This window comes from Primulina tabacum, chromosome 11 (assembly GCF_025594145.1).
Source record: "Primulina tabacum isolate GXHZ01 chromosome 11, ASM2559414v2, whole genome shotgun sequence".
In the NCBI taxonomy this organism is placed as follows: Eukaryota; Viridiplantae; Streptophyta; class Magnoliopsida; order Lamiales; family Gesneriaceae; genus Primulina; species Primulina tabacum.
The window spans coordinates 35,597,405-35,663,615 of record NC_134560.1 but is presented as its reverse complement, the minus strand read 5'-3'; the positions used below and the strand labels follow the sequence as shown (position 1 = coordinate 35,663,615).

Here is a 66,211-nt window from a genome sequence, read left to right as displayed (position 1 = left end):
ATAGGAGGCAATTATTGCCAGAGAAAGATGGTGGTGGATCACTAAGAATCAATAATTATAACCCAAATGAAAAAGATCATGGATCAGTTGTTGGATCTGACTTTGCCGAGTCTATAATTACTATGATAGTTTCTGAACCTATTCGTACAATGGCCCAGAAATTCAATGATATGACTGGACAGCACGTGATGCTGTTGAAGGAGTTTGTCTCTGACATCTTCTTGAATCAAGCTAAGCAGTGGCAGCTGAGTGCTTTGCAGAAGTCATTGAGGAAAAGGGTAGACTTTACCCTGGATTCATTAACTAATGCACATCGTGTTCAGTTGGAGATCTTGGTGGCGTTGAAGACAGGGCTTCGAGAATATCTTCTACAGGGATGCGAAATCCCATCTGCCGATCTGGCCGAGATATTTCTATACAGTAGATGTAGAAATATCACTTGCCGGAGCCTTCTACCTGCCGATGAGTGTGACTGCAAAATATGTGTGCATCAGAATGGTTTCTGCCGGGAGTGCATGTGTCTTGTATGTTTGAAGTTTGACATGGCATCCAACACGTGCGGTTGGGTTGGTTGCGATGTATGCCTACATTGGTGCCATACAGATTGTGGATTAAGAGAATCGCGTATCAGGAACGGACGGAGTGCAACAGGTGCTCATGGCATCTTGGAAATGCAATTTCATTGTCTTGCCTGTGAGCATCCTTCCGAGATGTTTGGTTTTGTGAAGGAAGTTTTCAGTAACTTTGTGAAAGAATGGACGACTGAGAACCTCTTGAGGGAACTTGAATATGTGAGACGAATATTCTGTGCAAGTGAGGATGCAAGAGGTAAACAGCTGCATGAAATTGCCAACCAGATGTCATCTAAATTAGCTGATGGAGCTGCGCTTCAGGATGTGCAAAATCAAATTTTGAGTTTTTTCTCTGGTGAGATTTGCTTTTGAGTTAATTTGTCTTGCTAACACTTTACTTCTGTTACACATACTACGTAGGAGTTTAAGCAGCAAATTTTAACATGTTTTTTTTAGAAAATGGTGTCACTATCAATCCGGACTAAATCTATATTTTCTTTTTCTTTTGTGTTTAACATCTTTCTTAATTAAAGTTCTGAAACCCAAGTTTTTCATGACCATGAGCAATACAATCAATGGTAAATTTGTTGTGGTTTCACGCGGACCAGGATACTTGACAGGCCACAAATAACATGCTCTTTCTCTGTAAAATCTTGGTGATCTTCATTATACTTTATTTTCAACCCTCTACATTTTCCTGACTTGTGCAAACTGCTACGCACAGGGAAAGAAAGACATCAAGATTTTATTTGAACAATTGAAGCCAATTCTTCGATTTGTACCTTACTTTCTTTTCTTGTTTATTTTTTTTCTTGTAATTATTTCATCGACACTGCTACGAATTACTTACTTGAAACTCAAAAGAAATTTCTTATCAAGACTTCAAATATGAGGAAATGAAGTCATTGAAACCAAGTTTCTGGATCATGTTCATCTAGTTTGAAATTCTTTTCTTTGATATGTTATGGAGTTAGTTTTGAGATTTTACTGGTTTGTCGAGCTTGTAATGTTTGAATTAGTGATAATATAAAACCTCAGTATCAGCCTGGGAGATATCTTTGATCCTGAGAGCTTCTCATCTTCTATCGATACTTCTCCCCACTTTGTATGGCCTTGAAATATTTGGCTTTGTTTGCTTATGTTTCTGGCATTTCTGGAGCTTCGTGTTTCTGAAAAATTAGTTTTCAGAAAATGTATAGAGAATGAAACATGTGTTTGTTTATATTTTTAACCACACGGTATGATTTTTCAATAATATATTTGCTAGTTATAAATTTTAACAATTATTATTATTATTATTATTTTGGGATGGATGTAAAGGTAAAATTAAAAGTAATATTATATTGAAAGAAAGTGAATTATATGAAATGGATAGTAGTGTTGTTTTTATTTTGTTCATTTATTTGCTAAAATCACTTCCTTTGATTGCAGAAAGCCAAACACTCGGGACTAAAAGTATTTCTATCGAAGCTCAAAAGGACTCGTTGACAAGAAACCAAAATATCAGCAATGGCAGTGCCGGGGGGAGTCAAGGGACTGGGTGGATAAAATCCATTCGTCCAACTAAGGTTGCGCCCCTTGAAAACTCTATCCATTTGCTTCCTGATTTTGACAGCAAAAGGAATGACAAATACTCGATGACCATGGACTTTTTAAAGAATACTAAAAAAGAACCGATGTTCGATGAATTAGAGAGCATTGTAAAAGTCAAACAAGCGGAGGCAAATATGTTTCAAACACGTGCTGACGATGCTCGAAGGGAAGCTGAAGCACTGAAGCGTATTTCAATAAAAAAAGATGAAATGATTGAAGAAGAGTACAAGAGCCGGATCGCAAAGCTGCGTTTGTCAGAAGCTGAGGAAATGCGAAAACAAAAGGTGGAAGAGCTCCAAGCTCTGGACCGAGCTTATCAAGAATATTTCAATATGAGAATCAGAATGGAATCAGACATCAAAGACCTTCTGTTGAAAATGGAAGCAACGAGAAGGAACCTTCCAACGTGATCAACATGCTGCTTTTCATCTTACTGCGAATCCCTCAATATTTCTGAAGTTTCGCCTGCAATTATCCTTGCATTTTGTATCTATTAGGTGCTCTACTAAGTATATCTTTTCCCAAATTCACTACTGTGCAGTGCAGTGCTATGCTAAGTAGCTGACTAGAATCCAGGCAGATGGTAGCTACCCCGATTTTCTTCGACAAAATTCGGTAAGAAATGAGAAGTCTAAGTTCATCGCTACTGTTGTTTGTAATCAGTATCTGAAACTAAATTTAAGCTACTTTCTTTCAACAAAAAGAACAGATAATCTATCTTGTTAGTCCTCTTGGATTTCTGTCTTTCATTTCTTCTGTGATTTTATATTGGTGAAACAAGAAAAATGAAAACAAAGCTAAATGGCTGTAGCGTTTCTTGTGAATCTGAGTTTGCTCTAGTTTAACCAATATTCAGTATGTCTTTTATACGGCAGAATTGGGTTACTGATTTTACACAAATTTATTTATTTATTTTTTAAAAATAAATATATCATTAACTTAAATCAATAAAGCTAATATATCATTTATAGAAGTAGGGATAAGTCCACCCGACTTGACCAGACATAAAATCAGTGGTTCTTAGATGTCTGATTCGCTGAACAAAAACAGAGGTATGATTAAGAAAAAAACAGAAGTATAATCAAGAAAATTTGACGTCAAACCAAAGGTTAGAGCCTTAGAGGAATCTGAATGGGGGCTATGAAGAGCATTGGCAATCATTTGTGCATGAGATTCGACGATCATATTCCTTTATATGTTTTGCTTTGAGCCAGCATAGTGCTTCGCAGATTCCTAAAATTTCTGCCATAGTTGGGGAGTGATAACTTGTCATATTGCCGTGACAAGTCTGACAACGCTAGCAATTTAAGTTCGTCAGTGTTCTTTTGCATTTCATGAATTCATCACCACCGAATGCCTCTTGAATGTTGAAATGGGACATTATCGATATTGTTGAAGCCTGAAATTTGAGGGATCATTATAAACTACACTCTGGATCTAATGGTTTCCAAGATCAATTCATATTGCAATTATATAAACAACCGACTGACTGCATATCGGAGTAACTCTGCCTAGAATCCATGAAAAACAGTAGCACTTGGCCAATGAAAATCTTGATCCCTCGACGTTAATGCTCAATAATTTCATGCACAGTTAATAGGAATTGCCCATATTGCTTGCTATATGGCTGAACTATTTCCTCCTTGTTTGGTTTTGTTTGTTTGTTGATTTACATCCGTGCAATTTGCTCGACGATGCATCTGCTTTTAATATTTAGTCATTCTGGGGTTCTCTGAATGTTAATGAATCCATATTTTATCTGTTCATTCAAACATAATCTTAGAGTTTCATTGATTTGAACAATTCGCGGAATTTCATTTTAGCTTTTTATCTTTGAGCACCAATTTGTTTTATTTTCTACTAGAAATTCCATCATCATTCAACTTTTCTCCACTTAATTTTGGATAACACAATATAAAAATAACATTCGGCCTGTAGTTCATCTGGATGACAAAATATTCAATTGCTACATATTTTTGTTTCATACATATTTTTAATTATAGTTCTAAAATTTATTCGTATGGTTGTACATGTGTTTAGTCCAAATCTTTGAAGTCTACTGACAATAGAAGCTCATAGAATTTGAGAAGTCCGGTAGACAAGCTCAAGAAAGGGTCATTTGAAGACCAAGACGGGAGGAGTTGGTACATGATCTACGATGAATGATCGTGGAAGATGACCAAACTGTTCGGTGGAGTTAAACAAAAGCTGAGAGGAAGAATCAGAAAAACACACATTCAACAAAAGCAGCAGCAAAGCTTCTTCAATTTCTCTCAATAGTTTACATGTATATTTTTTAATTTTCAGCATTCTAGTTTATTTAGATTTTGACATATTCATCCGGCTTTCTTGTAAAAATGTCGTTCAAGTTCATAACAACTTAATTAAATGTGATTTTATTCATAGATTTTCTCTATAATTTCATCATATTTCTCAGTTTATATTTTTTCGCTTTGAAGTCATACCGAGAGAATTAGAACTAACGGTCGAATCGGGACTCACAATGTTTGATAAAGAAGCCAGATCATTCTATAATATTTGGCACGATCACGTACCCAAAACGTCCTTAAATTTTCGTGATAAACAACATATATATAGATATATCATATCTATATTTGATATATATTTTGTAATAATACCCACAAACTAAAAAGTACTATCATTTTAAATTCCATTTCCACCCATGTCATAGTCCTGACATCGACCTAAAAGACGAGAAAGATAATCCTAATCATTCTAGAAAATAACCTTAGACAAAGCTCATATGGTTATATTATCACACAAATTTCGGTGAGACAATTTCGTGAGTTAATTTTATGATATGAATATTTTATTTGAGTCGTCAATAAAAAAATTTTATTTTTATGTTAAAAATATTATTTATTACACAAAAACTCTTGTAAGACGATCTCATGGATCAATTTCGTAGGGTCAGATATCTTATTTGGGTTATCCATGAAAAAATATTACTTTTTATGCTAAGAGTATTATTTTTTATTGTGAGATATCTCATAGATAAAGATTAATGAGACTGTATCACGAGATACATGTTGTACTTACCTATTGTAAACATAACTAAACATGAATAGTCTTGCAAGATATTAATGAGGGTCTAGTTATTAAAAATCTATGGAATACTTTGAAAACGAAGTGGAATATATTTATAACGTTTCAATCCAGCGATGAGCATTCAAGAATCACGTTTTGTCCAAATCTCTGCAGCCATGTAAATCGGATAGAACCGCAGCCCCAAATATCCCATTTTTAGATCATAGATACGCGTATAAAAACTCGGCACACGAAGTCTTCCTTCGTTAATTTACCCCCATACGAGCCAGAAAACCTTGAGTTGGCCGATAAATTATGACCATTTGTCCAGCTTTCTCTTCACTTATCAACATTTCTGATTCCAGAATCACGAATTCGAATGTGGGTTTCTCCAAGATCTACTTTTTATTGGGCAAGAAATCTTTTCCCCGTTTTCGCCCCAAGAAATCTGTCCCAATTGCGGATAACTACCCCTCGTCATCGTGTTCCTGCAATTCAGCCACCATCGCAAATTCAGTAACTCTCGATTTCGGTAGTGTTAATGACGAGGAAGTTGAGAAAGCTGAATCGAAATTGGGGTCGAAAGTCCGGGTCACGGTTCCACTCATGGTGTACCATGTGCCGAAATTGCCTGAACTTGAGTTGACGGACAAGGTTGGTGTGTTGAAGCAGTATGTTGGTTTTCATAAGGGGAAACGGATCTCGGCAAACTTGCCGTATAAAGTGGAGTTCGAGACAGACCAGGTTTTGGGGCGTGACGGTAAACCGGCGAAATTCACTGCACACTTGAGGGAAGATGAGTTTGAGATTCTTGAATAATTGTTTTAGAGTTTGATAACAGCGTCGTTTGCCTTTTCTTTTTGAATATTAATTGCGGCGCTTTGTAATAATTTTGTGTACAAGTACTATTTTTTGTACCACATTGTAGATATTTTCTTGCTTGAGTTCATATTTTGCTCATACCCGAATTGGTTTTTGAATAAATTGTTATTGCTTACTCTGTTTTTCTGCAAGTTTTCCTATCGGTCTCCCGGAAATTTTTTCTTCACTCTTGAGGACAGGATATAACTGTTTGAAGTTAATTGAATGGAGTTCTATGAAGATTATGCTAAGAAGAAGGTTGATTACTGATTCTTAATGCGTGAAGATTCTATAGCAATGGTTAAGCATTTTTAGTATGACAAGTTGTCTCTAGTGACTACTCCTAGTTAAAATGCCGATCTTATTGATTTTAGCATTTTGGGTGTAGTTAAAATAGAATTTTGTTTAGGTTTACTAAACATATGAAGAGGTGATGTTTTGACACCATATTTTTGCCCAATGGCTCAATCCCATGTGAGGAATTGTCAGCCATGAGCTCTGTGCTGAACAAAAATAAACCCGTATAACTTCTTGATTGAAGATTAACTTCAGTTGATAAATTGTCATCTGTGACAAGCTTAGGAAAAGCATGGCATTACCCCCAACTATATTTTTGTATTTTTTGTTATGCTCAACATGGATATATTGATTTTGTACAAGTGAAAAACTTTTGGAAATGAGACAACTACGCAGCTGAAAGCATGCTAACATGCAAACATCTAAATAGGTGATATTAATGCACCTTTTTATGTTCATTATTGTGCATGTAGCTAAAAAAGCAGTAGATAGATTTTGCATCTGACAAATTATTTGAATTCAATTATATTATGTTTATTCTTAATCAAGCATTTGGTTATTCAGAAAATGCCATGTCCTAGAAAGACTAATATTTTGTTTTATGTCAGACTTCTGGTTGTTTCCACCAAATCTCTTGCTCCTATTAAGCTTAACCTTAGTAGAAGTGGATAGCTGCGCTGGTGGACGTCTATATCCACCCTTAAGGTGGTATTACCAGCCATCCTGGAGGAACAGTTGATTTAACAATATCTAGTCTTCATCTATGTAGTGTTTCATCCACTTTAGGTTCTATCAATTTTATAACAACTATCTCCAATTTTGCAAAAAGCCACACCATGATGGTAAAGTCCCATCTTGTGTGTTGGACGAAGTGACAATAGTCACATTGAACCCTCAAATACGTTTGAAGATCTCGAAATGATATTCGTGTGAGAATTCGCAAAAATCCATTTCCATCTATAATTAAATACAATTTTCACGTATTTTGACCATATATTCTAATAGAGACTTCACTGTGGAAATTCTGACAAAAAAATTACACAAACCACGCCTTCAGAGAGTGATTTGTCGTGTTAGGTCACTGATATAGGTTTTTTATCTTCTAGGCTGATAAAGGAGACAAATGGAAGAGGGGGGGAAGGGGTATGAATTTGGGATAAAAGAAATGAAATGCGTCTTTTCTTTTATGATTCGAGCAGTTTCAGTTACTCCTTATGAGGAATAATATGTATGTAACAAGTAGGTTGTCACTCTGAGCTTATGTTGTACGAGTGCACAAGGAATATTGTATTGATCAAGGTATGATGAAAGAGACATTCGTGTGATGCCTAGACTTAGGATTCATGGAGGCTCCACCATTATTGCGCTCCTCGAGTCCCTTTACTCAGGGTAGGCATGTGTTTATAAGAAAGCCATTCCTTAACAAGAAAGCTGGAGCCTTGGTCCGATAGTTAAGCATGCTTTCAATTTGCGGACAATAAATCCAACATAAAATGCAAGATGATAATCATTAATTTTTGCAAATAAACTATTGAGTATTTGCTTTATTTTAGTTTAGTCATTTGTAAAGTATACATGACGTTATATGTCATAACGTTTTCTTCAGACATTTTGATTTTAGCATATGATCATTTAGGATGCTTGGCTCCAATAAAGCGTGCTTGTCAAACTGCGCCTTACGCCTAGGCTCTACAGAACTTCAAGCCTTAGTATGTCTCGTGGTTCTAATAATTATGATACATCTTGTTTTTCTTTGTATGCCTGAAGTATAGAAGTCAGTAATGAAAATACATACAGGGCTTAGGCTACCAACAAATGTTGTAATATTTTTTAGACTAATTTCAAATAATCGTTGCATCTTCCTTAGTTCATATGGCATTGTTCCATTGTTTTGATCTGCATCACGGGCATATCTCCGGTTTGCTTCCCAAAAATATAGTATTTTCCACATCCTTCCATTCTAACAGTATAAAAAGTTTACAGCAAGATGGCATTTTCACTCTTCATCCATCTGGTGCGCGGCTGCTAGCATAAATCTCCAGTAAAATGCCAAGTTTTTCAAAGAATTTATTATTTTGGCTTTTAAAAACTCATGTTTGAGTATTTGTGCAATTGTTTTCCTGCTTTACTGGAGCAATTGTTGCCAAAATGGTATTAGTTTCAGTAACAGGAGATTTCTACTAACAATCCAGTTTCTGAATTCCCCTCAGCATCATGTTATCCAGGTTGGTTTCGTTCCGGCATTGTCGGTATTATGTTTTTGGAGATTGTGTTGGAGAATTGGTTTTCAAGAAGTTTCTTTTAATTTGGACACCATGTAAGTGTAAGAATGTATTGGATTAATGAGGCATCACTAAACGTATTTACTTCGTTCTTTAAAAGAACTTGTGGTGAGTTGAAATTTTATGATAATTTATGAGGTTTAAGTATTACATGCTAATTGAGTATATTTTGAATTAGTAAAAGTAATAGCTGCGACAGATATTAGACGTAGATATTGATCGATAAAAATAACCAACAAACACAAAAACTCGATGACAGATGGATTTTTATTCGAGAGTTGAAAGCGCGAGATTGTGTTTTGAAAGAAATTTTTTCCCTTTTCTTGATCTAACAAACACAAAAACTCGGAGACGATGAATTTATATTCGAGGGTTGAAAACATGAAATTGTGATTTGAAAGAAATTTCTTCCTTTTTTTGATCTAACAAACACAAAAACCCGATGACAGTAAATTTTTATTCGAATCGAAAGCATGAAAATGACAAATATATTTTTTGGTCATCTTAAGGAAAAAAATCTTCACCTGGAAAGAGCTAAAGTCTCCGCATACCTTTTGATGTAATTCGATCACGATAATATTATTATTTTTTGCATACACAAATTATTTTTAAAAAATGAATATATATGATTCAGTACTATTATTCCTATATATAAATTTTCAAAACACATGACTGCTATTTGATGATAGAAAATATACCAATATAAAATTAAATTAAAAATAATATTTCCACATTAATCATCAACCACACGCTTTATAAAATGAGTAAACGGATCTTTATCTGTGAGACGAATCAATCATACCGATATTCACAATAAAAAATAATATTTTTAGCATAAAAATAATATTTTTTCATGAATGACTCAAATAAGAGATCTGTCTCACAAAATATCACTCGTAAGATCGTATCACACAAGTTTTTACCTTATAAATATATATATATATATATATATTCGGAATTTTAAAAAAATCATATATATTTAAAAAATTTATAACTTATTTTGAACATAAAGACTCCAATATTGCTCTTAAGTCTTAATTCTTTTATTTATCGGATATCAGAAAGATCAACTGGCACAGAGTAAAAACAATGACAGGCACATGGTTTTGGGAGGGATGTCAATTTGTTAATAAAGACAACTTTCATTTGTATAAACATTTTAATAGCTGAAATTTGTTTTTGATGGAAGATGTGTAGATCGATAATAAACAAATAAGAAAAAAAAAAAAGAGAATATGTAAAGAGTTTTCAAGTTGTATTGATAAAAACCCCTCGGATATACCGACAATTATAGAGAAAAAAAAGCATACGTTGATAGTATTTCATAAAAACTAACATGAGGTCGTCTCACGTATCAATTTTATGAGACAAATCTTAAACTTCATTTGTCTAAGAAAAAATTATTACTTTTTATGTTAAAAGTATTACTTTTCATTGTAAATATAGATCGAGTCAACCCGTCTCACAAATATAAATATAGAATCTCCACGAAAATAAAACTCTAAAGTTTTAAAGCAACGAAGATCAATATATATCCCCAAAATTTTGAGATATATATGTAATTTAAAGAGAATTCAAAATCATATCTCAATGGTTAAAACATTTCGTACAATAAAAAGTTTGATGCACCGTTTGATTCGCTAATATATATCCTCAAAAGGTTTGATGCACCATTTGGTTCACTATCCTAATATCATTTGGTTGACTATATTATTTATCCACATTTTTATTCAATCTAATATCATGTTTGATGCACCATATTATTTATCTACCTACCAATTATTTATCTCACATCAATCAAATCATTGAATTGAAATTACAATATTATCCTTAATAAATAATATTATAAATATTTTCAAAAAAACAACAATATAATATCATATTATCTCAAATTTAATCAAATTAATCAATTAAATAAAATATTATATTAATTATTATTTTATATTTATTATTAAAAAATATTATTTATCTCACGTCACAAACCAAACGTTCGCGAATTAATACAATAAAAAGTTATTATTTTACATAAAATGCTATATTCCATATCTTCTGATGTGTTTTATTTTTTAAACAGATTTTTTAGGGAAATTGAAGAACGATTGTGTGTTTAATTTAATGGGTGCTTCCCCATTCTATCTGATTTTGTAATTTTCCTGTTTATACGTATGTATGTGGAGATGGTTTTCTTTTATTGGTTTTATGCAGTTGCGTCGAATTTTGTGATTTGAGTCTCTGTTTTTTTTTTCCTGGGGTTTTAGGTTTCGTGATGATTTTGCCTCTGGGCCATTAAATTTTTTTGATTGACCGTGTCTTTATGATTTTTTTCATGGCATTTTGTGTAAGGATTTACAATTCTTAACAGATAGCCCGGAGCGGGTTGTTCCTTGTTTATTCTTCTAATCCATCTACTGTTGTTATGAATTGCTGTATGTGAATTTTGTAAAGAATCATACGTGCGGTTGATTCCCGTGTTTAGGCAAATCTAAATGTTATGCAGCTGAAGAGTTGACTTAAACGCGACTAACTGCCTGATAGCTGAAACGTAAAATGGAAACTATGAATTTGGCTCTCTATTTTTTGAGTAATCTAATAGTCGTAGAGAGTACATTAACATATTCTTCATTCTTGAAACTAGGATCTAGTTTTGAACAATGGTTTCCTCCCCTTTGTAAGTGGTTGTCCCACTTATCCAGTCTTTCATGCTCAATGATGAGAGTAGAGTAAAAGAAAGAAATATAGAACTCATGTTCGTACATTTCTTGTGTTTGTTCTTTCTGTGCTTTTTGTGTTTGGAGTTCTTATTTGTTTATGAATCTCTTACTTACATCGTTTCATTGTAGAGAAGGAGCTGGGGCATCAAGCGTAAGTTTAAACTATGCGGTGTCTTAAAGATATTCATCATTCATAAGTGGGTGTCCCGTGTTCAGTTGAATTGATGACCACGCTATATCCACGAGAACCAAAGATGGTTGAATAGCTATATATGGTCTAAACATGTTCTCTTGACTGGAGATGAGAATACTGCAGTAAAGAAAACATCTATGCTCGAGAACTAAAGATGGTTGAATGGCTATATATGGTCTGAACATGTTCTCTTGACTGGAGATGAGAATACTGCAGTAAAGAAAACATTCAATTCTACCTTTTTCTTTTAACTGTACAACGTTTGGTGGCGTAAATAGGCTGAAAATGAGTTTAGGAGTTAAGCCAATTCTCTCTCTTTTTCTCTTTGTAGCTATATTAAGTTATAGTGTAATAGCAGAAAATGAGAAAGGAACTTCAGAAACATTAGTAACTGCTCCACGAAGGAATGCAGGGGTTGGTGTGATAGATGGCTCGGGCGCCGAGCACATCTTTAATGTTGATAGCACTGGTAGAGAAAGAGGTGAACGGTGGCAGGGTGGGAATAAAGTTTCAGTGTCAACAGTTACATTTTTAACGCTGGCAATGGCTGCTGCTACTGGTTTAGGTGCTGTCCCATTTTTCTTTGTGGAGCTTGATTCTCAATGGGCTGGAATATGCAATGGAATGGCTGCAGGAGTGATGTTGGCTGCTAGCTTTGACCTAATACAGGAAGGGCAGGACCATGGAAGTGGCAGTTGGGTTGTTATTGGCATTTTAGCTGGTGGCATTTTCATATGGCTTTGCAAGAAGGTTAAGCTCTTAGACCTATCATGATATTTTTTCCTTTGAGACGTGGTTTTGAATATGTTTTTGCCGATTTTATTTTATAATGGTGATAGTATGAATGGTTTTTAGTTCCGATTTAATTCCTTTGCCTATTGCCCTGAGGCCCCAGACTCTTTACTTATGCAGAGTGCAACTTTTTACCTTTTCTGCATTTTTGGTTTTCTTGACACTTGTGGTGCAGGTTTGTTGATGACTGGTTCGTTACTTATAAGCCTGCAACTAGCAATATGCTTTCAACTTAGTCTTTTTGTTTTTGTGTTTTCACGAATCGTTCTTCATTTTGGAAACAAGTTGTCATCGAGCGTAGTTTATGTGCCTTAACTGTAATGAAACAAAAATTTCTGTGTTATGGGAAGTCTACTTAATCAAAAGCACTCCACGGCGAATGAAATTATTTATTTCATGTTCTGTCTTAGTGGAAACTTTAGAAATCTGATGCTAACAGTCTGGTTTCATGGAGTCTGCTGATATTGTTTACCAATGTGTGAAATGCTTGCCCATCTTAAATTTTTTTTTTATACTTGTTAGACTCGTTAGAGAAGCTGTTTACCAATAGTTCAATCCAAGGCAACTGGTGCAATTTCGTAGCAGCTGAAGTCATTCTTTGGGGTGATCCCCTAAAGATAGACTGTATTTTATTTATTTATATGATTTTGCATGTGAATAAGGTATGCATAAAGATGTCCATTTTGTGCCTCTGTGTTACGCTGTTACTGACAATATGTCCATCTGGTGATATTCAACTGTCTTCAAGTAGTTACAATATCCAATTTTTTATTCATATAGTTCATCTATTGGTAGAAGTGTATAATACGGTTGGAAACAGTGTATGGTCATCCTCTCATACTCTTTTCTCAACTGTTGGTTAATGGTTGGTAAAATTGAAGCATTGAAATATTTTCTTCTTCACATCTGTTCTAGGAGCACATTTTGTCTTGTGCAGTTGTAAACTAATGGCTTTCTTCATGTAGTTTTTTTGTAGTAAGCCTAAATATCAGTGACCATTAGCATTGAGCTACCCCTTTTTTAAATTGTCACCTGGGATATGGTCCTGAATATTCTTCGGTGCACTTTAGAGTTTAATTTACTTTTCTCCTATCCCCAGTTCCTTGAGCAATATGGTGAAGTAAGCATGCTGGACATAAAAGGAGCAGAAGCTACTAAAATCATTCTAGTTGTTGGTATCATGACTCTTCATTCTTTTGGGGAGGGCTCTGGTGTTGGAGTATCCTTCGCTGGCTCCAAAGGTTTATATCAGGGGATATTGGTGACGATGGCCATTGCTGTGCACAATATACCCGAGGGATTGGCTGTTAGTATGGTGCTTGCATCGAGAGGAGTATCTCCACAGAATGCCATGTTATGGAGTGTGATTACGTCGCTGCCACAGGTAATTTATTTTGTTCATTTCTATGACTAGACGAGACTTATAAAATTGCAGATAGTTTTCTGTTTTCTAATATCCACCATGGTGGTGAGACTAACTCTGCAATGGTCTCCTCTAAGATGATTCTTTGCATGGAAAGAATCCAGAGCAGTGTAAATGGATCTTTGTGGCATATACTATCACCTTAAAATATTCAAATGTTGTTGCAAAGTGTAAGATCCTAAAGAAATATTATGGATGTATACTGTATAATCAGTATTCAGTTGAGTAGATGTTTTAAATTGAGGTGCTTGTGTGTGTATGTGTGTATGTATACATCGTGTTTCCATGACTACTCTATTGTTAAAATTTTCCACCTAGTTGTTATATATTTAGAATCATTATGATCCAATCGAGACATGTAGTACAGTTTGTCAGTCTGTAAGTGGATGCTATAACTTTGGGAATATGCACAATGCGTCACATCATGGGTGAATTTCTTTGTCTACCAGTATACCTTTTATTAGATTCATGATACTGGGTCTTTGAACTTCTTTGGTGTTCCAATGTCCAATATTCAAAGCGAGACACGCAACCTGTTAGGTAAGGTTATCGGGAATCATTATTCATTCAAAATTTTCATGTGATAATGGACCTTTATTGATGAACAATCTATACATTTTGATTAAGTCGTCATCTTTGTGACTGGAATAGTGATGAATGCTTTGCTGCTTAGGCCAGAGGAAGTAAATTCCAGTGTGTTATCCATTTTCATTGCCCATGTAAAACAGTTATTCAGTGCCTGGTCTGAACCAGTGATATTCATGGCTAGAAAAGCAAATGATATAGACGTTTCAGTGTGGCTGAATGGTTTTTGAGGGACAGATGTGATGTCTTAATTCTTGTATTTGTTTATTTCTTTGGTTGGATATTATTATGATGAATTGCATCATATGATCTCTTGATGCAGCCTCTTGTAGCGGTTCCATCATTTATTTGTGCCGATGCATTCAATAAGTTCCTTCCATTTGCTACTGGATTTGCTGCTGGGTGTATGATTTGGATGGTTATCACTGAGATTCTTCCAGAGGGATTCAAGGTAAACTTATTCGTTTTCATTTGCACAGAACTACGACAGTCTCTTTGTGCCTAAATAATGAAGCAAAATTTGCATACTTAATATGGGGTCAACATTTAGAAACAAAAAAAATTTCTGCCCAATAATTTTTTCGACATTGCCTCCTATGTAAGCATGTGGCTTGAGAATCTAAACTTCTCTATTGTACATTTCTACTCCAATTAGGATTTGGTGCTGTTGAATTGAATAAATGTAGATGCACCTACCTATCAGGGATGAATTAGGTGGGGTGGAATTTTGTGTACTTGTAAAATAATCTTTAGCATCACTTTGATTACCTGATTTCTATTGAGAATTGAGTTCTTTTGTATTTTTATCCTCCGTGCGGGCTAAAGACTGACACTGGATTTTTTCCTTGTTTAGCTTTGTTGAAGTTCAAATTACTGGACAGAGTTTTATCAACTCATTTGTACAGTTTGTTGTGGTGGTTTATTATTAAATTGTTGTTCAGTTTGTATTTGACATATATTTTTACGTCCAATATCTAACAAAAATATGTTTTACATCATCTGCAACTTTTTGAATCTAAATGTGTCACACATGTTTTAAATCATCTACAACTTAGTGAATCTAAACAAGTAATGTCTGACATGTGGTGGACGTATGGTACCTGTTTTGGTTTCATATTTTTTTTATAAATGCTTATTAGATATAGTTTATAACAGCAATTCCATGAAACAATGTTGGACTCAACATTAAGAACAAGAAAAAAAATGAAGACTTACATTAAGTAATTCTTATAGAATATTTCTGCATAAAAGAAGTAAATGTACTCTTGATTCATATTTATTATACAAGGTCATTACCCTCCTAACTCAGTCTTTACAGTTTGTCAAACAGATTGATTCAAAGTACATGTGCTTTGAGAGTTTAATCTTGTAAAGTTCAAATTTTGCTAGCGTATCAATCCTTTTCTTTCTGATTAAAATGAACTTCCTGTGTATGAACAGTATAACTTCGTAATTCTCTGTTTTTTTATGCGGTACACAATAGCAAAAATATATTCCTTTTCCTTATTAGGTAAGACTCAACATATAACTCATTTTCTTTTACTCTATTTCTCAATTGTTGTGGATTTGGGATACCTATTTAGTCCTAGCCTCTAATGAAAAACTGGTCAACTTAATACGTTCTGCCTAATGTCTTTATTTAAAGAATGACCAACTCTGATAAACTAGATTTAGTGCATTAGTCCAGGCCAAAGAAAGAGGAAGAAAAAATGTCGAACATCTTGGATAGCCTACACTTTTTGCACGCGGTATTGATTTCTAAGGCATGCTAGGTGTATAATGCTCTAGATATTCTGCGCAAGTGAATTGTACTTTCTGGTTTAACAGTTTATATAGTTTTGAAGTTGATATAATGGATATGAGATGACGATTGTGAATATACAAATAGTTTAATAGTTTGTCAATGTATGCACGAGGGGAAGATATTTCAACTCTTGTATTTAGAGTCATAGTATTTGTAGAACAATATAATGTTGGTAATAGGTAAGAGCTTGGGTTTTACCCATGGACATGCGTTATATGGCCGACCAATAAGACTAGTGATGGTAAAGAGTATAGGATTTCCAAAGAGTTATTTTGGCAAGACATGCTTTGTGTCTGGATATTCTCGGGTACTCTTATTGTTTATCAAATAAATTATCTGCTGCCTCAGATTGAATAATGCCTGAAAAAGCCCACGTGTCAAATAAAGAAAATTTGTCTTATCTGGGGAAAAAAGAAAAAGAAAAAAGAGGGAGAGAGAAAGAAAAAGCTGTATGTTGATGCCAACATACTTCTTGTCAAATGATCAAATTCAACCGCTAGGGAAATAAATTTTGATTTTGTTTGTATTTGGACTGTGATTGATGATTTTCTTATCTTTTCGGATTGCAGGAAACTTCCCCATCTCAAGTTGCATCAGCTGCTACACTTTCCGTAGCTTTTATGGAAGCTCTAAGTGTTGTGTTTGATAATTTCAGCCACAATTACAAGTAATCTTTCTCTCTCTCCATGTGTGTGTGTGAGTTTTTTTATTATTATTGGGAGGGGGCTAAGAAATACACTATTTTTTTTACCGTAGAAGCCTATTAGAGTGACTTTACCTTTCATTGGCAATCATTAAATTTAAATCTGTTTTCTACATTTTCCTGTGTAAACACTTGTAATATGACAGTTACAGTTCACAGCGCAAAAACTGGTTTATGAAATCCGCCTTTGTAACCAAATCTTTACTTTGCAGCCCAGAGGATGCTTCTGGTCTCTTAGTTTCGTTACTTTTTGGTCTGGGTCCATTGCTTGGTGGCATTGCTCTTGTTGCATTTGCTCTTGCTTTCCACCTTCAGCATGCTGTCCTCACTGGTGTGGCCTCTGGCATCGCCTTTGTCCTTGGTGCTTGGCGACCACTTCAACTACTCCTATCTTCAAAAATGGGCCTTCTTCCACTCTTGTTTCTTCTCACAGCAGGATCGATATTTGCCCACATGGTCATATCTAGTGCTATGAAGCTTGGAAGTCGCAAAAAGACATCAGCAAATACGATCACTGATATAACTGGATTTTCGATTAGTGCGCCCACACTTCAATCATTTGTGTCTTGTTTGGCAATAGCCCTCCATGCTCTTTCTGAGGGGTTGGCATTGGGAGTGGCTGCACCCAAAGCATATGGGCTCGGAAGGCACATGGTTCTTCCTGTGTCCCTCCATGGATTTCCTCGTGGTGCAGCAGTCGCTAGTTGCATATTTGGTGCAACTGACAGTTGGCATGGATCCCTTTTATCAGCTGCACTTATCGGATTCGTAGGGCCATTATCGGCTATAGTAGCAATACTTGCTGGAATCGACTATAGGGGTCTAGATCATGGTATGATATTCGCGTGTGGCGCACTTTTCCCCTGTTTTTGGATCGTTGTTAAGAGAGCGGTTAAGTTGGATAGACGGAAGAGCTTTTTTGGTGGTGTTATCGGTATATTCTTTGGAAGTTTGTGTCTAACATGCACAAAATTAGTATGTTTGCATACACCTTACTGCAATTCTGCGCCGGAAGCAGTCAGGTGATAATGGCAGAATCTTGGATATATGCGTATTCAAATTGTAACATATCCACAGTGGATGCAAAAGTCGCAGTTATTTTTCGTTATAATTCTATATGAGAATGGGGATGATTCTTCTGAACCGTTTTGTGCTGTTAAACCTTGATTTTGGATTCCCTCTTAGGTCATTGGGCTTGGCTATCGTATAAAAAAGATGCCCCATGTTTAAGTCATGATATGTTTTACATCTTTCCACCTCATTGTACACTTCTTCTTGCTTAGTGTATCTGCCATGGCAACATTAAAATGGGACGAAGAGTATTCCATGCCTCGCATGAAATACTAAAATTTAATTGGGCATTTTAATGCTTCACCAAGTACCTTCATTAGTTAAATCTCGTTGAGCCCAGACAAACATTTATATACGACCAAAAATGTAAGAGAAGTAGATGAACAATGTAGTAAAAACAAATTAACCTTTGGTCACTATTGTTAGAAGCACAAGTCATTGAATGTTCCACCGTGACGATATACATCGAAATAACACGTCTCCATGACAACACATGCTACATTCTTGAATGCTTGCATCTATCTTCCAGACGATGACAAATGGAAATAACTGATCTCTTGCAATCTCCATTGCTTCTTCTGGAACTATAGAAAGAATATTGTATCTCTACTTGCTCTCGTCTAAAATGCCCACGAGACATTTCTCCAATAAAACTTCGGCATTAACCCAAGCATGGTGTTTATCTGTATAAAGAATCAGGATCGCAACTTTTACAAGCCCCAGATGATGTATATAATTTATTCGAACTGAAACTGAGAAAGAATTAGGTAGTGGTAAAAGGATACTAAATAACAATGTGCTGTTTCTCCCAACAGCCTTCTTCAGCATGTCCTCACCTAACAAAAGAACATAAAATCATTGTAAAAAGCCTTGCGAGCCGAATGCATCTCGTATCAATATACGGGAACCAGTTCAAACAAATTAATATGCTCAACACCTTCACTTTAGACATTGCAACAATTGTGGCATCACTATACAAAAATCAGAGTATAAGTAAGCAAAGGATGCTACATCGATGCTTTCAGAAGAAAAAACAATTAAAACTCATTTAAATTTCAAACACTTAAAAATTAAGCAGCCACAATTTAGAAGACACAATCAACAGGAAATAAATAGCATGAAACAAAATGAAAGGCTCCTCGAATTTTTTAAGAAATTTGTGTACGAGAAGGGACTCCACTTAATACTTGAAACAGTCATCTCATCACCTACTCTAATGTTTTAAATAGGAAACTAAAAAGATAAAGATAAAATGACATTAAAAAATGATATGTTACCCATGGGAAAAAAAGACATCACCCTTAAACCAGCAGTGTTCATGGGTAAATCATATGAGTCGAGTTTTAAAAAATATGCTACTTAATGGCTCATAGCTCCTTGCCCTTGCAAAACATCAGTGTCATGCACTTATGCCATTTCGAACGAGTCTGTCAATCAATTTTGAAATCATAATATGGAGAATGCTGTCAAAAAAAAAAAATCATAATATGGAGAAGAAAAAAGCATAGAAACATGCCTTGACCATCTCACCTAGCCAAGCTAGAAAAAAGGAAAAAAACAGATTAGATAGAAATGAGGATGACAATTAATTCAAGCACATGAGCCTCATGGAGACTAGCAATAAAAACGACAGATGATTTGAAGGCACCTAAACATGGTATTTCTTCCATCAGTCAATGGTGAAAAAGAAACAATTCCCCCTTTCAACAATATCTAATCAATCTCTCCATTCTTAGGCACCTGACTCCGCTTTCACATTTGTTGTCTATTTACTTTTGTTTAATCATTGTTTTAGGATTTCAAGAAACTGAGTAAAATTTCCCCGGCAATTTACCTTTCGTACTCAAATTTCAGGGCATGAGCCAATTACACGTCAATTCACAATTCATACGAGGATACAGAAATACAAGAGTGTTATAGACTCGAAAGTGACTGGGAACTTTTTTAAGGATGATAAACGGTAAAGGCTTGAGACGAAAGCCTCCGGTAGTGCTTCTACCTAAAAACCTAATTACGCATTCCAAAATCTTACACTCAAAATACAGAAACTCATATATAAAATATTTATGTCAATCGAAAAATGTAAACCATATTTCAAAGTTCAATCACGGATTCACGGTTTAGAAAGTAAAATTTGAGTCATTTGACAAAGAAATTAAAGAGTGGAAACAGTACAAATTAGATAATTAGTTGACGTAAAAACATTGCTGACCTAAGGCGAATTAGAAGTCCTGATCTGGACCGGCTGAAACATATAATCAAATTATTAATGTACCATTTTAAATGAAAAAGCGATATCGTGATTTGAGCATCAAAGAGCAAAATTTTCAACATGTGAGAAACAAGATCCAAGTCTTAAAAAAATGTCAAGACAAAAACTCAACCATACGCAATGTTAAACTACACGACAGTCCAAGTTAATGGGGTGGCATCCATAGTGAAAAATGCTTAGGCACCCCAATTGAGTAGTCATACGGTTACAGATTAAAAAGGAATAATATTTCATAGGTTTTTGAGCATCCCATGCAACAAATACTTTTATAAGGGAAACATTGATATAAGGCAAACACAGACAGAAAAGTTACAAATTCACGATTTTATCTGCAAACTCCACTTTAGAAGGAAAAAAATCGATCGAACACAATTAATAGCTACCTCCAGGATGAAACTTCATGTATGGTCCAATATTATAGACACGGCCTTTAAGAGCAGTCCACATGGAGCCTTCAGATCTGTGTTGTTTAACTTCATCCATAGTTATAAGTCTTCTATTTGATTGTCCATTCAATCCTGACAAAAATGTAATTTAAAACCAAAAGAATTCAGCTACAGATACTTGCTCTAGAAATTTTTTCAGCTTCAACTTTCATGAAAACAGCATGAAAGGGGTCATCCTACTAAAAATATAGACTTCATAAAAAGTCCCAAAAAAGACACAACTGCATGTTGTAATCAGAAGTACAGGTGATGGAAATATAAAACTTTGGTAATATAATGTGAAGACCAGAAATATTGTGATTCGATATGACATTATAAATCTATTACTACATAGGCCAAATATTTCTCCAAACATAAGGTAGATACCCAAGAAAACAGTACAAAAAGTAAGCAGAGGAACTGGCATAAAGCATGCCAAAATTGGTAGTGCCACAAAGAAAATGCCAATCATCTCAACCCAGAATAATCAGTTCCGATACATCTCAGTCCTCAATCTGATTTCATCATTTTCAAGTTGATCTGTGGACTTTAGGGAAACTTCACGGTAATTAGGAGTGATTTAAAGAAAACTACATGAGAAAAAAATGGCCAACAGTGCTCCTCAGAGGAAAGACTAGAAACATCAAAAAGAAAGATTCAACGGAAATGAATTCTTAAGTATTCAAACGAGTAACTGATCACCAATTATTTTAGCTTACAGCATTTTAACATCTAGCACCATCTCATAAAATTACTACTAAAATAATTTTGTTTACAAATGTAATGGCAAAACAACTGAGTTCCAATATTTTAAAAAAATTGCGCATAGTTAAATTTCATCTGTAAATTGGGATCATAGGATTCGTGCAACACCAAACACCCAAACAAAACTCCACAAAATGGTCATAACCTGCCAGATCAGGATGTGTTCTTGTGAGCTTAAGCCAGTCCATTGGGCTATACCCTATCTCATAAGGAACCTTTTTTCGGGGCATAGGCTTCTTCACAAGAGTTTTCTGTTCCAGCGGCGCCTTACTTGAACTTCCAGCAACCTCTTTTGCATCCAATTTGGGATGTTCATTCGTTATTTTCTGAGTGGATGCATCAATGACATTAAACGTCAACGTGCCAACAGTTTTCTGAGAAGAAACACCAACTTTCCATATACTACCACTATCCAAATTACCATTAGCATTTTTATCATCCATACAAATTCCACCAATACCCGCGGCCACATGCTGTTCTTCAACACCATCTACAGGCTTCTCAACCTAATTACGTGAACCAAATTAAAAATTATAATAGGAAAAACAACTGAAAGGGAAAAAAAAAAAACAGGATGAACTTGTGTAAGGGCTGAAATTTGGCAAAGGCCAAGAGGGAGTGAGCAAGGCAGTTGTCCACTTGTTCCCCTCAAACGAAAAGAGATATTCATGTTAAAAAAATAACACAATTCCGTCTATTGGGAACATACTAGAAATCACCCTCATTAGTTAGCCAAAGAAAACACACCTTGACAAAAGTTAGCGCATCACTACTGCCCATATCAAGAAGTATCAGATTATTTTTAAGACCGATAATTTATCAACAAGAAGAAATATCTATCATGAAAACACGAAGGACTTACTCGACAAAAGGTGAAATCATCCGAATCAGCCATCGTAGCCTGAATGACGACTCCAACAACTGTTAGGTAGAGGATTCAATCACTCTACAAAAACAGAAGGATTATGTAAATAATGGACCAATGCATCGAATTATTCGACTACAAAACATCGAATTCAACAACCCATCACAGGATCAAATTAATATGCATCGGCGCGACCTCTAACAACAGCATTCAGACAGAGCAAAACTAAACTTCCGAAAGTTACCTGTCTACCACGATTAACAATACAATAATTCTCTCCCGGGTTGCTAACTAAACAAAACGGTATTTGTCAAAATTCAATAAAAATAAATTATTCTCACCCATTTACAAAAACAAAGAAGCTTCTACAAGAATAAAGATCACACATACACACCGATAATATATGTAGGCAGAGGGAGAAGGCGTGGCGGCGTACTTCGTTGAATTGGATGTGGCGGCGCCTGGATTTTCCTGGTTACTCTCCGCCTCTCCAAAATATCACAAAATATAGACCAAATTGGAACAAGTTGAATATTATTATTATTATATAATACAAAAACTACTTCTTCAAATATACACAGGGCACTTTTGGTGTGAATTGTGAATTGTTAATGATGAATGAGGAGGATTTTTTTTTTTTTTTTTTCCCAATATCATTGCATCATCTAACATTTGGCTCGAATGATATGACAATTAAAATATTTCCAATCCATGAATTACACTATTTTTTATATCAATTCCACCGGAAAATGACGTTAAATGGATGTCCGTCTCATTTGAGACGATTTCACATATTTATATACGATAATATGGATTGACGCGATTCATATTTACAAAAAAATTAATATTTTTGACATAGAAAATAATATTTTTTTCCTGAATTTGGTTGACTTGATGGTTCGTCTTATAAATTGATTAATAAAAAAGTTTTATAAGAATTTTGGTGATATATTAGATAGTTGAATATTGGTTGTGTCCTTAACTAGGATGGAGCTAGAAAATTGATTTTTTTTTCAATTAATTAATGGCAAAAAATTTTAAAATCTAACTATTGAAACTGTCCATTACTCGTATTTTTCAAAATATATTAGAAATTTTTTTTCTTTCTAATTATTCGACCGAAACACTAAACATTTAAAATATAAATATTTTGCATAATTTAAAATAAATCAACCAACTATTATTCGAAAATCCAAAAGAAAGTAATTCAAAGCATAAAATCGTAAACGTCAACCACCATAAACTAAAATTATTTCAAAAATAAACTCAACTCTAACTTCCTCTCAAAAGCATTATAAGTCATAAAAATCTTTAAATAGTCATAAACATAGTTTTGTTTGCGGAAAACTAACGACGGTACTCGGGTTGTGTGCACCTTTGTCCAGCTAGTTCAACCATCAATACCTCTATTAACATGAATCTCATGCTCACTTGCATCGTTCACATCTAGTGAGTGTATTGACTCAGCAAACTTTAATCATGATAACAAGTAATACATATACATTCGCAAGCAACATGGAAAATACTTTTAATAAAATAATTTTTCATGAACATAAACTTTAACATTTTCCTTTCAACGTATCATATCATATTTCCTTTCATCATATACGTATACGTTTTCCTTTTAATTAAATTCAGATCCTCAATTGTGACTTTTTTATTAGCTGTAGGTCGATGTATCCATCTACATATTACCACGGTATCGGACGACGGAGACATCAGCGACACTCTCACACATCAACTGAGCTTTGACCTTATATATCATCGTCTCATTGTATAAGTCACAATCAATTCACATCCTTCAAATTTTGATATAATAACTTATAAAAATTCATGCACATATAAATCATTTTTTTAAACCAAGTATGCAACATGTGTTTTAGCATTAACACTTCATCATAAAATTTCATAAACATTTGAAATAAAAATTTTAACATTTATTACATCATACCGGGCATTGTCAGGACGCATTTTTCAGGTGTAAAATGATTGTTTTGCCCCTGAGACTCTAACTTTTCCAATTTATTCTTAGACCTTAAAACGACGACCCAAATCATTCCAAACTTAACATATCATCTTAAAATACACCCATAAATATTTAGTGGATGTAAACTTAGGCTTCTCGACTAATTTTTCAATTCGTTTTTAATTTTAGACGTACATTCCAGTTTTGACTCGTATTGACTCGAAATTTAACCAAATTTTACCAAACTTGAACCAAAGATTATTAACACCTAACCATACCTTATTCAACCTAAACCAAGCATTTAGAACATAGAACAAGCCTAGAAAACTTTTGAAATTTTCTGCACAAAACCCTAGCCCTAATTGGTTCGATCCCTAATTTGCCACCATGTCCAGCCCCTAGTTACCCATCCTAGGACCATGAAAAAACCCTAAGGACCCTATTGGACAGCACCTACCCAGCCTAGAAGCCGCATCCACTCAACCCGTCGCCCACAAGCCATATGCGTCGAGCCCTTCGCTCCCAGCCCCTAGCCCTTGAACCACCCCTCGTGCAGCCTACCTAAGATCATGGCTCAGCCCTCTTGAGACCCCTGGATGATCCCTAAAATCAGTTATCAGCCGCCTGCACCTAGGAAGCAAAAACTGAAACCCTAGTCCATGAACCTCCTAATTTTCGTTCATCTTTATTGCCTCCTTGTCCAGCCCTTACCTATGCATCTATGGATCCTTAAACATGTGGAAAAACATTCCTTCAAGTATCCCTACAATGGAAGCCCCTTTGTGCATCATTAGAAAGAGTTTTAAAAAAATGAAAACTCTACTATTATGCATATTTAGCCATAAAAACGAAAATATAAGTAGTGCAACATATTTTTCATGCAATGATAATTAAATATACATAATATGGTGTGAAAGATGTTTGAAAGAAGATTAAGGCGTGTCTTTGCGTATATTACGCACGAAAACGATTTGCAATGCGAGGACGTCGACGCGGGGAGGACCTTGCTGAATTTTCCCTTCAAACTTCACGCGACATTTCTTGAAAACTATGTGTGTGATCGTGTAGGCTGATGGAGGAAGAATCCTTGTGTTATTCTAGGGAGGGGCGTGAGTTTTGGGGTTTATGGGTAGGGTTTATTAGCTTAAAATTTAATATATAATACATGATGCAAGCTTAGGCCCATTAACCTATTATAATAGGCTCATTAAATCCATTAGTTAATATTTAAAATATTTTGTTTAGGATAATTTGTGAAAATAATAGTCGAGTTCTCAAAAAGTCTCTATTTTCATTGAAAATTGAATATCAGTCTAAAATACGACTCGACATATAAAAACAACTCATTTTCGAAAATTCCATTTAAAATACACCATACATTAAGTAATTAAAAATAATTATTTAATAAAATATTTTCCCCGTATAGTCTCTGGCCTCCGTTCCTCGATCGTATCTCAAATAACCTTAAAACACAATTTTATGCATTCTAACAGAAAACCTTATTTTAAACATGTAAACATGCACATCATAATTAATTCATGCAATTAAAACAATTCAATTAAAATATATAAGAAATTTGATAACTTGCATGCATGTGGTTCACGTTGATCTTCAAATTTGTGGGACGTTACAACTATATTGTTTTAACAATTATTATTTACAACATAATAATTATTAATATTTCTATATTTGATATGTATTCATATGAAAATTTGGCTCTAAAAAATAATCATAAATTCTAAATATAATACAATAAGAATTAAAAACAAAATACAAAAACTATTGATTCAAGATAAATTAGAAAAACTTGAGAAACAAAATTTTCAGTATTTCATTGATAACAAATTCCAAAGAACCGGCCAGCACTATATATCTTTAGAACATCCTTTCTTAAAAATAAAAAATATGAAAACATCATTCTCATCGCTTCTCCTTGTGGATGTTTGCTCATGATAAGTTCTTAACAAGAGATAGACTATGTTATGTTGATAATAAAGAGTTTGTGTGCTATGAAATTAAATGTGAGTAATCTGCAGATAATTTGTTCTTCGCCTGTGAATTCCCCGAAAACTTACATGGGATGGGATTAGAAGCTGGCTTAGCATGGTAAAGGCCTTTCGAGGGGTTTACAGTGGTAACTCTGCTATGTCCAAGTTGAGGAGCATTGGCTTAGCAGCATGTATCTGTAACATTTGGAACGCCAGAAATAGTCATTTTTGAAAATGAAGTGCCATGCTCAGAGCACATCGTTAGAAAAGTTAAATCAGGTCTACAATCGAAGACTGGATTCCTTAATTAGATCGCACTATAGATATTAATTTTGTGTCGAGATTGGATAGTCTGAATTTCAAATATCTTGCGTCGATGTGACCGTGGATTTTTCTTGTGGAAACTTAGGTGACCGAAATTATTTGCGAGAGGAGAGGGATAAAATTTTTCGGGTTGATAGATCATGTTCGTGTTTGACATCCCTATTTGTTCTCATGTACTAATTTTTTATTATATGTCAAAAATACTTATCTCAGTTAACAAAAACTAGTCTATATTGATTTAATAACAAAATATTTAAAAAATATTTTAATAAATTTGAAACTTATCTATAATTATTATATCCAAACAATAATTTTTTTTTTTATCTTTATCTATATTTTTGAATTTTTAAATGATAACATCACTCGAAAATTTATTATAAAAATAATAAACTTCAATGTTATCATATTAAAATAATAATTCTAATAATTTATCAAAACATGTTTCATGAAAATTTATGAAAACATTTTAAAATTTAATATAAAAAATTTAAATGAATAATACTTCAAAAGTTCCCAGATTTTGTGTGAATTCTTCAAGTTTCATGTCATGTTTTACCTTATCTTTTGCACGCTTTCAACAAGTTTCCCACTAATTTATTTATTTATAATTTGAAATTAATAAGTAATCAAATTCACACCAACATACATAGAGACAATTTCTTCTCCAATAATAAAATATGTATACGCATTACATGTGTTATTATTATTCTTAATTTGAACAAATAATATTAAAAAATTGATACGAAATTATTTTCAATTTAGAAGAGTTATTCGATTTTGACTTGAGGAGGTTTTAGTAGGATAAGAAGGATAATTATGAAATTAAATATTTTGGTGTCGTATAAGATAGTTACTCTAAGGATCTCACACTTATAGTAAGTATAGATAAGCAAAAGAATTCCGATTGATTAGCTATACTTCATATTTTCCCCATTAAAAACCCAACAAAAATCACTCCATTCTTCAAATTTTCTGTGGATCAGCTGCTAAATCATCACACCTGGAAAGAGGAGGGAATTCCGTCTCAGATTTGGATTCAAATTCGAAGAGAAGGCATTATGAGTAGTAAAGAGGCGGCAGGGAAGTTAGACGACGCGCAAGTGGCTCGGCTCCGAGAGATTTTCCTACCGTTTCGACAGATTTTGCACCTCATTCTCCAGGATATTTTAGATAGTAATGTCGTATGCTATCTTTTAGAATGTGACTACTATTCTAGACCCGACCGCAGATCATTTGGAACCATAAACCAAACCAGAAACAATCTCTCAAAAACCATAACTTGAACCATTTTTTCGGTTACCATGATTTTACTATTTGATTCCGGTTCCTAAACTATCACGAATTGTGTCATTAATTTTTTCTTGACCATTAAAATTTAATTGAATAAATTTTATTTTTAATAGGCTTAAACCATGACCAAAACTGTCATGAACCAGATTCGGAACCATACCAAAGCTGTTCGGTTCCGGTTCCACCTTTTATTCGAACCAAAATTGTCGGTTACATAATAAGAATTATAGGTTTTGGAACCTTGGTAAGGCTTACCCCAACCCCCAAAAAACAACCCCTTCCTGCCCACACACACAAACATTAAGCCATCATCCCTGATTTGAACATCGCGCGCACAAGGGTTGCGGCAGATGTCCGAATAATAAACATGGTGCCATTTATTATGCCTTAAAAAACTAAAAAATCTGTTAGCAATGTTCCATACAAATGCAAGGATAGCTTATGTACCATCCAAAAAGGTATTCGAATATCAGGTGAGTAGTGCGTCCAAAAACATGAACTGAACTTGAATAAGTAAAGGCTGGCACACAGTTTCGATTCATGCCTTCTTCTTTTTAGATTTGATCATCACATATCCAATAAACATTGTGAGGAAACATGAGAGCGTTACACCTGCGAAGACCGGAATGAGAATTGCATATTCCTGGGGTAGAAAGTACTTGTGCACGAAATGGTCTGTTTCAACAAATGGCTGCGAGAAAAACGATATAATGAATAGGTAAAAAAATGAAAGGCACAAACAATTAACATTTTTAACTCCGCGGAAAATTTAGCTAACCAGGATGATGACCCAGAAGGTATAATAGGTAAATATGGATATGCTGATGACTGATAAAAGCAAGCCAATGGCTCTGTCTGCTAGTTCCATAGCATAGATTATTTAACCTGTGGAGTGGTGAAAATAATGATCAACTTCTCATAATACATTCAATTGTCAGAGATAGGGAACCAAAGAAAAGAGTCGTGTTTCGAATCTGGAAAATTGTACATTGATCGGTTTCATCGACCATGTGATCATGCAGAGTAAATTACATCACTATCACCTGTTTGTTAGCATATCTCAACACATTCAGGCTGTGTGCCTTCTCGCACACCGTATGATACAGCAAAAACGAACAAGGAGGGACTCCCTACAAGCATTTCCATTGTTGTCATTTCACTCCTCATTTAAACGTCACATATCACAAATAAAGGTGTGGAAACAAACTAAAATTTGTGATTTTCGAATCCACAAGGTCACCCATTAAGTTGCTCTCGACATTTTCCAGCTCCAACGAACGATAATTAACGTACACTCACCATTGTAAATACAAGATGTTCCATTACTGGTGCATAGTGCTACAGTTTCTGAAAACTAGATGAAACTAATATTCCCAACAAACATTATATCGTTTTTCTCGCAGCCATTTGTTGAATACTGCTTTAATTTCAGATGAAACTTATTTTATCAGTTCCTACATCCAACATATATTCCCATTACTCCACACCCATCTCCAATTGTGGCTGCCATCCCTGCCCTCCCATACCAAAAGTGCATCTCCACTAATTATATCAAATGATTTCAGATTATTAAGTTGAAGCTCACCTTTCACCGGATCCAAGCGTTGATTTAGTAGCTTCAATTTGATATCTGCGGCCTTGACTCTGCCTTCCTAGTCTCCTTTGGCTTCCTTATAGGCTGTTCTCTATCGGCTTACTTGAACCCTCGGCCATGTCCTTTCCTTTCTCCCAATTTCTTTATCACTAAGGCTAGTAAATGGACTCCCATCGCCCTAATCCTGACTGGCCCAATCCATGACCCGGCTTAGTCCATTTGTACAAAGACAAAAACTTACGTGAGAAGGTTTATGAGACGAATTTTTTTATTTGGATCATTAATGAAAAGTATTATTTTTAATGCTCTAGTATTACTTTTTATTGTGAATATCGGTATGATTGACCCGTCTCACAAATAAAGATTCGTGAGACCGTCTTATAAAGGACATGCTCTTGTATACAACCTCACTAGTAGTGGTTAGCAAAATCTTGTGTTCGACCGAAATAACCGACCGAACCGAATAATTTCAGAAATTTAGCTCGGTTTTCATTTTGAAAAATATTGAATTTATCATTTAAACCGATTAAATTTAAATTTTTAATTTTATTAAAAATGTTAGGAACTTACGTTAAATGGTTTACTCTCTTGGGCTTATTTTTAAACTTTAGTCTTTAGCCCAACCTAATTATTTATCAAAGCATATGCCAACAAAACTAAAGTTCTTTTGTCTAATTATTAATCAAACGATCTGTCTGCAATACGCCAACAAAATTACATGTTCTCGGCCTAATTATTGATCAAACAATATGCCAATGATTCCTGAAACAAAAATAATTAATATGAGCTTTTACATAATTTTTTCATGACAAAACTATCTAAAATAAACAAAACATTCATTCATGTCTCAAGAGATGACTCCTATGATATAGCACTTTGCCATGTAGATTTAAGAGGTGGCTTTCATCCACGTAACATTTTGCCCTGCATAGCAAAATAGGTCTTTCTAGAAATTATTTAGTATTCGTCTACGTTTTACAAAAATGATAAACCAAAGTTGCTATAGGAGTTTATTATAAGACTTTATAAATCATTTTAAACTTTTATTTTCAATTAATGTGGGACAAGGGCATCACTTGTTGAGCATGAAATTGCAAATATATCATTGGCAATAATTGAAATAATTGAGTACTTAGTTTCACTTCCTCTGCACCACTCAAAAATATTGAAACATTGATTAGTTCGTTTTTCAATCTCATAGGCGGGGTATTTATCCACTTAACTGGATATCTCTTGAAGTTTTTTATCTTCGTTTTGTACTACCACATCATAAAACAATTCATCACAAAAAATACCACCTCCTCCGTCACACATTATTTGCATACTTTGACTCTCAACATTCAATACATCATTATTCCCTTGAAATCTGTCCACAAAGTTACGGATTCTTATTTGAACTTATGAACGAATTATTGGATTCTTGTAGGAGTAACTATCATTTTTTCAATGCTTACTTTGATCATCTTAAATTTGTTCCTAGGGTCCAAAATATTACCAATAGATATCAAAATGTTCGTATTATCTGAATTCCCCCAATACTCGTAAAACTTATTGATCATGCTACTTTTTTAAGAGTTGGATTTTAATCATTACTTCTCTTTCTCTCAATCTCAGCTTAAATGATTGGTAAATCAACTGGAATGTATGAGTTTTAGATTCACTTAGCTCCAAAGTGATATCACAAAACTTTTCCAGAAAGTGTACAGAAATCTTTACATTCTCCCAATCAACAGTTACTGAAGGCCCCAACCTTTCTTCACCCTTTTCATCTTTTTCATGAAAATAATTTTGTTATGTGATTTTTACCCGTAAGTAAATGATGTTGAATTGTTAATATATGTTGAGTTGAGTTGAGTTGAGTTGAGTTCTCACGAAAATTGAAATTTATATTCTCACGAAATAATGTAATTAAAATAACATCAATTTTATTTAGAAAATCAAGGCTTAAGATTTCAATAAACTAAAATAAAGTAAATAATGCGAAATTTCAAAGACGACTTTTGGTACACAATCTGAGACGGATTATATAGATACAAGATTTTACTCAATTTTCATTCATATAAAACATATTAATTGATAATATCACATATTCTAATTTATAGACCAAAAAATCTTCAGTGTTATTTACTGCCTCTCCCAAGAGATACGTAAATTTCATTATTCTAATGTCAACTTCGATATTCTTATTAGAAATAAAACATCAAAATAATTTAATCCAGTTTTATGATTATTGTTCAGCAACCTCAAAGGAAATTGTCAACCTCCCAAACTTTACAAAAAATCTATGTTGTGTATTTTTTAATGATCCTACTCAAAATCCTCTCTTCTAAGTGCCAGATTTCAAATAAATTTAACGTTCAATATATGATCAGTAGATGGAAAGAAAATTAAAAAATACACCAATAAATTGTAAGAACAAATAATCATTGACAAAATAATATTCAATTCAAATCAAGATCCTTCAATCTCTATAAACAACCTAATAAGTTTATAATAATGAAATAATTGAATACATAAACATACTCAAAAATATAACACTAAATTCAAGACAAATAATAAAAATCGCATAGTAAAGTTGATTTCATGTCCCTAGATGAATTTCCTTCGTCTTGTCATTCAAGTATCTCTTGTCGTTCTTTCGAAGGTCTCAAATTTGTGTCACAAGCCTCCTTGATTGTGTAGTACTACGTGGTCGTGTTGTTGGGTGTTGTAGAATGAAAGAATAATGAAAAGTGTTGTCTCTGAATTTTCTTTGCACCTTTCTATTTGTTTCATCTCTAAAATGATCCACCATCTCTAGAAATGGTTATTGGTCATGAATAATATAGTTCAAAGTTTTCTTTGAACTCTCTCTTTTATCTCGTTTTGTATAGACTTAAATTTATAAAACACTACCGGAACAAATGATTTTTAATTTGAGTTTTTCTCCCAAAGAATACAACTTATTATTTAATATTATATTTTATTATATAATTCCTTGATGTTCTTGGAATAGTAAACATGATTTTATATTAATAATATGACAAGATCTATAATTAAATAATATACTAGCTTTAATATTTTTTAATATCACTGAAAATTTTTATATAAGATCTAAGATTTTACAAGGTCTTAAGTTTGAGACGAAGTCTATGATTCGAAACTTAATTGTAACAATCTCCTCTCTTAACTCAAAAAATAATAAAAAATAATAAAATGGTTTAGTACAAAAAAATGATGTCACTCGTGGTATAGTGACATAATATCCTCGTCATCATGTAAGATGGCCAATGTTCAAAACTTTATTGTAATAAAAAAGATTCAATAAAATAACGCTGTGATGGTGTCTTAAATGTTGGTCCCACGTGCGGAATTTGAGATAATAAAACCCGAAAATAAAGAATAAAATGGACACCGAGATTTACGTGGAAAACCCCTAAAAATTATTCGGGTAAAAACCACGGGCAAGATGAAAAGAATTCCACTATAATATTTTGTGGTGTACAACTCACTCACTGTGTTTCCAAAGAGAACACACATTCTCTTAATACAGGAGAACAAAACACCTCACAAATATTATAGAACTAAGCACTCAAATGCTTATAAGATGAGAGAAAACTCGAAGAAGGGATGATTTCAGAATGAAGGGGGGAGCTCTATTTATAGAGCCTCTGTCAGTGTGAAGACGCGTTAAAAAGGTGTCCTCTGAAAAATCCTCGTCAACAATTTGGTCTGCCTAATTTTCCAATTGCTAACATTGATGACCCCTCATTTAATGCACATCTTTTTCTTGCCGACATTTCTCCCACTTGGAGATTTGATTGAGAATCAAACACATATCCACACATCTTTTCAATCTTGTCATTCCCTGCTGCTTATGTTTCCGCTAGACCACTTGAGGATCTACACCACTCAAACTTATCAGTGTTCACTGGCTTGGTTAGAAAATCAGCTATGTTATCCTTTGTATGGATCTTCTGCATATCCACGCTTCCTTTCTCTAGTACTTCCCGTACAAAGTGAAATTGTACTCCAATGTGTTTTGTCCTGGAATGAAAGGCTGGATTCCTTGCGATGTGCAAGGCACTCTGACTGTCACAAAACAAAGAAACATTCTCTTGTTTGTGCTCGATCTCCTCAAATAACCTTTTAATCCATATTGCCTCCTTGCAAGCTTGAGTAGCTGCCATGTATTCTGCCTTTGTTGTAGATAACGCCACAACTGTCTGCAGTTTTGAAACCCAGCTTACTGCTCCCCTCGCAAGTGTAAACACATAACAAGTAGTAGATTTCCTCTTATCAGGATCACCTGCATAATCTGAATCGACATAGCCACTGAGTGTAAAATCTGATCCTCCATAACATAATGCAGCATTCGAGGTACCCTTAATGTATCTAAGGATCCTCTTAATAGTACTCCAATGCTCTCGTCTAGGATTCACCATATACCGACTAACTGCTCCCACTGCTTGAGCAATGTCCGGTCTTGTACAGATCATGGCGAACATCAAACTTCCCACTGCTGATGCATATGGTACTCGAGACATCTCTATCTTCTCTGCTTCACTGCTAGGACACATCTTGGAGGATAACTTGAAGTTAACAGGAAGAGGGGTCGAGATTGGTTTACTATCTTGCATGTTGAAGCGTTGCAAAACTTTCTTCAAATAATTTCTCCGTGAAAGCCAAATCTTTTGGTTACTTCTATCTCGGTAAACTTGCATCCCTAGAATCTTGTTTGCTGGTCCCAAGTTCTTCATATCAAATTCCCTAGCCAATTGTGTCTTCAATCCTTGGACCTGATCTTTGTTGGGGCCTGCTACCAACATATTGTCCACATACAACAGCAAAATAATATAATCATCACCAGACCTCTTGAAATATGTACAAGGGTCTGCACTCAGTCTTTTGTATCCAAGGCTCATGATATAGGAATCAAATCTCTTGTACCAACACCTCGGCGCCTGTTTGAGACCGTACAGAGATTTCTTCAACCTGCAAACCAAGTTCTCTTTGCCTTTTTCCGCAAAACCTTCTGGCTGGAGCATATAGATTTCTTCTTCAAGATCTCCATGAAGAAACGCCGTTTTCACATCTAGCTGTTCTAGATGTAGGTCAAACACCGCACACAATGCCAACACCACTCTGACTGTTGTAAGCCGAACCACAGGGGAAAATATCTCATTGAAGTCAATGCCTTCTTTCTGAGCATACCCTTTTACCACCAATCTAGCACGATACCGCTCCACTTGGTTATTGCCATCTCGCTTGATCCTATAAACCCATCTGTTACCGATAGCTTTCCTCCCTCGTGGTAGTGTAACAAGATTCCAAGTTTTATTCATGTCTAATGCCTCCAATTGTTCTTGCATTGCTATCATCCACAAAGATACATCCGAGCTTTGAGTAGCCTCGTGGAAACTCGATGGCTCACCATCCTCTGATAACAGACAATATGCAATGTTGCTTTCAGTGATATAATCTAAAAGCCAACCTGGTGGTCTTCTGTCTTGAGTTGACTGCCTCACATTAGAAACCTCAGACTCAACATGTTCTTGTTCTTCGTGCTCTGGTACTGCTTCACAAGAAACTTGACCTTCGTCCGTCTTATTTTCCACCTGAAAAATAGTAGTTTCTGAATTCGGTGTGCCTTTGTCTCCCTTTACTTTATCTTCCTCGAAGATAACATCCCTGCTGATGACAAGCTTGTGAACTAGTAGGATACCACAAGCGAAACCCCTTTACTCCATCAGCATAACCCAAGAAGATACATTTTCTGGATTTCGAATCTAACTTTGATCTTTCTTGCTCATTGTACAGAACGTACACATAACTTCCAAATGTATGCAAATGAGAATAATCTGTCGGCTTCTCAGTCCACATCTCCATCGGAGTCTTCAAATCAATCGCCACTGAAGGAGAACGATTGATAATATAACAAACGGTTTTGACTGTCTCCGCCCAAAATGACATTTCTGGACCTGCAGTCCTAGGCATAGCTCTTATTCTGTCCAACAAGGTTCTGTTCATCCGCTCCGCCACTCCATTCTGTTGAGGTGTGTAAGCCGTCGTGAATTGTCTTTTGATGCCCTCATGTTGACAAAATGCATCAAACTCATCACTGGTATATTCTCCTCCATTGTCAGTCCTCAGACACTTGATTTTCTTTTCAGTATCAAGTTCAACCCGCACTTTGAAATCTTTGAAGATCTGAAAAACATCTGATTTCTTCTTGATCGGATACACCCAACATCTCCTAGAGAAATCGTCAATGAACGAGACAAAGTATCTCGCTCTTCCTAGGGATACAACTGGTGCTTGCCAAACATCCGAATGAATCAGCTCCAATATGCTTTTGCTTCTGGCAGTAGAAGTGCCAAACTTTAATCTGTGTTGTTTACTGGTAACACAGTGCTCACAAAAGGGTAGTGACACTTTTGTAAGTCCCGGCAGCAGCTTCCGTTCTGAGAGAATTTTCAACCCCCGTTCTGACATATGTTCGAGCTTTCTATGCCATAACACTGTTAATTCTTCTCCTGAACCAATTGATGCAACAGCTAGTTCTGCCTCTTTGTGTGTTTTCCCCAAAAGTACATACAGATTTGCAGCAACCTTTTTCGCATTCATAACCACAAGCGCTCCCTTCACAATTTTCATGATCCCGTTCTCGATCCGAGTTTTGCACCTGATATCATCCAATTGTCCCAAGGACAAAAGATTTTTTGTCAGTCCCTTCACATGTCGTACCTCCTGTATGGTGCAAATGGTTCCATCAAACATTTTAATTTTTATAGTACTGACCCCAGCGATTTCCAAGGCATGATCATTTCCCATGAATATAGATCCTCCTGAGACAGGTTCATAATGATCAAACCATTCTCTCCAAGACATCATATGCCACGTCGCTCCTGAATCCATAATCCATGTGTCACAAAATTTTTGCCTGTCTTCTGCAACAGTTGCTGCTTCGCTGAATAATATTTCACCACTGCCTGAAGTACTAGACACATTTCCTTGAGAGCTTTTATCGATACTCGTACACTCTTTCTTGAAGTGCCATTTACCGCCACATTTAAAGCAGTAAATATTTTTCTTCTTACTTCTCGACTTTGATCTACCTCGCATTTGGCTCCCACTGGAGTCACGGTCCATAAACCTTCCTCTTATCATCGGCAAAGCCTCTGCCTGCTTCAATGTTACCAATCTATCTTCCTTATTCTTGCGCTAGCTTTCTTCTCCGAGAACCGCAGTTAAGACATCGTCGAATCTTAGAAAGCCCATAAGAATATTGTTGGTTATGTTGATGATAAGTTGATCATATGAATCTGATAGAATTTGAAGTAGAAGCTCCGCACGTTCATTTTCCCCTATTTTATGCCCCATGGAAGTGAGTTGGGCGAATAGAGTATTTAGTGTGTTGATATGATCGGTCATCGATGAAGATTCCGCCATCCGAAGAGTATAAAGCCTTCTCTTTAGGAAAATCATGTTGTGTAGTGACTTGATCTCGTACATCTTTGTCAGAGTATCCCAGATAACTTTGGCTGTTTTTATCTCAGAGATACTTGACAAAACTTCGTCTGCTATAACCAAGTGTAAATTGGCAACAATATTATCATTCATCTCATTCCACTTTCCATCATCTACAATCTTCACCGGTCTATCTCCAATAGCCGCCAAGCAATTTTCATTTCTTAAAACTGCTTGTATCTTTATTTTCCACATCATAAAATTGCTTCCGTTGAACTTTGCTATCTTGTACCTTCCCGCCATTATGTCTACAACAATTTAGTAGACTGAACAAAATAATCCCGCCTTAATAAAAAAATCTCAAAAAATCTTTACTGATGTGGAAGATCAGTCTAGGCTGCAACCACAGAGCATACTCAGAATTTTAAGAAATTTTAAACCCAAGCTCTGATACCACTTGTTGGTCCCACGTGCGGAATTTGAGATAATAAAACCCAGAAATAAAGAATAAACTGGACACCGAGATTTACGTGGAAAACCCCTAAAAAATATTAGGGTAAAAACTACGGGCAAGATGAAAAGAATTTCACTATTATATTTTGTGGTGTACAATTCACTCACTGTGTTTCCAAAGAGAACACACTCTCTCTTAATACAGGAGAACAAAACACCTCACAAATATTATAGAACTAAGCACTCAAATGCTTATAAGAAGAGAGAAAACTCGAAGAAGGGATGATTTCAGAATGAAGGGGGGAGCTCTATTTATAGAGCCTCTGTTAGTGTGAAGACGCGTTAAAAACGCGTCCTCTGAAAAATCCTCGTCAACAATTTGGTCTGCCTAATTTTCCAATTGCTAACATTGATGACCCCTCATTTAATGCACATCTTTTTCTTGCCGACAGATACGAGTCCAAAAATTTTATTTCAAAACGGTACTCAATATTATTTTATATCTACTTATATGAAAGCATGAATAAATTGTACATGATCAATTTCGGTACGGTGCCGGTAAACAAATATATACATGTAATACATTTCTTCCTCCACCGCAACAACCACCAATAACACCAACGAAGCAGCAAAGAGCGTAGCAGGTTACAAAATCCTAAACGTGTCATGGGCTTCTTCTTCCACCTCACCAGAGAACAGAAACAGCAACACGTGTGATTAGCCACTACAACAAAAACGGCATACGACAACGGACAAAGGGCAACTGAGGGTTTGCTTTGTCTTTTCTCTACTTCTATCTTACTGCAGTTTCTTCGCTCTCAACCCTCGTGTGCGGCGTTCGGCCCTCTGGCATTGGAAAGATTCTACTGTTCTGGTTTTTCCCCTCTTGTTTTTGTTCTGCTTTTTTTTCTCTTTCTTACAGTATCAGGTTTGTTCTTCTCTTATTCTTGTTTGGGTTTTTTGATTTCTTTAGATTTCCACTATAAGGGCAGGGCCTTCTCGCACCGCATCGTGCTTGGAATTTTCTTTTTCCTTCTTTTTTGGTGGGATGAAAAAAGAAAAAGAATAACGAATGGGAAAAGGAGGACGAAAGGTGAAGATAAAATAACGGGAATCATTCGTTAGCTTTTGATTTCATTGTAATCAATCCGTTTGAGTTTTTCATGGTTTCTTAATTGTCACTGTTGTGTTCCTTGATTAGTTTTAACAGATATTTTATGGGTTATGATATGGTTAGTTTGAGTTACTTTGTCTCTTTATTGGTTTTTGTAAGATATTGAGTTTCTATGAATTGGATTTACAATGAAGGATCGATATATTTTTCAGTGGTTTCTTCAATCTCTTCTGGTCTCCATCTTGCTCTTAGTTCATACGTGGGTTTCCTGCTGGTTTTCTCTTTTGCGATCTGTTTGTCTTATTTTTTTTGAAAAAAATCTTCCAGATTGTTTATCCTGTAGGCGTGCGCAACCTTCTGCCATTTTTTGTCTCTACTGTGCACAGGTGCACTCTTGTACCGCGCAATGGCGTGGTGACTACTGGAAAATAAACTTGTTTGAATTTTTTTTCATATAATATTAATAAATGTAATGTTTTACAAGTTAGTTCATGTGTGTATATAGATTTGTGTACCTTGTCACGCCCCGGGACGGGGGTTACTTGACACCGGCGTTGCTGTCAAATTTACATTCGAAAACAACAAGCCTCAGAAGTACAGAATTCAGAAACCAGTCTTTTTATTTATAAATACTGAATATTTCAATGTCTGATACAAACTCAATGCCAAATGTTTTACAGAGGAAATGTAAAACCAAATATAACAGTATCTTAACAGATACAGCGGAATAAACATAAACTAGAACTGATAAGCAACGGCCTTCTTCACCAGCCCCAGAATTGAATATGCTCTTCTTCTTCTAACTTTTCTTCCTCGTTCTTATCTGAGATGGGTTTGGTGGGTGAGTGATATGATTGTCACTCAGTAAGCAGGGCCGGAAATAACTCTCAGTTTTTGAAATCGTTTTCAACAAAAACAGTAATACAATAATATACAGAAAACTCGTATTTTCAGAACAGAAATCATAATTCAGAAATCACAGGTTTCAGAACAGAAATCAGAATTAGTAAGCACTGAGCACATTAGTGAATTTCATGGCTAAACTGATATCAATCCCCTATATGTTCTCTCCTCTAAGGGGTGAGGCCAGAATCAGGATCAGAATTCAGAAATGTTCAGAATATATATTCCTACCATTAGTTCACTAGGGAGTTTCAGTGCTTCAAAATCATATAACCATTCAGAAAATGTGCTTTAAAACAGAATCAAACTGATTTAAAGATATTTATACATAAGCCCACTTACCGTAATTTGCTAGAGTTTCGGTTGAAGTCTACTGGAAATCTGGTTGCTCTCGCTACTGGATTTTACAGCTCGAACAAGGCACTCTCTTAACTCGAAAATTTAAGTAATAATCTCAAGATTTGTGTAACACCAATTCAGAGACTTGAGGGTGTTATTTATAGGCCAAATTCTGACTGTTAGACTCCCTATTAAAGGCCATAATCTGCATTTAACAGCCTTTTTTCCATTTAAATGCTTCAGTTACAAGTAATGAGTTGAGTTAGTAACTGTCTGCTGGAATCTCGTTCTTCTGCTGCTGGATTCTATCTGTTGGAAAATATCAACTTCTGAAATATTAGTTGATACTGAAATTATTAGCTACTGCTGGAATTTTCCTTTGCTACTGACTATTGCTAGCTGCTGGAAATATTAACTTCTGCTGGAGTTTTGCATTGCTGCTGAAATGCTGGAAATTCGGGTTCTCACATCCCTCCCTCCTTATGAGAAGTTTCGTCCTCGAAACTTGGCTATACATGATCCTCAAAGAGATAAGGGTATTGCCCTCACATCTTTTCTTCCAACTCCCAAGTAGCTTCTCTTTCGGTGTGGTTGGACCATTGTACTTTGACATATGGAATAGTTCGTCTCCTCAGTACTTGGTCTTTGTTATCCACAATTCGAATTGGAATCTCTTCATATTTTAGCCCTTCATTTAAATTTCCTTCAACCAACAGTGGTCCAGCTTCAAGAATATGACTAGGATCGGAAATATATCTCCTCAGCTACGAAACGTGGAATACATTGTGAATTCTTGACATGTCGCATGGAAGTGCTAATCTATAAGCAAGTGTTCCCACTTTCTCAAAAATTTCAAAGGGTCCGATGTATCTAGGATTCAATTTTTCAGCCTTATTGAATCGGATTATACCTTTCATGGGTGACACTTTCACATATGCCTTTTCTCCAACTTCAAATTTCACGGGTCGTCTTTTCTGATCAGCCCAGCTTTTCTGTCGATCTTGTGCAGCTTTTAATCTCTCCTTGATCAAAGTGACTTTATCCACTGTTTCTTGGATCATTTCGGGTCCAACAATGGCTTTTTCTCCTACCTCATCCCAATACAGTGGTGATCGACACTTTCGTCCATACAGAGCTTCGTATGGTGCCATCTCAATACTGCTGTGGTAAATATTATTGTACGCGAACTCAATTAAGGGCAGATGTTCGCTCCAATTACCACTGAAGTCTAGAGCACATGCTCTCAGCATATCTTCTAGAGTTTGAATTGTCCTCTCCGTTTGGCCATCGGTCTGAGGATGATAGGCCGTGCTAAGAGTAATTTTGGTCCCCATAGCTTGTTGAAAGCTCTTCCAAAAACGGGATATAAACCTCGGATCTCTGTCTGATAGTATGATAGCTGAAACTCCATGTAGTCGTACGATCTCATTCATGTACAGTGTGACTAGCTTGTCCAAATTGTAGTTCATGCGGACATGTAAGAAATGCGCAGATTTCGTGAGACTATCTACGATTACCCAGATGCCAGTCATGACTTTGTCTAGACTTTGGTAACCCGACAACAAAGTCCATGGAGATATGCTCCCATTTCCATTCTGGAATTTCTAGAGGTTGCAGAAGTCCTCCAGGTCTTTGATGCTCTGCCTTGAGTTGCTGGCACACGTGACACTTGGAAACAAACATTGCCACGTCTTTCTTCATTCCACTCCACCAAAATTTTTTCTTCAAATCTCTGTACATCTTGGTACTGCCAGGATGGACTGAAAATTTTGACTTATGTGCCTCAGACATTACTTTTTGTCAAAGGTTATCGATGTCTGGTACGCACAATCGTCCTTTCATCCACAAGATTCCTTTGTTATCCGTCTCGAAATCTGGTGATTTCCCTTCTTTAACTTGTTCTTTTAGTTTCACCAAAGCGGAATCTCTATCTTGACTTATCTTGATTGTCTCTCGAAGACATGATTGTGCTGAAAGTGATGTCAGGATCACCTTACTCATATTCTTTCGACTTAAAGCATTTGCTACCTTGTTGGCTTTGCCTGGATGGTAGCTTATCGTCAAGTCGTAATCCTTCATGAGTTCAATCCACCGTCTTTGTCTCATATTTAGTTCTTTTTTGAGTGAACAAATACTTGAGACTTTGATGATCGCTGAAAATCTCGCACTTGGCTCCATAAAGATAATGTCTCCAAATTTTTAGTGCAAATACCACTGCAGCTAGTTCGAGGTCGTGCGTTGGGTAATTTTGTTCATACGGCTTCAACTGCCTTGATGCGTATGCAATCACCCTTTCCTCCTGCACGAGTACACATCCTAAACCTCCTTTAGATGCATCACTGTAGATGGTGAAGTCTTTACCTTCAGTTGGCAATACCAACACCGGAGTGGAGCTAAGCTTCTTCTTCAAAGTCTCGAAGCTTTGCTCACATTTTTCACTCCATTGAAACTTAGAGTTCTTTTTCTGTGTGAGCTTGGTGAGGGGTATGGCTATTGAAGAGAATCCTTCAACAAATTTTCGGTAATATCCTGCTAATCCCAAGAAGCTTCGAATTTCTGTCACATTTTTTGGTCTAGGACAATCTGAGATTGCCTCTACTTTCTTAGGGTCCACAGATACTCCTGCTGCTGATATTATTTGTCCCAAGAATGTGACGCTCTCTAGCCAAAATTCGCATTTCTTGAACTTGGCGTACAGTTCCTTTTTTCTCAGCGTCTGGAGAGTGAGACGAAGATGTTCTTTGTGGTCTTCCTCATTTGACGAATATATCAGAATATCGTCGATGAATACCACAACAAACTTGTCAAGAAATGGTTTGAACACCCTGTTCATGAGGTCCATGAATACTGCTGGAGCGTTGGTTAACTCGAATGACATTACCATGAACTCATAGTGTCCATATCTTGTTCTGAAGGCCGTCTTTGGAATATCGTCTGTCTTGACCTTCAGTTGGTGGTAGCCTGACCTTAAGTCGAGCTTGGAAAAGACCGAAGCTCCTTTGAGTTGGACAAACAGGTCATCTATCCTTGGAAGTGGATACTTGTTTTTGATTGTGATCTTATTCAGCTCTCTGTAATCAATACACATTCTCATGCTTCCGTCCTTCTTCTTTACAAATAGGACAGGAGCTCCCCACGGAGATGCGCTTTGTCGAATTTGCTTCTTATCCAACAATTCTTGAAGTTGCTCTTTGAGTTCTTTCAACTCTGCCGGAGCCATTCGGTACGGTGCTTTTGAGATTGGTGTAGCATTGGGCACTAAATTAATCTCAAATTCCACTTCGCGGTCGGGAAGTTCGCCAGGGAGTTCTTCAGGAAATACATCCGGAAACTCTTGTACTACCGGAATCTCTTCTAGGGTAAGTGTGGTTTCTTTCTTTACATCGCTTAACATAGCTAGGTAAACTTCTTCTCTACTTTTCATGACTTTCCAAGTTTGAGACGCAGAAAGAAGAGTCTTTCGTTCTTTTGTCTTACCATGAAATAAAAGTTTCTCTTGGTGTGGAAGCTTGGATGGTTACCGTCTTTCCATGACAGTCTACTAAAGCATGATTCTTGGCTAACCAATCCATTCCAAGAATTACGTCGAATTCCACCATGTTTAGTTGAATCAGGTTTGCTTTGAAATTCTGATCTTCTATGAGAACACTAATATCCCGATATAGAATGCGAATTTCAAAAATTCGGTTTGCAGGAGTTGCTACTCTATATGGCTCTTCTAAGTTATCAGGCTTAGCTCCTAACTTCTTGGCAAATATCTTAGACATGAATGAATGCGTAGCACCACAATCAAATAACAAATAAGCAGGTATATTATTGGTTAGAATGGTACCAGCTACGACATCATTTGAGTTGTCGGCCTCTTCTTGAGTAAGAGCATAAACTCGAGCATTTGTCTTGTTTTCCTTAGGCTTGTTTGGAGTTGTTCCTCCTGCTGGTCCATTCCTTGGATCTGAAAGAGGACATTGAGCAACGCGATGATCCATCTTTCCACAACGAAAACAAGCTCCAGAATTCCTACGACATTCACCAGTGTGTGTGAATCGCAAGTTTGGCACTTGACTCCTTCTTTGTTTGATTGAGAAGAACTGGTTCCTTTGGATGGAGCACTGATAAATTGGTTGCTTGAAAACCTAGGCCTCTTGAATTGCTGGCCCGGTTGGTACTGGGTTGGCTGAGGATGTTTGAGTTTGTTCTCGCCTTCACGCCTCTTGATGTTATTCTCAGCCCTGATGGCAGCTCACATCAATTCATCAAAACTATTGGGCTCGATAACGGCTAGGGCAGATTGAATGCGGCTGTTCAATCCCTTCTTGAAGCGATGCATCTTCAAGGCCTCGTCTCCCATGATGGTTGGGGAGTAAGTTCCCAATGAGTGGAACTTGGACGAATACTCCACCACTGTCATGTTTGGTTCCTGAACCAAGCTTTCAAATTCTGACAGCTTCTGTACTCGAACTATTGTCGGGAAGTATTGCTTCAGAAATACCTATCGGAACCTTTACCAAGTGATAGGTCCCGCCCTTACCATAGCTGGTGAGACTCCTTCCCACCATTTGGTTGCTTTATCCACAAGAAAAGGTGTAATCACCTCTACCTTGATCCCTTGTAGAACCTCAAGTAGTCGGAGATGATTCTCCACTTCTTTCATCCAATTTGGTCCGATCTCAGGATCGGAGCTTCCATCGAAGTTTGGGACTCTTGCTCTTCGTAGAGCCTCATAGTGCTGTTTCGTCCCATTCTGAGCTGGAGGTGGTGGAGATGGCTGATTAGCATTAGGGTTCACTAACCCTTGTAGCGTGGTTGCCACGATCGTGGCTATAGCCATCAAGTCCACCAGACTGAGGCCAACTGCTGGTGGTGGTTGTTGCATCTTCGTCATTACGGTTGTTGTTGCGGTTATTGTAACGAGGGATTGCGATTGTTTCTAACTGGTCGTCCGTCCATTTTCTACAATTATGAAAGTTCTAAGGTTGATGGCAGAATAGAGACTAAATAAATAAAGCAAAATGATTGAGTAATTGCTCCAAAAATTAAATATGAAACCAATGGATAGAAATAAATTTTTATTGATTTCCCACAAAAGTGCAATTGCAACGTGAACTTCGAAAATGAAAACAGAAATGCAAATGGAACACGTGGTATTACAAAGGACTACTACTAAATGTCTAATTTATCACTTCTCCTAATCCCAAATCCATAGGATCCTCCTCGACTTCTTCATCTTCTTCGGGATCCTCGTCAGGTTCGTCTTCATGGTTGGCTATTACTGCTTCTAGATGTTCAATATGACCATGTATAACTGTATCCTGGTCGCTAAGAACTTCAACAGTGCCCTGCAGCTCTTGAATCTGAGCATCAGTCTGTTCACTATACTGATTATGCTGGTGCACAAGTTGGTGATTTTGATCTTAAGTATTTGGATCTTCTCAACTAATGTATCACGTAACTCGATGAACACTTCCACAGTCTCTTGAGAGGTTTCAAACTCTTCTTGAGTTCTCATATTCTTCTCTTATGCCTCATGCAGATAATGAGCATAACGTTGAACATCACCTCTTAAGTGTTCTGCTCGACACTCTAATTCATCTTTGTCCAACTCTAGGCAGTAGTTATGTTCTTTTAGTTTCTCTAGCTTCCTCTCTAAACTCTTAATGTAGCTACTCTGGTCAGCCATATCTTACATCCAAAACATGAGAGTGAAGGTTCAGAAATGATCTCAAAAATACAGGTTAAGTTATAGACGAATACTGGAATGAACAAAATCAGTACTGTCTATGCATTTAATAGAAGAAATAGCTCAAAATTTTTTGATCTCAGAATGGCGTGCAAAATTTACTAAAAATCATTCACATCAAGAACATGAACTGTACCTTATTTTCAGTAGTCTATCTCAGTAAATTTCAGGACTTATTTTCAGAAGTCTATCAGAACTTATTATTTCTAGTTCCTCCTCCCCAGATTAGAAACCTGGTTTGCTCTGATACCACTTCAATGTCAAGTCCCGGGACGGGGGTTGGTTGACACCGGCGTTTCTCTCAAATTTACATTCAAAAACAACAAGCCTCAGAAGTACAGAATTCAGAAACCAGTCTTTTTATTCATAAATACTGAATATTTCAATGTCTGATACAAACTCAATGCCAAATGTTTTGCAGCGGAAATGTAAAACCAAATATAACAGTATCTTAACAGATGCAGCGGAATAAACATAAACTAGAACTGATAAGCAACGGCCTTCTTCACCAGCCCCAGAATTGAATATGCTCTTCTTCTTCTAACTTTTCTTCCTCGTTCTTATCTGAGATGGGTTTGGTGGGTGAGTGATATGGTTGTCACTCAGTAAGCAGGGGCGAGAATAACTTCCACTTTTCGAAATCATTTTCAACAAAAATAGTAATACGATAATATACAGAAAACTCGTATTTTCAGAACAGAATTCAGAAATCACATGTTTCAGAACAGAAATCAGAATTAGTAAGCACTGAGCACGTTAGTGAATTTCATGGCTAAACTGATATCAGTCCCCTATATGTTCTCTCCTCTAAGGGGTGAGGCCAGAATCAGAATCAGAATTCAGAAATGTTCAGAATATATATTCCTACCATTAGTTCACTAGGGAGTTTCAGTGCTTCAAAATCATATATAAAAAATTAACCATTCAGAAACTGTGCTTTAAAACAGAATCAAACTGATTTCAAGATATTTATACATAAGCCCACTTACCGTAATTTGCTAGAGTTTCGGTTGAAGTCTACTAGAAATCTGGTTGCTCTCGCTACTGGATTTTACAGCTCGAACAAGGCACTCTCTTAACTCGAAAATTTAAGTAATAATCTCAAGATTTGTGTAACACCAATTCAGAGACTTGAGGGTGTTATTTATAGGCCAAATTCTGACTGTTAGACTCCCTATTAATGGCCATAATCTGCATTTAACAGCCTTTATTCCATTTTAAATGCTTCAGTTACAAGTCATGAGTTGAATTAGTAACAGTCTGCTGGAATCTCGTTCTTCTGCTGCTGGATTCTATCTGCTGGAAAATATCAACTTCTGAAATATTAGCTGATGCTGGAATTGTTATCTTCTGCTGGAATTTTCCTTTGCTACTGACTATTGCTAGCTGCTGGAAATATTAACTTCTGCTGGAGCTTTGCATTGCTGCTGAAATGCTGGAAATTCGGGTTCTCACATACCTAGGCTTTGTGCACTTGTGAATTTAAATCGTTTAGTTGCGCGATGGTTACTGTAAAAGGCATGATTTGGATTCTTTTCTTCTTCTTTATTCATATAATATTTAAACATTTATTCTGTTGCCTAAAAAAAGTTAGGGAAAATACTTAGGATCTACTTTTAATGTCTAGCTTTTCTAAAACGCTACAGTTGGTGCGAATATAATGAATAATATGATGACTAGGCTTTATATTTTAAAATAATAAGTTATGTCCTTGCACTTGTCAACAATTAAAAATGCCTAATTAACTTGTATTGAGGTGGTCAAAAACAATCACAGCATGTGTCATAAATCATCTATGACTCACCCTTCTTCTTATGATATATTTATATATATATATATACATACTCATCTACCCCATACTATTTTATAATTAATTATCTGAACGTTTGAATATTTTTCCTTCAATATCTAAACATACTGTTTCTAAACCAAATCCAATGAAAAACAACTCTTACTGTGATTGTATAGATTGTAGCCAATTTTAATACAACTATATATTTCAGAAATAAGTCCAAGACCTAATAAAAAGATTTTACTCAAACTCAGTATGGGCCATCATCTTACGAAAAGCACTTAACATGGAATCAAAGCTTTCTCTTCTACTAGACTACGCAGCCGATATCGAAACAGAGCTAGATATCAACATTATCTGGCAAACCCAGTATATATATTAAACAGATAGCAAAACAACTATCTTATAGTCTAGAAATCGTTTAATTAAAAAACATCTATATCGACCTGCTAAGAATAATAGATTTTGTTCTACGGAACCTGAGTGTATAAAAGTTGCCTTTATTTTATTCTTTACACCTACTCACCTTTTTTCTGTTGCAATACATAAACAACTTTATTTAATGTTATTGACAGACCATTTTTTTATTATTAATATAGCTATTGTCAATCATTTCGTGCATCAAATACGATATTAGATTGGATAAAAATGTGGATAAATAATATAGCGAATCAAACCGTAAATTTCGAACACTACATCAACACACAAATGAGACAACACAGAATATTTGGCACTTATATATTTCTCCAAATGCTTATTTTGAAATATATATATATATATATATATATATATATATATATATATGCTTTGATGTCCTTAATATATCTGCATGCATTCTTCAGACTCAATGAATGCAGCAAACGGGTTCTCCCAAAACAAGGCAATATCTTCTACACGGAGGAGGAGGAGGAATATATGTCCCATCCAAGAAACTGCTTTCACCTTTAACTGCACCATCAGCTGCATGCGGAGCAAGATGAACAATAACAAAAAAAATCGATTAGGTCATTCGTAGGTAGTTTCGAAAATATTATCGAATATTGATTAGTTCACGTAGATTTTGGAAGAAATATTACCGTCTACGTTTGAGACGGAAGCGTAGACGCTCAAGTCTCTAGCAGCTGTCACCGTCGATGTGAGAACCGAAAATTTGCAATAGTGTATTTAATAAAATTGTAAGGAAATTTAAGAGTAGAGGATATTCTTGTTGGATTATTGTATTAAAATAAGATTTTCATATTGGAGAGTATTTGATATGGGAAATATGGAGATACTCTAGGATATACAATATTAAGTCATTAAGTTATGAATATCTTGCATAATTTCGAATTTGGGAGAATATGTTGCAAAATTGGAGATAATATATTAGACTTAGAAGACTAAGGCACAATATTGCCTATTTTCGAATTTTTACTAGATTTCTTGCCTAAGTATTATAATGCATGAAGGCATGGAAGTTTCAAGGTAAATTGGAAACTATATCATCAAAGTTGGCTCAAAAGAAATCCCATGACCTAGCCTCACCACTTTCGAGCCAAGCATAAGGGAAATAATCAAAGATTTAAATTCCATGGAATTGGAAGATAATCTCACTAATTAAGCAGCATAATTTTCGAAATTTGCAAGAAATATTGGAGTAAAATTGTGAGATTTGGCATGGCTTTTGGTATGATTTGAATACCAAAATTATCACCATTCCCTCCACCTATAAATACTCCACCACTCCCACTCAGTCTCACACTCAAGCAATTCGAATTCCCCTTGCTGAATATCTCGAATTCAGCAGCTCCCTCTAAGCAAAAATTCTGTCCAAATATCGTCCCGAAGCTAGGCTATAATCAAGCCGAAGTTCTGTCCGAAGAACGGAGCGAGAAGCGATCCATTCCAGAAGCCGAGCCACCACGTTTTTTTTTCTTAGCATTCAAACGATAAGTGGGCTGTTTTAAAGAATTAATTTCGATTATGCATTCTTCGTGTGTTTTTGAAAATACGGTCGAGTACATGTTCTTTTCCTACTCCTTCTTGTGTTGTTGTCATTCGTTTTTAAGCACTGTGAGGAGTCGACTGTATATGGGTGGGAATCCCAACCATGACGTACCCTTACGCGGTGGTGGATATAACCGCTATACGGTCTCGCCCCCTTAGAGGAGTAAAAATTAGGGACTGACGTCAGTAAACCATAGAAGGTTAGATAAATCACAGTGGCTGGTAAATGTTATGCATGTTTATGAAGTATGTATGCAAATAATGTGTTTCGAAATTTATGCATGTTGTTTTATTGTGCTCGATATTCCCCCACTTGCTGAGTTTATCTGGGAAGGGTGTATGCAAATCATGTGTTTCGAAATTTATGCATGTTGTTTTATTGTGCTCGATATTCCCCCACTTGCTGAGTATTCCCAAATACTCACCCCTTACAACCCTTCCCAGATAAGTCCGAAGAACAATTGAGGGGGAAGAATCCGAGCAGTTTTAGGGATGATGAATGCTCAAGGAAATCGATTATGTTTAAGTTATTATTAATTAGATTTACGTTTCTGCATTAAAACTCTGTCGTCTTATTTATTTCGGTAATTGTAAAGACAATGGCTATTTAATTTGAGATTATGATATATAAACTGGTTCGGTTTATACTGTGCTACAAGAGGCTTGTTTTTTCGATTGTGTGATTGTTAAACAATGCCGGTGTCAAATCCCGAGTTTTGGGGCGTGACATTTAAGTGGTATCAGAGCCGTCAGGTTCATAATCCGAGTGGAAAAAAATCGATTAAAAAAAAAACCGAAAAATTTTCGGACGAATTTTGACTCGAGGCCGATGCTACCCCCTCCGAAACGGCCCAACGATCGAGACTCACGGCCCTAAAGTCGTGAGCACCAGGCTGAAATCGCGAAATTCCTCCGTTTAGGCCTCCGAAACGTCGTTTTTGCCGTTTTAGGAAATATTCGTAGACCCTATAAATCCTCGTAGGAAATTCCAAATTCGATTCCGTCAATTGTTCTGGAATCCTCTCGACATATGCTTCGAACCCATATGTCAAATTCCAAACTTTTCCATTTTTGGAAAAAAAAATATATTTATTTAAATTTCGAAAATTTCATATATATTGCATATTTTCACTTGTTATGTACTGTCTATTTCGGATTCTGAGCATTTCCATTTTTTTGATTGATTTCAGGAAATGGCTCCATCTACCCCTATGCGACCCCACACCCGTGCCCAAGCTGCCATTCGTCTGAAGGAGCTTGCCCTTCACTATCAGTCTCGTCAGATTCGGCGACTTAGAGCCCGATTGAGTGAGAGGATGAGTGAGGTCGAAACCTTAACCGCTGAGAAAGAAGAGATTCAAGTCCGCCTTAACCAGTCGATCTATCAAGGTGAACTAGTTAGGAGTGATAACATGGACCTCAGAGATGTCATAGAACAGTGCAAATATCAAAATGGAAAGTTGCGAGAGGATGTGGAGCGCTATCGCAAAGAATTGGAGGAAGAAAAACAGCTGAATAACAGGAGCAAAAAGAGACTGGAAAATTTGAGTGAGGCTATAAGCTGCATTGCCAAGGTGAACCATCAGCTGACTCAACAGGGTGAAGCACTGAAGAACAAGATCAAGGAGAATAAGAAGGGGTACGAACTACGCCACCAGAGTACCATAGATCTGTTGGACGAGACAGAGGCAGATGTTCAGGGGTGGAAGACGCAGGTGGCCCAGCTTAATGCAGAGAATGCCCAGCTTAATGCAGAAAATGCACAGCTCAATGCAGAGAATGCACAGCTCACCCACATGGTGGAGCTACTGCAAGAGGAAGAGCCGGAGGAGGAACCGGAAGAAGAGGAGCCGATAAAGATCGACGAGCCTATAGCTGCCATAGGAGATGGAGAGATAGATGATTAGAGTTCCTTAGTTACCTTTCCTTATTACTAGGAGTTTATCTTTCCATTGTTGCTATTTTATTTCAGTCAGTATGATTTATTTCCATTCAGTACGCTTTGTTCATTCAGTTGTTTCTTTACATTCGAAAATTAATAAAAGTATGATTATTTATTTACCTCAGTCGTTCATCTATATTCAAGTTATGTTTACTTATTAACTTCAGTTGTTCCAGCATAACTTATTTATTCAATCATGTCATTATACACATCAATTCTTAGAAGTGTTTAACTTGTAGGAAATGGCCAGTAGACCACCAAGACAAAACCGCAACCCCCATTATGCTAACAACAACAACAATGCCAACGAAGAAGGCAACGTACCTCCACCTCAGTTCAGTCTTAATCAAGCAGACTTGATGGCTATAGCCACAATCGTGGCAACAACACTGCAAGGGTTAGTGAACCCGAATTCCAATCAACCACCACCACCTCCACCACAGCATGGAGTCAAGTTCCATTATGAATCCCTCCGCAAGAACAGGTGTCCAACCTTCAGTGGAGCTGCTGACCCTGAAGTTAGCCAGAGTTGGCTAAAAAGCGTGGAAACTCAGTTGAGACTGTTGGAAGTCCCGGATGCACTAAAAGTGGACGTGATAGTGCCCTTCCTGGAAGACAAAGCAGCTAAAGGGTGGGAAGCAGTCTCGCCAGCCATGACCGCTGCTGGACCAATCACATGGCGAATCTTCCGAGAAACATTTCTGAAACAGTACTACCCGGCAGAAGTCAGACTGCAGAAGCTAAGTGAGTTTGAAAATTTCAGTCAGGCTCCAGACATGTCAGTGGTGGAGTACACCTCTCAGTTCAATGCCCTTGGATCCTATGCTCCGGCGATCATGGCGGACGAAGTTCTGAAATTGCACCGTTTTAAGAAGGGGTTGAACAGCAGGATTCAGTCAGCTCTAGCAGTCTACCAACCTGCAAATTTTTCAGACCTGATGGGTGCGGCTATCCGAGCCGAAGCTGACATTCGTCGAAGGGAAGGGGAAAACAGGAACAAGCGACCCCTTAACAGTCAGCCCTCTCAAGGGAAACCAATGTTCAAGAGGCCCAATCAGTCGGGTGGACCTCCCTCAGGGCAACCCTCCGCCAGTAACCATCAAGGACTCAAGCCATGCCCAACATGTGGCTTCAGACACACCGGGGAATGCCGAAGGGCCAGCGATGTATGCTTTGGATGTGGGAAAGCGGGGCACAGAATTGAAGAATGTCCTACCTCCGCCAACCGACCAGCAGGGCCAAACAGAGGAACTAGGCCAAACACAGGAACATGCCCTAGTAAACCAAGGGAGGACAAACCTAATGCCAGAGTCTTTGCCATGACTCAGAAGGAGGCAGACGACGCCAATGAAGTCGTGTCAGGTATCATATTTATTCAGCAAGTGCCTGCTTATGTGTTATTTGACTGTGGTGCCACACATTCCTTTATGTCTAAGAGATTTGCTAAGAAGCTAGGATGTAAGCCCGATAAGCTAACTGAACCTCTCCGAATAGCCACACCTACTAATAGAGCCGTTGAAACGGACGAGATTTACAGAGATTGTAAAATCAGTATTAGTGATCAGACTTTTAGCGCCGATTTGATACAGTTGAACATGGTCGATTTCGACATAATCTTAGGAATGGATTGGTTAGCAAGAAACAGTGCAATAGTAGATTGTAAGGGAAAGAGAGTCAAACTCCGAACCCCAGATCGGGGAGAAGTCGTGTTACACGGCAAATCCAAGGACCGGAAGTTGCTGCTCTCCGCGTCTCAAGCTTGGAAGGCCATCAAATCCGGAGAAGACATCTACCTAGCAATGGTCAGTGAAATAAAAGAGAAATCCGAGCTGAAACTGGAGGACATCCCTATAGTAAGAGAGTTCCCAGATGTTTTTCCAGAAGAACTCTCGGGGACTGGTCCCGGACCGCGAAGTGGAGTTCGAGATCAATCTGGTTCCCGGTGCGACCCCAATCTCTAAAGCACCTTACAGAATGGCACCAGCCGAACTCAAGGAATTAAAAGAACAACTCCAAGAATTGCTAGATAAAAGGCAGATTCGACCGAGTGTGTCCCCGTGGGGAGCTCCAGTACTCTTCGTAATGAAGAAAGACGGTAGTATGAGATTATGCATCGACTACAGAGAATTGAACAAGATCACAATCAAGAACAGGTACCCTCTACCTCGGATAGACGGTATGTTCGATCAGCTTAAAGGAGCCGCCATCTTTTCTAAACTGGATCTGAGGACAGGTTATCACCAGTTGAAGGTCAGGGCTGAAGATATCCCCAAGACAGCCTTTCATACGAGATATGGACATTATGAATTCACCGTGATGCCTTTTGGTCTGACCAACGCACCGGCAACATTCATGGATCTGATGAACAGAGTATTCAAGCCATTCCTGGATCAGTTCATAGTGGTATTCATCGACGATATCCTCGTCTATTCTCCTGACGAGACGAGCCATGAAGAGCACCTTCACCTTGCTCTGCAGACCTTAAGAGAGAATAAGCTCTATGCTAAGTTCAACAAGTGTGAATTCTGGCTAAGGAGTGTGTCATTTCTGGGACACGTGATCTCGAGAGAAGTACTGTCAGTGGACCCAAGGAAGGTAGAGGCGATTACTGAGTGACCGAGACCGAAGAACGCCACCGATATCAGAAGCTTTCTTGGATTGGCGGGTTACTACCGGAAGTTTGTCGAAGGGTTCTCCTCGATAGCCATGCCACTGACGAATCTCACACAGAAGAATTCTAAATTCATCTGGATGACGGTTGTGAGAAGAGTTTTCAGACACTGAAAGGGAAACTCGCATCCACGCCAGTATTGATCCTGCCCGCAGAAAATAAAGATTTCACTATTTACAGTGACGCCTCTAAGGACGGTCTAGGATGCGTACTGATGCAAGAGGGAAGAGTGATCGCCTACGCATCAAGGCAATTGAAACTGCACGAGCAGAACTACCCTACTCATGATCTGGAACTAGCAGCGGTTGTCTTCGCCTTAAATATTTGGAGGCACTACCTCTATGGTGCTAAATGTGAAATCTTCACAGACCATCAGAGCCTCAAGTACTTGTTCACCCAAAAGAAACTTAATATGAAGCAAAGGCGATGGATCGAATTTCTGAAGGACTACGACTTGACCATAAGTTACCATCCGGGTAAAGCAAACAAGGTGGCTGATGCGCTAAGTCAGAAGGGCCCTGGCAAGGTAACTCTAGCGTCCCTCTCGGCCCAGCCATGTCTGCAGGAGACCGTCAAGTTAAACCAGGATCGAGACCCGGTACTGACTAAACTTAAGGAGCATGTCAGAGAAGGGAAGACTCAGGATCATCAGATTGATGACAAGGGAATCTTGTGGATGAAAGGAAGACTGTGTGTGCCCGACAGTGATAACCTTCGTCAAGAAATAATGGCAGAGGCGCACAAGTCAAAATTCTCAGTCCACCCAGGCAGTACGAAAATGTACAGGGACCTCAAGAATAGTTTTTGGTGGAATGACATGAAAAGAGATGTAGCTGAATTCGTCTCCAGATGCCAAGTATGTCAGCAGGTCAAGGCAGAACACCAGCGACCTGGAGGATTACTGCAACCTTTGGAAATTCCCGAATGGAAGTGGGAGCATATTTCCATGGACTTTGTGGTAGGATTGCCAAAGTCTAGGCAAAGCCACGACGGTATATGGGTGATAGTAGACAGACTCACGAAGACTGCACACTTCCTACCCGTCCGCATGAACTACAATCTCGACAAGTTGGCTTCACTGTACATGGACAACATCGTGAAACTGCATGGAGTGCCAGTTAGCATCTTATCTGATAGGGATCCAAGGTTCGTCTCGCGCTTTTGGAAGAGCTTTCAAGAGGCCATGGGAACGAAAGTGACCCTAAGTACGGCCTACCATCCGCAAACCGATGGGCAAACTGAGAGAACTATATAGACCTTAGAAGATATGCTGAGAGCATGCGTCCTGGAATTCAGTAGCAACTGGAGCACTCATATACCCTTAATTGAGTTTGCTTACAACAACAGCTATCACAGCAGTATCGGCATGGCACCATACGAAGCCCTTTATGGAAGGAAATGTCGATCACCACTTTATTGGGATGAAGTGGGAGAGAAAGCCTTAGTGGGACCCGAGCTAGTACAAATGACATGTGGACAAAGTTAAAATTGTCCGAGAAAAGCTTAAGGCAGCTCAAGATCGACAGAAGAGCTGGGCAGACCTTAAAAGAAGGCCTGTAGAGTTCAATGTGGGCGAGAAGGCTTATGTGAAAATCTCGCCTATGAGAGGAGTTGTCAGATTCAGTAAAGCAGGGAAGCTGAACCCTCGATATGTTGGACCCCTTGAAATCTTAGAAAAAGTGGGCACGCTAGCATGCAGACTGGCACTACCACCAAACATGTCAAGGATCCACAACGTGTTCCATGTATCCCAACTGAGGAGGTACATTCCAGACCCAAGTCACGTTTTAGAAATAGAACCACTCTTGACCGAAGGAAACTTGGGAGAAGGATTGAAATACGAAGAAGTTCCTATCAGAATCGTGGACACCAAGGAACAAGTCCTCAGACGACTGCATCATTCCCTACGTCAAAGTACAGTGGTCTAACCATACTGAGCGAGAAGCAACTTGGAAAGTGGAAGAGAAAATGCGAAAGGATTATCCCAACCTATTCGGAGACCAAGCCAACTCCAGTTTCGAGGACGAAACTTCTCATAAGGAGGGAGGGATGTGAGAACCGAAAATTTGCAATAGTGTATTTAATAAAATTGTAAGGAAATTTAAGAGTAGAGGATATTCTTGTTGGATTATTGTATTAAAATAAAATTTTCATATTGGAGAATATTTGATATGGGAAATATGGAGATACTCTAGGATATACAATATTAAGTCATTAAGTTATGAATATCTTGCATAATTTCGAATTTGGGAGAATATGTTGCAAAATTGGAGATAATATATTAGACTTAGAAGACTAAGGCACAATATTGCCTATTTTCGAATTTCTACTATATTTCTTGCCTAAGTATTATAATGTATGGAGGCATGGAAGTTTCAAGGTAAATTGGAAACTATATCATCAAAGTTGGCTCAAAAGAAATCCCATGACCTAGCCTCACCACTTTCGAGCCAAGCATAAGGGAAATAATCAAAGATTTAAATCCCATGGAATTGGAAGATAATCTCACTAATTAAGCAGCATAATTTTCGAAATTTGCAAGAAATATTGGAGTAAAATTGTGAGATTTGGCATGGCTTTTGGTATGATTTGAATACCAAAATTATCACCATTCCCTCCACCTATAAATACTCCACCACTCCCACTCATTCTCACACTCAAGCAATTCGAATTCCCCTTGCTGAAATTCTCGAATTCAGCAGCTCCCCCTAAGCAAAAATTCTGCCCAAATATCGTCCCGAAGCTAGGCTATAATCAAGCCGAAGTTCTGTCCGAAGAAGGAGCGAGAAGCGATCCATTCCCGAAGCCGAGCCACCACGTTTTTTTTTTCTTAGCATTCAAACGGTAAGTGGGTTGTTTTAAAGAATTAATTTCGATTATGCATTCTTCGTGTGTTTTTGAAAATACGGTCGAGTACATGTTCTTTTTCTACTCCTTCTTGTGTTGTTGTCATTCGTTTTTAAGCACTGTGAGGAGTCGACTGTATATGGGTGGGAATCCCAACCATGACGTACCCTTACACGGTGGGGGATATAACCGCTATACGGCCTCGCCCCCTTAGAGGAGTAAAAATTAGGGACTGACTTCAGTAAACCATAGAAGGTTAGATAAATCACAGTGGCTGGTAATGTTATGCATGTTTATGAAGTATGTATGCAAATCACGTGTTTCGAAATTTATGCATGTTGTTTTATTGTGCTCGATATTCCCCCACTTGCTGAGTATTCCCAAATACTCACCCCTTACAATCCTTCCCAGATAAGTCCGAAGAACAGATTGAGGGGGAAGAATCCGAGCAGTTTTGGGGATGGTGAATGCTCAAGGAAATCGATTATGTTTAAGTTATTATTAATTAGATTTACGTTTCCGCATTAAAACTCTGTCGTCTTATTTATTTCGGTAATTGTAAAGACAATGGCTATTTAATTTGAGATTATGATATACAAACTGGTTCGGTTTATACTGTGCTACAAGAGGCTTGTTGTTTCGATTGTGTGATTGTTAAACAACGCCGGTGTCAAATCCCGAGTTTCGGGGCGTGACAGTCGAGGCGACATGGAAGAGAAGCAAAAACGATAAAATAAGATGGAGAATTGCCTTGCTTGGTGACATTGTTGAGAAGTTATTTGGCAAAGAAATCAAAGTTGTGAAATGAATTGAAGGGTTTGATTAGTGCCTTTTTATAAGCACAAATGGAAATTCAGGGTGAGGTGAGAGAAATAAGGATGAAAAACTTTAGAGTACCGATATTCAAAATAAAATGTAATACTATTAGCATAAAGGCAAAAACTTGTGTGAGACGGTCCCACGGGTCGTATCTGTGAGACGGATCTCTTATTTGGATCATCCATGAAAAAGTATTACTTTTTATGCTAAAAGTATTACTTTTTATTATGAATATCGATAAGGTTGACCCGTCTCACAGATAAAGATCTGTGAGACCGTCTCACAAGATACCCACTCTAGCACAAAAAGTAATATTTTTCATTAATGACCCAAATAAGAGATCCGTCTCACAAAATACGATCCGTGAGATCGTCTCACAATTTTTTGCCAAAATTTTATAGATTTTAGACTGGACTTTTGATCAAGCTACAGTTCGGTCACCGATGAACAAAATTTCTTAAACCAAATCGAACCTATATATATTTATTTATATTATGAACATTACAAATATTATTTAGGCCTATGTAAAAAATTTCATTCATATTTTTTTAAAAAATATCATCTAAATCGATTTTTTTAAAAAAAATAAAAAACCGAAATCGAATCGATTTAACTGATCTAACAAATACTTAACCGAATTAATGTTTCAGCAGCCCCAGCGAAGAGCAACCATAGATCTATGATCTTGAAATGGTTGATGTGAATGGATTTATTTGGTTTCTAAAGTACTTTCCAACGTGTATGGTTATTGAGGCTTGGCATGATCTTTGTCAAATGTTAATAGCTTCCATTTTGGACTATTGACTCTATATATATAGGATTATTGACTCTATATATATATATATATATATATATATATATATATATATATATATATATTTGTGTGTGTGTGTGTGTGTTTGAAATTACGTGATCAAGTGAGCCACGTTTTCTTCAATGCTTTTGGGTTTGAATACTCATTATATGTTTGGTATTATTGTTGAATTATGCTTAAATTAGTTTACTTTGTGCATTTCATAATAAAAAAAATCATATACATATGGAGAAAAACTTGTATGAGACGGTCTCACGGGTCGTATTTTGTGAGACAAATATCTTATTTGGGTCATAAATGAAAAAGTATTAATTTTTATACTAAGAGTATTACTTTTTATTGTGAATATCGGTAGGGTTGAGTCATCTCACAGATAAAGATTCGTGAGACCGTCTCACAAGAGACCTACTCATATATATGTAAGTTTTTTTTACCAAAAGGCTCCTCTATATATATACACACACACATGAGCCTTTTGGTTTATTTTTGAGTCTTACTAGATCGACACATATGATGACATTTTTTTTAAAGATAACAGAGAATACAAAAATAAAAAAGATCTAATTGAATTCAAGAATAATTATGTACTTTATCATAAAAAATATAAACGTGTAACATTAAGTTTACTTGCAAATTTTTTTTTTATGTTTATTGAAAAAACTTACGGTCTAAATTATAAGGCATATATGACGAGGAGATATATGGAAAATCAAATTTCAAATTTATTTACTTCCCCACTAATGACCTCCACTTCATTCCGATGACAAAATGCATTCATTTGCTTAATTCATTCAACGGTCAATATTAATAATGAAGAGTTTAAGGAAAAAGGAACAAAATGAGTAAAGATGGATTGAAATATTGTCAACAAAATATATTATGATTTGATGTTTTTTATTACAATTTAAAATTTAAGGGGAAAAAAATCAATTTCATATATCTATTATCCTACTCAATTCAAATCATATTCAAATTTAATTGGAAAAAAAAACTAATTATACATCACATATGTTGAGATCATGTTAGAGTTTAGAGGAGGTGAATAAAATCTTAAAAAAATGATGGTGCATGGGTATGGATTAAGGCTCATGCTGGACCATTCTAACGACCCAAGACCTGTAGTGGTGCATGAGTATGGACTAAGGCTCATGTTGATTCAACCTAATGGTCCATGATCTTTATAGTTAGACTTGCTGGACCACTAAAAAGTGTAATGGCGAAAACAGTCCAGCTTGACTAGTGATATGCTATATTTGACAGTTTAACAATAAATAGCTTGAAATGAGATTTGCAGGAATGTAAGTGTGTAATGTAATAACACAATTACTTTATGGATGTTCGGAAATAAAACTTCTACGTCATACATTCTTCCACTCAAGAAGGTTTCTATTAAAAGACTTTGGTTTTATAAATTTAATAACAACTCACTTCATTTAGGACTTTATCATTGTCTGATTGAAATTCTTAGTGATCATTGTATATTTTTGGATATTTAAGAACCTTCGGTTCACCAGACAACAAACACAAAACCCAACATTCAAACTTGACAGCTTGAGATGATGGTCTAGCACAAATTTGATCCTTGATGATCTGATGTAATTTTGATAAGCATGTATTGTATGAGCAAGCTTGAATTATTTCTTGTAGGAGTGCTCAGAAATTATGATAATGCAGATTGAAAGATGCAAGATGTTTATTCGGTACTTCTTGAAACTGAATCTGCGTCTATAAATACTTGAAAGTTTTCAACGGTTAGTTAAGCATTTCAATGATCACTTGTACCAGTTTTGTACATGAAAATATGAGAAACCAAATGAAACCTTCCTGGGATCACCACAGAAAATCCAACTGCTCTATCCACTGTCTTGGTCGTCTGAACCATCTAACCTAACACATGCCCCATGGAATAGGGTGTCCAAGATGAAAACAAGGAAGTGAGCGATAATCGTCCAATACTAGAATGTACGAGTATACAAACTGATATGATGCATGTGAAATACAATATGCTTGGATATCAAAGATCAATTCAAGAATAACATGATCAGTCTAGATGCACCTGAGTATGTAGTGTCTGATTTGTGATAGGCATGTTTTGGATCTCACACTTATCATCAATACATGCCTACAATTTCCAAGGCCATCAGACCTCGCGGGTCCCTCAAATATTGTAGCTCTCGATACCCAACCCTCCACAATACAGAACAGGGCTGAGTAGCCCAATCAAACGAGGTACATCCAAAAATATATCAAGCTCAACGTAACATGTCATGTATAATATGGTAAACCAGCAAAACATGTATCATGCAAAAGATGAATCTGCATCTATAAATACTTGAAATTTTCCAACGGTTAGAAAAAGCTTTTCAAAGATCACTTGTACTAGTTTCCTGCACAATAAAGCTTGAAAAACCAGCAACCATTTCGAGTGATATTTTCGAGCATGAAGTTTTTTCCATTTTTTAGTATAAATTTGATGCCGAAGTTTTGTCCAAATCCGTTTTTCACCATTCAGAATACATTTACGTGTGGTCTAAATATCATATCGAAACTTCAGCCACATCCAATTATTCAATTTTTGTGAAACGTCTTGCAAAGAAAACTGCTCGGATTTCAATCGAGTTCAATTAACCTTCTGTTTTTCGAATATAAACTTGTCCAAAAGACTTTCAAACTCAATCTCTACCGTTCACGATTTATTTCACTTTCTTGTACACATGTATCAAAATTTAAGTACGATCCAACAATTAAATTAATCGCAAATGTTTCTGCAAGATGACTCATTTTCAGATGATAAATTCCAGCTTGTTCCTTATGTTTTTTTGATCACCTTTCTACAAGTGAGCTTATGTTTAAAGTATTTAATTATGTTTTCAAAAATTCGATCGACGCAATATATTCCTTCGATGTGATATATGATTCATTAGTTTCGATTAATTTCGACAAGCTGTTAAGCATGTTCAATTAGTTTCAAGAGCATGTTCCTTTCGTTTCAAGAATATGTTTTCTTAGTTTCATGATATTATAAGATTTCTTTTCAACCACCAGTATAATGTGTTATAAGAATTATGTTTCAGATGAGTGTTACGATTCAAGTTAGAAAAGGTAAATAGAAAATTTTTCGAAACATGATAAAATATGACAACTTTATGACCCTGATGCGGTGGGTAATGATAACCGACATATGACCTCACCCTTAGAGAATTTACATATAGAGGACTGATCATTAGATAATAAAATGAAATAACAGTGAAATTCGAAAATAACATGTCTATGAGAAAATATGAGAAATGTTTTGTTATATACATATGCCTGGTCTTGGCCATTTTACAGTTTGTTACCGCAACATGACATTTTGAATTTTATTATTATCCATATGTTATCTTTCCGAGCTATGTTTGGCATTTTGTCTATTTCTTGACTCGACACATGTTGTGACATGGAATTTACGAATTTTCAAGATTATATATGTGTGTGTCCTCTTGTTTGTATGATCGATCAGGCCACCACTTGTTGAGTATTTACAAAATACTCACCCCTTACATACATCTCCATATAAGACCGAAGAACAAATTGACGACATTCTAAGGTAGGTGATGAAGACATGTTCCAAGAAAGTTCAATTATTTCCATTGTTATTTCTCGGTTTAAGTTGCACGCTTCTGCATATCTTGATTTTCCATTCGTATTGTAAGAAAATCTTTGTTTATGGAAAATAATGATTTTTTTTTTGTACGTTGTACTACAAAACTTGTTGATTTACGATTGGGTGATTGTGAAACAACGCCAGATATTTCCCGACCCAGGTCATGGGGCATGACAAATTATTCCTCAATTATGTCTCTCTTGAATCAAGATACATGCAATGATTAGAGTTTTAAGATATTTCCATGCTCATTAAATCCGAACCACTCAGGTTTTGGCCAAATCAAAGTCCAACTTCGTATTTGTGTCACTTCCATCTAGAACTTTGATTTGTTGTATTCATATTAATGTGTTCTTCGAGTTGGTAAGGAGATCTACTTTTAAAATCCGGGTACAATCACAAGTTATGCATTTTAATTCAAAAACCGAGTTTTATCTAAAGATTGATGGATATTAAAGATGCTATAATTGACATTGAAAATGCTAAAAATCGCAAGTTTGTGAAACATAGAATCGACTGATCCCATAAAAATTCTAGATTTTCATTTCAAGGACATGTATATACCAAAAATATATATTAGCTTTATACAACACCACATGCATTCTTTCAAAAGTAAAATACAAAGCAACAAATTTAATGTGTGAGATGATTTTACATAATTCTTGATTCTTCCTTGTAATGTACCTAATAATCTCAAATCTTTATCGGTGCATTCTTCATATCCCTTTTGCTTCTTCTCATATAGAAATTTCACTTGATATGTCGAGAATTCATGATGTATTTCACATTTCGCGATTGAAGAAATACATCACATATCCAATACATGTTCTTGAAATTGGACCGCTCCTGATATAAGGTAACTTGAATGAAGAACTAAGGGATAAAGAAGCCTTGTTCGAATTGTGGACACCAAAGAACAACTAATAAGATGACGCAACATTTCTAATGTCAAGATACAATGTTTTAACCACACCGAACGAGAATCTACTTGGGAATTAAAAGAAAAGATGTGCAAATATTATCTCTGTATTTTTTAAAATCAAGCAAACTCAAGTTTCGAGTATGGAACTTCCAATAAGAAGATAATAATTTGAGAATAAAGCTTTAAACATGGCTATTAATGTGCCTAAAATTTTTTTCTAACAATGTGCCAAAAAATTTGACTAAAAAACAATTGTGCCTTAACGTGTGCCTTAACGTGTGCCTTAAATTATGATAATTGTTCTCTCTCCTATCTATAGATAGAGGCCTTGATCTTGAGGATATTAAACCAAAAACTTCTCAAAATCAGAAAAAAAAAAAAAAAAGATAAAGCTTGAAAAACCAGCAACCCTTTCGAGTGATATTTTTGAGCATGAAGTTTTGTCCATTTTTTAGTATTAATTTTAGGACAAAGTTTTGTCCAAATCCGTTTTCCACCGTTCAGAATAAATTTACATGTGTTCTAAACATCATATCCAAATATCAGCCACATCCAACAGTTCAATTTTTGTGAAACGTCTCGCAAAAAAAACTGCTCGGATTTCAATCGAGTTCAATTAACCTTCTGTTTTTTTGAATATAAACTTGTCCAAAAGACTTTCAAACTCAATCTCAACCGTTCACAATTTAGTTCACTTTCTTGTACACGTGTGTCCAAATTTAAATTCTATACTGTTAAATTAATCGAAAATGTTTCTACAAGATGACTGATTTTCAGACGATAAATTCCAGCTTGTTCCTCATGGTTTTTTTGATCACCTTTCTATAAGTGAGCTTATGTTTTAAAGTATTTAATTATGTTTTCAAACATTCGATCGACATGATATATTCCTTCGATGTGATATATGATTCGTTCGTTTCGATTTATTTCGATAAGTTGTTAAGCATGTTCAATTAGTTTCAAGAGCATGTTCCTTTTGTTTCAAGAATATGTTTTTCTTGGTTTCATGTTATATTATAAGATTTGTTCTCAAGCACCAATATGAAGTGTTATAAGAATTACGTTTCAGAGACACTGTTATGAATCAAGTTAGAAATGATAAAATGAACATTTTCCGAAACATGATAAAATATGACAACTTTCGTGTTTTCGGAACATCTTTCTGTAAGTGAGCTTATATTTTAAATATTTAGTTATATTTTCAAAAATTTGATTGACATGATATATTCCTTCGATGTGATATATGATTCGTTCATTTCAATTTACTTCGATAAATTTTTCAGCAAGTTCAATTAGTTTCACGAGCATGTTCCTTTCGTTTCATGAGTATGTTTTTCTTAGTTTCATGTTATATTCAAAGATTTGTTCTCAAGCACCAATATGAAGTGTTATAAGAATTATGTTTCAGAGGCACTGTTGTGATTCAAGTTAGAAATGGTAAAAGGAACATTTTCCGAAATATGATAAGATAGGCCAACTTAATGGCCCTCATGCGGTAGATAATAATAACCGTTATATGAACTCATTCTGAGAGAAATTATATATAAGGGAATGATTAGCAACACTATGGATAATAAAATGAAATAGCAGTGACATACGAAAATAATAAGTCTATGATAAGATATGAGAAATGTTTTGTTATATACCTATGTTTGATCTCGACCCTTGTTACCGCAACATGAAATTTTTGAATTTTATGATTATCTATATGTTCTCTTTCTGAACTATGTTTGGCATTCTGCCTATTCCATGTCCCGACACATGTTGTGGCATGGAATTTACGAATCTTCATGATATATATATATATATATAAATATATGTGTGTGTATGTATGTATGTATGTATGTATGTATATCCTCTTTGTTGTATGATCGATCGGCACCTACATGCTGTGTTTCGTAAAATACTCACCCTACATACATTCTTAGATAAGACCGAAGAACAAATTGATGATGAATAACAAGAGACATTTTGGGGTTGGTGGTGAAGACATGTTCCAAGGAAGTTCATTTCTTTTCCATTGATATTTCTCTGTTTTCTGCATATCTTGATTTTCCATTCGTATTGTAAGACAAGGTTTATTTATGAAAAACATTAGTTTTGTTGTACATTGTATACTGTACTACGAAACTTTTTATTTTACGATTGTGTGATTTTGAAAGAACGCCAGATATTTCCCGGCCCAGGTCATGGGGCATGAAAAATTCTTCCTCAATTATGTCTGTCTTGAATCAAGACGCATGCAACGATTGAGTTTTATGATACTTCCATGTTCATTAAATCCAAACCACTAAGGCCTTGGCCAAATCAAAGTCCGACTTCGAATTTGTGTCACTTGCATCTAGAACTTCGATTTGTTGTAGTCATGTTAATGAGTTCTTCGAGTTGGTCAGGAGAGCCACTTTTAAAACCCGGGTAGAATCACAAGTTATGCATTTTAATTCAAAAAACGATTTTTATCTGAAGATTTATGGATATTAAAGATGCTATTTTTGAGTTTGTACAAAATATTTTGTAACATTTGATCGAAAATACACATTTTATTTCTAGCCTAAATGGTTTTAGGCTAGATCTTGACATAAGTGAGATGATTACTTTCCTTGATGTGTTTGTGTATGTATGATAGTTATAAGAATTTTTACAAATTAGGTTTTGAACATCAATCCAAAGTTTGCAGGTTCTAGTCGTCCAAAATTGAGGTTCGGCCTGTTTCGCGATATAAAATGGGCTCTTGTGTTTTATAATAATGTGTTTGTTGAAAATAGTTGTTGTAAATATTGAAAATTATTGTGTGATGATGTATGTAATGATTGTTGAAAATAAGAGATTAAGTATTGAAAATAAGAGTTGTAAATATTGAAAATTAATGTGTGATGATGTATGTAATGATGTATTTATTTTTGGATTATTTCCAAAGAAATTCTATAAATAGGTCTCTCAATTTGTGAAGAAAAACACAATTGAGTAGAGAAATTTTTATAAAAGTGTATAGTTTAATATATTTTGTGAGTTTGAGATTTTTACTTTTTATCATAAATTTTTAATTTTAAGACGTTATCAGCACGATACTCGAAGAATCTCCATAATTTTTCAAGCTCCAAAACACAAGAAAAAGGTGACAATATTCAAAAGTAAGAATATTTATTTTAATGTTTATATATTTTTATTGTATAAATTTAATATATAATATCATGTTATTATATAAAAAGAGTTTATGACACCTCATTATAATAACATGATGTGATTATATTATTACACTGATTATATAATTTTATTGTGTTACTGTTTGTTTATTTATTGTATATATATATTTGAATATATGTTATTATATAAAAGACGTCTATGACACATCATTA

At 36.0% G+C, this 66,211-nt stretch overlaps 4 protein-coding genes and 3 long non-coding RNA genes across 16 annotated transcripts in view; 4 read left to right on the top strand and 3 right to left on the bottom strand.

The window, feature by feature from the left end:
• Positions 1 to 2,893, top strand: part of LOC142519075 (protein OBERON 4-like) — a 5,511-nt gene extending 2,618 nt beyond the window's left edge. For both annotated transcript variants that reach the window (XM_075621967.1, XM_075621966.1), the window contains 2 exons: positions 1 to 927; positions 2,004 to 2,893. The exon at positions 1 to 927 is cut by the window's left edge. In XM_075621967.1, the coding sequence (XP_075478082.1) occupies positions 1 to 927; positions 2,004 to 2,575 (1,499 nt within the window). In that variant the 3' untranslated portion in view covers positions 2,576 to 2,893. The remainder of the gene's footprint in view (positions 928 to 2,003) is intronic.
• A 7,773-nt stretch (positions 2,894 to 10,666) lies between these two features.
• LOC142517778 (putative zinc transporter At3g08650) lies at positions 10,667 to 18,007 on the top strand. Of its 6 annotated transcripts, none has more exons than XM_075620224.1 (6): positions 10,667 to 10,772; positions 11,494 to 12,307; positions 13,449 to 13,733; positions 14,680 to 14,808; positions 16,731 to 16,828; positions 17,077 to 18,007. In XM_075620224.1, the coding sequence occupies exons 2-6, from the start codon at positions 11,843 to 11,845 to the stop codon at positions 17,888 to 17,890; spliced, it is 1,791 nt and encodes a 596-aa protein (XP_075476339.1). In that variant the 5' UTR covers positions 10,667 to 10,772; positions 11,494 to 11,842; the 3' UTR covers positions 17,891 to 18,007. The 6 variants fall into 6 exon arrangements, with proteins under 6 accessions (XP_075476339.1, XP_075476341.1, XP_075476338.1 ...); XM_075620226.1 differs by having other exon boundaries at positions 10,705 to 10,816; XM_075620223.1 differs by having other exon boundaries at positions 10,709 to 10,991.
• Positions 18,008 to 18,327: 320 nt separating this feature from the next.
• LOC142518610 (cytochrome b5 domain-containing protein RLF-like) lies at positions 18,328 to 22,857 on the bottom strand. 3 transcript variants are annotated; one of them, XM_075621403.1, is made up of 7 exons: positions 22,657 to 22,840; positions 22,507 to 22,553; positions 22,260 to 22,343; positions 21,543 to 21,903; positions 20,591 to 20,725; positions 18,721 to 18,771; positions 18,328 to 18,618 (listed from the first exon to the last, which is right to left on the bottom strand). In XM_075621403.1, the coding sequence occupies exons 3-7, from the start codon at positions 22,290 to 22,292 to the stop codon at positions 18,542 to 18,544; spliced, it is 657 nt and encodes a 218-aa protein (XP_075477518.1). In that variant the 5' UTR covers positions 22,293 to 22,343; positions 22,507 to 22,553; positions 22,657 to 22,840; the 3' UTR covers positions 18,328 to 18,541. The 3 variants fall into 3 exon arrangements, with proteins under 3 accessions (XP_075477518.1, XP_075477517.1, XP_075477516.1); XM_075621402.1 differs by lacking the exon at positions 22,507 to 22,553 and having other exon boundaries at positions 22,699 to 22,857; XM_075621401.1 differs by lacking the exon at positions 22,507 to 22,553.
• Positions 18,778 to 19,857, top strand: LOC142518611 (uncharacterized). Its single transcript, XR_012813599.1, has 2 exons — positions 18,778 to 19,400; positions 19,432 to 19,857. It is a non-coding gene; the product is annotated as an uncharacterized LOC142518611 (long non-coding RNA).
• A 5,329-nt stretch (positions 22,858 to 28,186) lies between the features above and the next one.
• LOC142518207 (dolichol-phosphate mannose synthase subunit 2) lies at positions 28,187 to 29,634 on the bottom strand. Of its 2 annotated transcripts, XM_075620930.1 has the most exons (4): positions 29,416 to 29,605; positions 28,874 to 28,960; positions 28,609 to 28,715; positions 28,187 to 28,521 (listed from the first exon to the last, which is right to left on the bottom strand). In XM_075620930.1, the coding sequence occupies exons 3-4, from the start codon at positions 28,696 to 28,698 to the stop codon at positions 28,369 to 28,371; spliced, it is 243 nt and encodes an 80-aa protein (XP_075477045.1). In that variant the 5' UTR covers positions 28,699 to 28,715; positions 28,874 to 28,960; positions 29,416 to 29,605; the 3' UTR covers positions 28,187 to 28,368. The 2 variants fall into 2 exon arrangements, with proteins under 2 accessions (XP_075477045.1, XP_075477044.1); XM_075620929.1 differs by lacking the exon at positions 28,874 to 28,960 and having other exon boundaries at positions 29,416 to 29,634.
• Positions 29,635 to 47,866: 18,232 nt separating this feature from the next.
• Positions 47,867 to 48,350, bottom strand: LOC142519241 (uncharacterized). The gene is made up of 2 exons (XR_012813735.1): positions 48,288 to 48,350; positions 47,867 to 48,171 (listed from the first exon to the last, which is right to left on the bottom strand). It is a non-coding gene; the product is annotated as an uncharacterized LOC142519241 (long non-coding RNA).
• On the top strand, positions 48,202 to 57,431 carry LOC142519240 (uncharacterized). Its single transcript, XR_012813734.1, has 2 exons — positions 48,202 to 48,346; positions 57,361 to 57,431. It is a non-coding gene; the product is annotated as an uncharacterized LOC142519240 (long non-coding RNA).
• The last annotated feature ends 8,780 nt before the right edge of the window (positions 57,432 to 66,211 follow it).

What these genes read in the sequence shown, in the direction of transcription:
- LOC142518610 (XM_075621402.1), bottom strand. Translation starts at nt 22,292, where the DNA reads ATGGCTGATTCGGATGATTTCACCTTTTGTCGA. An exon ending in ATGATTTCACCTTTTGTCGA is followed by an intron (nt 21,904 to 22,259) that starts GTAAGTCCTTCG and finishes TCACGTAATTAG; the next exon opens with GTTGAGAAGCCTGTAGATGG. An exon ending in CATGAAGTTTCATCCTGGAG is followed by an intron (nt 18,772 to 20,590) that starts GTAGCTATTAAT and finishes TTCTTTTGTTAG; the next exon opens with GTGAGGACATGCTGAAGAAG.
- LOC142518207 (XM_075620929.1), bottom strand. Translation starts at nt 28,698, where the DNA reads ATGGAACTAGCAGACAGAGCCATTGGCTTGCTTTTATCAGTCATCAGC. An exon ending in CCTTCTGGGTCATCATCCTG is followed by an intron (nt 28,522 to 28,608) that starts GTTAGCTAAATT and finishes TTTTTCTCGCAG; the next exon opens with CCATTTGTTGAAACAGACCA.
- LOC142517778 (XM_075620224.1), top strand. Translation starts at nt 11,843, where the DNA reads ATGAGTTTAGGAGTTAAGCCAATTCTCTCTCTTTTTCTCTTTGTAGCT. An exon ending in TCATATGGCTTTGCAAGAAG is followed by an intron (nt 12,308 to 13,448) that starts GTTAAGCTCTTA and finishes TCCTATCCCCAG; the next exon opens with TTCCTTGAGCAATATGGTGA. An exon ending in AATTTCAGCCACAATTACAA is followed by an intron (nt 16,829 to 17,076) that starts GTAATCTTTCTC and finishes TTTACTTTGCAG; the next exon opens with CCCAGAGGATGCTTCTGGTC.